Source organism: Hemitrygon akajei, chromosome 3 (assembly GCF_048418815.1).
Source record: "Hemitrygon akajei chromosome 3, sHemAka1.3, whole genome shotgun sequence".
NCBI lineage: Eukaryota > Metazoa > Chordata > Chondrichthyes > Myliobatiformes > Dasyatidae > Hemitrygon > Hemitrygon akajei.
The window spans coordinates 116,707,965-116,780,053 of NC_133126.1; the positions used below are offsets into that span (position 1 = coordinate 116,707,965).

At 42.1% G+C, this 72,089-nt stretch overlaps 2 protein-coding genes across 2 annotated transcripts; one reads left to right on the top strand and one right to left on the bottom strand.

Moving 5' to 3' along the window:
- Positions 1 to 13,043: 13,043 nt before the first annotated feature.
- Positions 13,044 to 39,423, top strand: LOC140725327 (claudin-15-like). Its single transcript, XM_073040649.1, has 5 exons — positions 13,044 to 13,435; positions 25,790 to 25,954; positions 29,453 to 29,534; positions 33,469 to 33,573; positions 35,282 to 39,423. Exons 1-5 carry the CDS (start codon positions 13,219 to 13,221, stop codon positions 35,361 to 35,363), a joined length of 651 nt encoding a protein of 216 aa, XP_072896750.1. The 5' UTR covers positions 13,044 to 13,218; the 3' UTR covers positions 35,364 to 39,423.
- On the bottom strand, positions 32,422 to 57,215 carry dusp28 (dual specificity phosphatase 28). The gene is made up of 3 exons (XM_073040650.1): positions 56,691 to 57,215; positions 51,467 to 51,658; positions 32,422 to 33,549 (listed from the first exon to the last, which is right to left on the bottom strand). The coding sequence occupies exons 1-2, from the start codon at positions 57,033 to 57,035 to the stop codon at positions 51,539 to 51,541; spliced, it is 465 nt and encodes a 154-aa protein (XP_072896751.1). The 5' UTR covers positions 57,036 to 57,215; the 3' UTR covers positions 32,422 to 33,549; positions 51,467 to 51,538.
- Between the last annotated feature and the right edge of the window lie 14,874 nt (positions 57,216 to 72,089).

Here is a 72,089-nt window from a genome sequence, read left to right on the forward strand (position 1 = left end):
TCCTATTTCTACTCTGACTAGCATGTGGCACTGGTAGTAATCCAGAGATTATTACCTTTGTGGTCCTACTTTTTAGTTTATCTCCTAACTCCCTAAATTCACCCTGTAGGACCTCATCCCGTTTTTTATCTATATTGTTGGTACCTATGTGCACCACGACCACTGGCTGTTCACCCTCCCATTCCAGAATGTCCTGCAGCCGCTCAGAGACATCCTTGACCCTTGCACTAGGGAGGCAACATACCATCCTGGAGTCTCATTTGCGGCCGCAGAAACACCTATCTATTCCCCTTACAACCGAATCCCCTATCACTATAGCTCTCCCACTCCTTTTCCTTCCTTCCTGTGCTGCAGAGCCACCCATGGTGCCATGAACTCGGTTGCTGCTGCAATAACAAAGAATAATAATTGCAAAATAAAGTGCAAAAGCCACCAAAACAGCGCACTGCAGGCAAGCAATAAAGTGCAGGCATCAAGTAAACAATCTATGAGATAAACTTTGAAACTTTAGTGGTAGTGAACTTACTGATTTTTTAGTCAATTGGATGTTATTCCTGTCAATACCAAAACAATCTTTTCCTGAGATTATAGAGCAGCACCTTTAGCCCATCATGCCTGTACTAATCATCAAGACCTGTTTTTTGCACTAATCTTGTCCCATCCCATTCCAAACACCCCACATTTCCATCAACTTCCCATCAGATGCTACCACAAATCTATGCACTAGGTGCATGTACAGCAACCAATGAACGCACCGATCTGAAAGTCTATGGGACTTCACATCATCCAATCTCCATTGCACATCAATGGCTCTGCCATGCAGAAAGTGAAGAACACAAAGTTCCTCGGTATGCACAAAATAGATTATCTAATCTGGCCTCACAACAACTCCTCACTAGTTGAGAAGACTGAGGCGTGCAAGGCTGTCTATAGGAGAGTGTCCATCTGACTGCATTATTATGTGGAATGTAAGCTACAAGGCATCAGACCACATGATGCTACAGAGGACAGTAAAACTGCTAAAAGGATTATTGGGGTCTCCTTTCTCCCATTTGTGGGGAGCATTGTATAATATGAAGCATTGTTGAGGATCCCTACACCCATCCCACAATCTCTTTGACCAACTACCATCAGGAGCTTCAGAACTAGTACTCCCAGACTGGATAATAGCTTCTTCCCCTCAGACTGTGAGACTAATGAATACCCTGCCACCACCGGGGTCTCGTCACAGTGAGATGTTTACTGTTTACCTGTGCTACAGATTTCACATGCATTTTTGAATTATATTTTATTAACCTATTTGTGGTAATAATTTGTTTTATGTGCTGTGAGTGATATTTGTGTTGTGGGTGCACCATGGTCCAGAGGGACATTTTTTCATTTGTTTGTCTATATGTACAGTCAGATGACAAAAACTTGAATTTGAATTTGAATGTGTTCAGCCAAGCCTTGTGTTCTAAACCTTTAGGAGACAACTTTCCACAGATTTGCTGAATAATTTTACTGTTTATCCATCAGATTTTCACTCTGAGAAATTACTTCATTCTTACCAAATTACTGTATTCTGAGTGAAAAGCTCCATTTTTCATCCCAGAACAATAAATTGGACGAAATTGTCAAGAGAAGCCTAACAAAGGATTAAAATTTATTTTAAAATAGTTAAAACCTGTGTATTTTGGGGTGAATCATTCATGGTAATCTATGAGAGTAACTCAACATTGAACGTTGGCATGATTGCAATTCAAGAGGTACCAATGGTGAAATTTCATCTCCAAATCATGGGGCGTGCAGAAAAAATGCAAAAGGTGTGGTTCAATTGGATGGTCAAGCCTAGCCAATTACAAATGCAATTCCCTGGTTAAGATTTCTACTGTTATGCTGTAGATATTTCATTTTAGCAATTTCTGCAGTTACTTGGAGATACAATTGACTGAAAATGCACATAACCTTCCAGCTTCCAGCTTCAATGGAGATATTTACTTTTAAACATATCAAATATGTAAGATCGTTTAATGGTATAACTCACAAACTCACAACAAATAACAGAGGTCGTTTAGGTTTATAACTTGCACTTACACTTTCTGGCCTTCAACTCAGCAGTAGCTCCGCAGAGGGCACTAACCAAGCGGTGCACGGGCCCTTTTGATTGGACTACTGAGGCGGAAGCTGCTTTTGCAGAGCACAAACAGCAGTTCATGACAGCTCCCATTTTGGTTGCTCCCAACCCCGACCTTCCCTTCATCATGAAAGTGGACATCTTAGACATCAGAATGGGTGCAGTGTTGCCTCAATGGACACCTTTGGATAATAAACTGCACCCCTCTGCTTTCTTTTCCAGGCGACCATCCCCGGCAGAGGTGACTTACAACTTTGGGAATAGGGAGCTACTTGCGGTCAAGTTGGCCCTGGAGGAAAGGCATCATTGGCTCAAGGGGGCCAAGAGCCTTTTTAACTTGTGGACAGACCACAAAATCCTGGCTTATGTTCATAAGGCCATGAAACTGAATTCCAGGCAGGCCAGGTGGTCTCTTTTTTTAACTATCTTAATTTCATCCTGACCAGAAGCCAGGTGCCTTGTCCCATCAGTTCGATGAACCCGAATGAGTAAAGCAGCCTGCCACCATTTTCCCCCAAGCCAAGGTGATAGTGTCTATTCACTGGAGGATTGACGCACTGGTGACCTGCTTCCCCACAGTAATGGCAGCAACCTTGACTCCAATGCTGAAACCTCTCATCAGCAGAGCTTCTTATGTGACCGATTTGCATGTTCTTGACAGGATCCTGAGCAGGAGTGATTAATCATGGTCCAAGATTGGGGTGGGGGAGTTTTGATGGTTTGGGTCCTGGCTCAGCCTAGCCCTCTTTGACCTCTTGATGTAGTCCCACTTCCACTCTGCCAGATGATTATTGAGATAAATGGATTGGTTGATCAGTACCTTGGCTTGTTTTCCCCAGGCAAGGGCATCTTCCAGTTCATCTTGGAGTCTGTGACAGTATAGTACGGTCAAGGCCTTCCCATTCAAGCCTCTCCCTTGGGCCAAGGTCCAAACTTCAATCATGTAGTCAGCTGCTAACCTTCCACCCAGTCAAATCCACATCAGGCTGTCTGAGGCTTGGCTGACTCTGGTGGAGTGATGGACAACTTCCTCATGGCAGGCACAAATACCTCCGAATTCAAGCAAATCTTCAGCCTGCATTCCCAATGCGCAGTGGCCCAGGCCAGGGCTCTTCCAGTCAGAAGAGAGATAGTGAAGGCCACCTTTCCATGCTCCGAAGGTAACTGGGATGGCTGGAGTTCAAACACTAATGAGCATTGGATGGGAAAACTGTGGCAAGAACCCGGGTCACCGTGGAATCTCTCCGGGATCGGAAAATGGACTGGCTCGGCAGAGTGGCTGACAGCCTTGCCGAGTGACTTTGGCTTCCCTCCTGCACTAGACTCTGTCTTGACATGTTCTCGCTGGGGCTGACCACAGCTGACAAAAGGCTCTAGTACCCGCTGGGTCCACGTTGGCTCAATCATACTGTGATGAGAGCCCTTGATGAGGATGGCTTGGTCCCACATGCTGGAATATTCAAGGCTAGGACTGAGACACGGTTTCAAACTGGATCAAGAATCTGAGCACAAGGGGGGACATCACGTGATGACGTAGGATCGAGACGCAGGGACCCAGCTCTCCCGTAAAAAGTTAATAAATTAATGTTTAAATGAAGAAAAGTTAGTCAGTACTCTCTAAAAGTTGCTTATAAACGACTCCGGACTGTGTCAAGCTATGCCTCAAGGAAAGAAGATGAAGAAAACTAATACCGGGAAGACTACGCAAGTTGGAACAAGAGCGAGGCCCACGTCTACCGAGGAGCCGCGATCTCAGGTACATTGTATCGCCAGTGATACTGAACAGGAGATGGTGGCAACGCTTGCCACTTCCAAAGGAAAAAACCATCGTGAACTGCGCAAACGCGAAGGATGGAGCATGCGCAAACAGGAACAAAAAGAACTACAAAGCCCAGCTACCACTGCAACTGAAAGTGATAGCGAATCGGAGGGAGAATCAAATCTCTCGGAAGGATCAGCTGAAGGAGGTAAAAGTCCTTCTAGAAATATAGAAAAGACTTTGAGGCAAATAATGCGTAAATTAGACACATTAAAAGTAATTAAAAATAACCAAAAAAAACTCGAAAAAAAAATGACCAATATGGAGACTATGCTTGATAAAATGACAAAGAGACAGGAAAAAATGGAAAAAAGAATTACGAACTTGGAAACTACAACGGAAGACATGGTTGAAAGAATGGACAAAATGGAAAAGGAAAATACTGCTTGGACATCAGAAAGAAAACAATTTATGGAAAAAATTGATAAGCTTGAAAATCTCAGTAGACGAAATAATATTAAAATTGTTGGACTTAAAGAAGATATAGAAGGAGAAGATCCAATAAATTTTTTTCAAAAATGGATCCCTAAAAAATTGAAAATGGAAAGAGAAACTCCAATTGAGATTGAAAGGGCGCATAGATCTTTAAGGTCAAGACCTCTAGCTGATCAAAACCCACGATCAATTTTGATAAAATGCTTACGATACCAAGACAAAGAAAAGATCCTGAAGGCCGCTGCCCAAAGTGCCAAAAATAGAAACGGGCCACTGATGATAGCAGGGAAACCAATTCTATTTTATCCTGATATAAGTTACAACCTGTTGAAGAGAAGGAAGGAATTTAACCCAGCGAAAAAAGCCTTATGGGAAAAGGGTTATAAATTTACAATGCGTCATCCAGCAACACTGATAATTTTTTTGGAGGACGGAAAATTTTTTTTTTTCCGACTATCGAAAAGCGGAGGAGTTTGTACAAGAACTTCCAACTATTCGCTAACTACACATAGAGGCTTCCAAACGTAATGGATTAAAGATGAAGATAGACCCAAGGAACAGAAGTGATGGACATTTATGGATATTACAGAAGAGAAAAGCAAAATTTTAGAAATACTAAATGAGAATAGTATTTTTTTTTCTCTTCTTATACATATACTTTTTTATGTTGCGGGGGAGCTGGGAGGCTGTGGATCGGTTACTGCGGGATTCACGTGTGTAATCATGGCGGTTGCCATGACCCGTACAGCAGAGGGGGGTAATGTTGTGTCTTTTTTCCACAACATTAGTAGGGGGGTATTTTTTTTTCCTTTATATTTTAATTTTTTTCTATCTTTTTGCCTGGATGAATGGTGGGGACACACATAGCAACATGGAGACTTTTATAAAGATTTCCCAGGATACCATGAAAGTGGAAAGATTAGGTATTATTATAGATTGAAAAGAAAAAGAACTTTAACATATATTTTAAAAAAAATGAGAACTCCGTGGAGCATGTGGGGATCTTCCAACATCCAGGCATTTCCTTTTTTTTTTCTCTTTCTTATTTTCTTAATAGGGATGTTAGGGGGGAGGGGTTAAGGGGAGGGGGCTGGGTAACACTTTTTTTTCATGCACATTTATTCTGTAACAATTTGAAAACAATAAAAAAAAGTTTATAAAAAAAAAAAAAAAAGAATCTGAGCACAAAACAAACACCAAACAAAATCATGAGCAGGGCCTAAGACTGAGGATTGAACCTCAGTTCTGCTGCTCTTTAAGTGCTCAATCCAGGGCACCCAAAACATGATTGCCAATCAGCAGCACTGTCCTGAATCTTTAAAGGGGCTGCACTGGCTATCCATACTCCGGAGAGTTATTGTCATGGTCTGGTCCATGTGGTCCGCATTCCGACTCACGGTCCGGACTGTGGACTCCAGACTCTGGGTCCTCTGGCTGTCCCTTGTCTCACTTGGGCTTAATCGTAGGCACCTGATTCTCGTCTTGGGGCCTGGAATATAAGTGGCCCTGGGATCGAGGGTGGTTGCTGGTTTTTCTTGTTGGTATCCTGTCCTTGTCTCTGTGGGGTCTGTCTTGTCAGTATCCTGTCCTTGCCTCTGTGGGATAAGTCAGGCCATCATTGCCGTTACCCTGAGGCTGGATTGTTCCCTTCAGTCCCTCTGAAGCCCTGCCGTGCAACCCGCACCCAGAGCCCCTTTATGACAGTTATAACATCTAAACCTCGGAAGCTGGTGTGGATTGATGCCTGTTGTAACACCTTCAGTACAGTCATGCATTGTAAGATTTTATCACCAATTCTTCATTCACTTTAGCTAAGTTTTAATCCTGACTGGTTCCTCAGATCCAATAGCTGGATATGCTCAGCACACTGTACAGAAGCATTGAGTTTCTGCACAACTCTCTCCTCTTATATTGGCGTAACTTTATCAACTACAGCTCAACATTCAATACCATCATCGTTTCAAAACTAATCAATAAGCTTCAAGACCTTGGCCTCAATACCTCCTTGTGCAATTGGATCCTTAATTTCCTCACTTGCAGACCCCAGTCAGTTCAGATTAGCAGCAACACCTTCACTGTCCAGACATTCCAGGGTTGAATGAAGAGCCTATGAAATGGCATCTGCTGGTGACCAGTTGTAAAGGTAGACAAGTTGGAGTGGATCCAGTCACTCCCCAGGCAGGAGTTGATACGCTTCATTATCAACCTCTGAAAGAACTTCATCAGAATGGATGTAAGAGGTACTGGATGATAGCCATTGAGCAGGCACCGGTATAATTGAAGCCTGCTTGAAGTAGAAGGGTACCTCAGACTCCCGAGGCAAGAGGTTAATGATATCAGTAAGCACTTCATCGGCTTCAGAGAATGAAATCACAGGGTCACTGGGTGTTGTGGGAGTTCATGAGGTTTCCTCCATGTTTGTCAGTCAAAGCAAGCATAAAAGGCATTGATCTCATCTGGAAAGGAAACCTTTTTGTCACATAGGTTGCTTTGTTTCACTTTATAGTACGTGAGAGCATTCTAGTCCTGCCATCACTGTTGAACCTCCTTCTGTGAGTCACGTTTGATCCAGAATTGTTACTTCTCATATGAGATGGTTTTCCTGGACTTCTTGATCACCAGACCTGAAAATCATTGATCTAGCCCTCAGCAGATTGCTGATATCTTGGTTCATCCAGGGCTTCGGGTTGGAGAAGACTCTGTATGATTTTGTGGGGGCATGCTTGGCCATGAATGTGTTTATAAAATCCATGACAACCATAGCTTACTCATTCAGATCCTCTGATGAGTCCTTGTACATAGCCCAGTCCGCCAACTTGAAGCAATCCCATAAATGCTGTCCTGCCTCCACCGACCACTCATCATTGTCTTTACATCTGGTGCCCTGCTCTTTAGCCTCTGCCTGTATGTAGGTAACTGGTCAGATCCCATGAAGTGCAGTCTATGGATGGAATGATAGGCATTCCATCACTTGTTACTTTAAAACCATGAACTTACAAAATCTCTGAATTTCAGAACATATCCAGCTAAATCACACTACCTTTGCTATCTCTCAAGGGTGAGACAGACTCCATTTCCTGTGTGCTCATTTGCTAGGCTATGCTGTGTTACTTGTTACTTCCCTAATATACTAAACTCAAAGAGGTTACCCCTTATATTTACCAGCATGAATTCCTATGTTTATCCCCAGAGATTGGAATGCTGAAGGGGTAAACTGTATGTGACAAGTGATCCGGATATGGAACTCACAGCTTCTTTGACAACACCTGCTCCAGAATGATCTGCCAGTCAAAAGTAGCCAAATACGTAGACAACATATCGATCATTAACAAAGAGCTAACTTCAAATAAGGGAGCAGTTTAAGCAAGTTGACATTAAGACAGAAGGAAATAGTCGGCGGAACTTTTCAATGAAGGGTTGTATCAGCAGCTTTCTCGGAGGACCAATTACACCCCGACAGTGCAGAGCGACATGAATAAATCAGACTAGTTCAGGCGTTCTAACAGTAGTCTCGGTTACTTCACATGCAAGGGAAAAATCTGGTCGCGTTCTGGCATTCCCTAGTACCCCTCTGTTTAGCAGCACACTGGTCTGAAGATGAAGTTAGCTCAAAGTTATTATTCCAATTTTCTTTGAGAAAGGTCTCAGTGCTCCAGTGGTCATCAGCCAACCTTAGAGAGCCAAGGCAATGTGGGCCAGCAGACTATCTGTCCAAGATAGTCCAAGCTGCTACCTCCTTATACCCACATTTTCCTGAAGCAGTCGTTGGTCAGTGATCAAGTTCTTTGATGCTGCGATACATGTGATGCCCACGCAACTGCATTGATAGCTTCATCACATATAACAAAGACGTGGTTGAATATTGATTCTTCTGCATTTTCATATTACTCAATTTCTTCCGATTGGGAGAACTCTGTCCTTTATATTTATTTATTAGTTGAGGAAAGTACTTCAATTTTATTCAACCAGAAGATTAATAAGACTCATAGTATTGCATAGAAATGCACCTTTCAGTTACCACATACCCACTAACCCACACCAATCCATCTTATTCTTCCAAAATTATAGAGAACATAAATCAGTACAAGCTCTTCAGCCCACAATGTTTACCAACCTTTTAACATTTAACAATTACAGCACGGAAACAGGCCATCTTGGCCCTTCTAGTCCGTGCCGAATGCTTACTCTCACCCAGTCCCACTGGCCCGCACTCAGCCCATAACCCTCCACTCCTTTCCTGTCCATATACCTATCCAATTTTTTTTAAATGACAAAATCGAACCTGCCTCTACCACTTCTACTGGAAGCTCATTCCACAGAACGTACTCCATGATCAATCTAACCTTTCCTCCCACATAGCCCCCCACCACTTTTTTCTTTCTAACATGTACTTATCTTTTAACTGTCCTTAATATATCTGCTTCTACAACCAACCCTGGCATTGTCTTCCAATCACTTACCACGCTGTGTAAAAAGGTACTCTGACATCTCCCTTAAACTTTCCTCCACTCACTTTAAAAAAAGACGTCTTCTTGTATTAGCCATTGCTACCCAAGGGATAGGTCTCTGGCTGTCCACTCTATCTATGCCTCTTATCTTATACAGCTCTATAAATTCACCTTCAACTTCCCCCAGATTTTGCCACTCCTCTACACTGACAGAGAATCGATCCGCAAACTTGCATGCCTTTGAGACGTAGGGGGAAAATGGAACACCCAGAGGAAAGGCACATGTTCACGGGAAGGCTCCACAGAGGCAGCACCCAGAATCACTGGAGCTGAGGGGCAGCAGCTCTACCATGGTGCAGCTTGGTTTTTATTTTTTCTTCTAATTTGCCACCCTGTATTAGGCTCAAGCACTTCCAGGTTTAATAAAAATGAAGCCCACAATTTTGGGTTTATCTAAATTTCAACATTTGTTACATTACTCCATGGTAACAGAACCACTGCAAATGTGTGAAAACTTCCCTTTAACATGGAGATGTTGCCAACTAGTTTTAGAACAAGGTATTTCACACATCCTTTCATGAACTAGTTTGCAATAAAATCTATCAATTTTTTAAAAGAAGTCAGCAGATGTTAGATGTTTGAAAATAAAAAAGATAAATGCTGAAAATACACAAGAGATTAGATAACATCCAGAGAGAGTGAAAACAGCTTTAGCATTTCAGGCCAAAGATCATTTGTCAGAATTGAAATTCTGTTTCACACTTCGCAGATGCAGCTGGCTGTGTATTTCTAGCTTTTGAATCCACAACTCGGTTCTCTTACTATATAATTGTGCATTTCATTCATTAAACTTTTGAGATAGTTTCCCCTTTCTTTTTCTCAAATTTCGAAGTTCAAAGTAAATTTATTGTCAAAGTACTTGCATGCCTCCATATACAACCCCAAGATTCTTTTTCTTGCAGGGAGACTTGATAAATCCAGTAACTATGACGGGATTAATGAAAAACTGCACACAACAGGGGCTAACAGCCAGTATGCAAAATACAACGTATTGCGTAAGTACAAAAATAAATAATAATAATAAATAAATAATAAGTCTCCAGAGCATGAAATGAAGAGTCATTGAAAGTGATTCAATAGGTTATGGGAACAGTTCAGTGAAGTTATCCCTTCTGGTGCAAGAGCCTGATGGTTGAGGGCTAATAACTGTTTCTGAACCTGGTGGTGTGAGTCCTGAAGCTCCTTTTTCCTGATGGCAGTAATGAGAAGAGAGCATGACCTGGATAGTACAGGCTCCTGATGCTGCAACAACGCTCTGAGTAGATGTGCCTAGGGGCAAGTAGGGCTTTACCCATGATGGACTGGGCTGTGTCCACTACCTATTGTAGGATTTTCCATTCAAGGCCACTGGTGTTTCCATACCATGTCTTGCTGCAACCAGTCAATATACTCTCCACTACACATCTATAGAGGTTTGTCAAAGTTTTAGATGCCATGCTGAACCTAAGGAGGCAGAGGCGTTGCCAGGCTTTCTTTGTAATTGCACCTACATGCTGGGCCCAGGACAGGTCCTCTGAAATAATGACACCAAGGCATTTAAAGTCTCTGATCCTCTCCACCTCTGATCCCCTGATGAGGTCTGGCTCATAGACCTATGATTTCTTCCCCCTGAAGTCAATATCAGCTCCTTGGTCTTGTTGACATTGAGTAAGAGTTTGTTGTTGTCGCAACACTGATCCGACTTTCAATCTCCCTCCTATATGCTGATCAGTCACCACCTTTGATTTGGCCAATAACAGCAGTGTTGTCATCAAAATATGGCATTGGAGCTATGCTTGGCCAGACAGTCATACATTTCTTAAGCAAATGGAGCAGAAGACTAATCACACAGCCTTGTGGTGCACCCGTACTGATGGAGATTGTGGAGCAGATGTTGTTGCCGATCCGAATTGGCTGGAGTCCACAAGTGAGGAAATTGAGGATCCAAATGCACAACGAGGTATTGAGACCAAGATTAGTTTTCATAGGATGTTGGTATTGAATGCCGAGCTGTAGTCTATGGCTACGTCCACACTAGACCGGATAAATCCATAATCAAAGCTTTTTCTTTTTGTTTTGACCCTCCATCCACACTGAAACACGTTTTCCTCTCCCAAAAATGGAGCTTTTCTAAAACACCCTCCAGAGTGTGTAAAATTGAAAACACTGATTGGCCGGTGCAGTGTGGACGGGGTACTGGAGATTTCTAGAAACGCTGTCATGACATGTCGGAACAACCTAACAATTTCAGAACAGACAGCAAGAGACTGAAGTCAGAAGAGTTAGAAATGTACTCAGCAAATACTTTGACCCATAACTTACTAAATAAATAAGTATACTCACTTTGCCCTGTTTTCTGTCCTTGCTCGTATGAAGGTGGTTTACCTATTTATGCAAGTACTTCTCTGACAATAGATGTGTAACAGCCTAATGTAATATTGTATGGAAATACAAGATTACACTGATGCAGACATGTTTTATGCATTTAACAAGGTGCTTTATTAATGCAACAGAGTTGGTCAGTTTTTCAATGTTCGTCGTCAGCCAGGTCATACTGTCCGTGAACTCCCTGTACTCTCCAGTATTTGTTTTTTTAGTTTTAAGTCCTCCTGTGCAAGAGCCAACAGCTATCTGTCGTTTGGCAATTCCCTTTTAAGTTTTTCTAGTCTGTAACTGCACAAATGAGCACTTCCACAGCGAGATTCGACACCAAACAGCTCGCTTGTTTTCTGTAGATGTGTCCTGCACATGCCCAGTAGGAGGAGATTTGCCCAAATATCAATTTTAACGTGGATGGAGGTATTTTCAAAAACGCTTGGTGTGGATGCCTATCGTTTTACGCAAAACCAGCGTTTTCAAAATTGTCCAGTCTAGTATGGACGTAGCCTAAAAAGAGCATCCTGATTTATGCACCTTTACTGTCCAGATGTTCCAGGGTTGAATGAAGAGGCAATGAAATGGAATATGCTGTGGGTCTGTTGTGCAAGTAGGCAAATTGGAGCAGATCTAAGTAGCCTCTCAAGTAGGCTACTGATGTGTTTCTGATGTGTTTCATCACAAACTTCTCAAAATACTTCATAACCATGGATGTAAGAGATACTGGACGATAGTCTTTGAGATTATTGAGTCAGGTTACCGTGTTCTTCTTAGGCACCAATAAAACGGAATTCTGCTTGAAGTAGGTGGACACTTCAGACTGCCAAAGTGAGAGGTTAAAATCTCAGTGAGAACTACAGCCAGTTGATCAGCACAGCTCTTTAGTACTTGACCAGGTACCCTTTCTGGGGGTTCACCCTACTAAAGGATGCTCTCATGTTGGCCTCAGAGACTGAAGTCATAGGGTCCTCAGGGGATGTGGATGTTTGAGATGGTTCCTCCATGGTTTAACAGTCAGAGTATTGCAGGCATTAAGCTTATATGGAAGTGAAACCCTATTGTCACCTATGTGTCTTGATTTCACTTTGTAAGAGATGATAGCATTCAAGCCCTGCCATAATTGTCAAGCATTCTTCAGTAATTCAAGTTTAGTCCTTCATTGATTTGGTTTCCTGTGCTATTTATAAATGAATCCATTATTTGTGGATCATTTTAAAATTGAATTAGGTTCATAATTGGTACATTCCCAAAATGATTCATTTCCTCACCCTGTAGTATAATTCATGATGAGAGTTTCACTGAAAGTCGCATGTGATACTGATACTGCTGATCAATAACTTGTCAAACATTAACTGAACTTAACTGTCTGACTCAAGGGTTCCAACGTACTGAAACTAATGGAGATAGAGATTCTCTCCAGTTGATGAAACTGTGAGCAGATCATTGTTTTTCATTAGCATTTTTGTACTTTGGGCACCACTAACAGAGAAAAACAGCATTTTATGTAAAAATCTAAGCATAGCTCAAACTGTTAAAGCTCGTAGTTCTTAAGTTTCACCTGAATGACAAGACAAGCAGTGTTATCCTTCAAAGAGTTCACTGCACCACAGGGAAACCAATAACTATCCACACAACATACAAAATCAATTGTATTGCTAAGAATTACATCATGTTTTTGCTGATATTTTCTAGCACCTTAGAAAGATCGATACTATCCAAACCAAGAAACTATCTCATAGTAATTACCAGATCCACCCAAGTTCACGCCCAGTTACTGCCATTTTCGTGCCGTTTTATCGTTTTATGGCCTTTGAGCAAGAGGCCAAAGGTTGGGTTGCCTTTATGAAGCACACAGAGGAGGGGAGAGGAAGACAGTATCTGCACTTGGTGTGAGAGGTTCCCAGTGCTCCAACTTGCGGCAACAGAAGATCTTTATTTCCCTGTGAATTCCTCTGTGGGAGAATACCTTATTATTCAAACTGACTATGTCAGCGGCTTTTGAGATTACTGGTTTCTTGATGGGGCTAGCAGGGTGGATGCTTACTGGATCAACATTGGCAAACAATTACTGGAAGATTTCTACTGTTTACGGGAGCGTAATCACAAGCTCACGATTGTATGAAAATCTATGGAAAAGCTGTGCCCAGGACAGTACTGGCGTCTTCAACTGTCGGATGTTTGAGACGATGCTCGGTCTTCCAGGTTATTCATTCTTAATACTTATACTAGAGTTGTAACTTTTTGATGCTTGATTTGAAACACCATTAAATTATGTACCAGTTTCACTTACTATGGTTAAACAGGGAAAAAAAATGGCGGCCTGCAAATACCAGCTTTGTAATTTCATAAAATGTGATTTATCTGGGGCAGTAATTTAATTCCAATGTTAGTCCAATTTGACTAGCAAATTTAAGTGAAGAATGTCAGTGGCCAAAAAGCCAGCCAAAATTAGCAAGAATGTTAAAAGTAGTAGTAACTGTACAGGAACATTCTTTACATCGATAGACTTCCTTTCAAATTAATGATGAAATGTCAAGAATCTTCCTTTACAATTCTGCTGTTATTGCCTTCTGCATTTTTCACTGAGAGGTAATATTCTTTGCTCCAAGAAATTATGTTGCTTTTTGATCAATGTTAAGTTAAAGCATGTTATCCAAATTTTAACAGTTAAAGAAAGATATTAAGAAACATAAAGCATTGGGAGGACGGTTGAAATGAAATGAAAGTTTTAACTCTTCTTGCTCTCCTGAAATCTTCCCCCATATTTTTCACCAAAAATAATTTACAAATCTAGATTTAGAAAGAGATTGCAATTTCTGTTTTATTGTAGTTATTGTTATTGCTAATCTTAGAAATAGTTTAGAAGTTTTCAAGTCACTTTAAATCCAATCTATAAGTATGGTGTGTAAGTTTTCTTTGACTTCTCCATCAACTGTTTTAACGTATGTTGAGTAACTCAACCAAGAAAGAGTCTTGATTTATACATCAAATGAAAACCTTGCTATAGATTAGGATGAGACAAACAGTTAACGTGAAAAAGAAAATGCTTATTTTTATTGGATTAATTCCTGCCAATAATATTGGTCTTTTGCTTCAGTTAAGTAGACAGTCTTTTATTTGTCATTTAGGACAAATTACCTCATGTAAAAATGTTCTAAAATGCAGGTCAATGCCAATGTTGGCATGTGCTATCACAAAGTAACTTTGGTCTCAACTATTATAACCAATTTTTGACAGAAATCACTTGTAAGCTTTGAAGGAACAAACTTATGATAGCAATATTATTTGTGGGAGGGAGAATTATTTAACCCACCATTCAGGTTATTTATAAAATGGACAAAATTGCACTTGATAGCTCTAAACCTCCATTTTGATCATAGGTCGCAGCAGAGTCCTGAAACCTCATGATCAAAATGGTAGCCAAAGAAGGCCCGACCAGTATTGTAGATGTGAATACAAATCTTACGGAAGAAGTTAAATAAATATTGAAGCTAGCCTAAAAATAGTTCCCAGATTAGAAGCCTCAGGTTTCTAAAGGAGTTTTATGTATTTTAACACATTCTTAATCTTTGCTCAAATCTTTAAAATTAGTTTGGTACATATTCATTGACCTCTGATTAATTCCTTCTTAGACATCTCTTATTCAGATTTAATTTTCATTTAAATAACCTTCAAGTATCATCTGATTTCTCATGTTAGGACCCTGCAGCTTAGCTGACTTATGCACTGTGATCAAACCTGTTCTGAAACACAAATGAATTTCACCAAGTATCTCTAAGCAGATTTCCATTTTTGCTACACTAAAGTAATAACTTAAAATTGGCTAAATTCCCATAAAAACATTAAATACACTACAGCTGTGTTACCGTATATGATTTTCATGCACAGAAATAATCCACTGAGTCCTCTTATCCAATACTGAAAGAAGAATTATTTATTCTTCCTATACCCATTCTTTTTCTCTGTATGTCCTCCTCTTCTTGAAAATTAAGAATGAATTTGCTTGTGCACTTGGAAACAAACATACAGATAATTCATGATCGCCGCATTAAAAAAAAACAACTTGTCTCATTATCGCTGTGCTGATTACCTTAAACTTGTTCCGTCTGGTGACTGACACAAGTTCATATATCAAAACTTCTCAAATATCCTATTGATTGAACACTAATACAGTCCATTAGTTACAACAATGAGCTTGTAAGCCTGAATCTGCAAATACTATGACATACCATAGGTGAGCAAGAGTTACAGATTTAAATAGAGCACTCTATTTAATTTTCTTTGTACGAATCAATGTGGATTCAACGTAACACCACTTTAAGACTTTCTGTAATTCTCACCTGAAACTTCAAGTGGGAACATTAGAAGAAGTTACTGTGGAGGCAGAAATATTTTTTCCCCAGGTTTGGGGATTTATCGGCTGAGGGGAATTAGCGCAGAAAAGGAATGAGACTATTGTAGATCTGTCACAATCATGTAGAATTATGGGAAAGGTTTGTGGGGTCGAGAGACCTATTACTGCTATTATTTTCTTGAGATCTTTTGAGTTTTTTATGATATTATTTTCATTAACACTAAATGCATGTTGGTGTACTGGTTAGTTCTGGTGTTCCGAGGTCAATGACAGGGTGAGTGTGACCATTTACCAATAGTCCTCCCATAGACAGTACTGGTGAACAGGTTAGTCCCTCACAGCACCCCACCCCAGCCTCATTGTTCAATGTCACATTCAAGCAAAAAGATGAATCCAAATAAATAGGCATTAGAATTTGAGAATGTTGGATCGGACAGGTCTATAGGGATTTTAACCAACAATCCACCATTACCTCAGATCAGAGTCCTGTTTTATGATCTACATGTGCCTCAATGGAACAAGAATATATAAGTAAGGTAAAGGAAATCGTGAGGTTGAACATTGAAAGAGCATGTCATCAAGGGGCTTTGTGAAATTATGTGGGATATTAAATGGTACTGAAAAGATAAAATCATAGTGTTAATGCAAATATAATTAAAGGAGATCAGTTGAAAACTCTTGCAATTTTAGACGTTTGGGAATGTTGGCACTTGGAATTCCTTATTGGATGTGGTGGTCATAATCTGCCAGATCTTGTTCTGAGTTGAGACTGCCCAGCCTCATTGAAAACATCATTTTGCCCGAAGCAGCTTCACCTGTTTAGTAGCTCAGTGGTACAGTGGGCATTGCTGCTGCATCATTACCAGAAACCAGGTTCAATTCTAATCTCTGGTGCTTTGTTTGTGAAACCTGCACATTCCGTGCACATTGGTCACTTGGATTTCCTATGGGTGCTCTGGCTTCCCAAATTCCCAAAGACATGCGGCTGATGGGTTAATTGGTCCTTGTAAATTCAGCTAATCTGTAGTTTGCTGGGATTCTATGAAAACCAAAATAATGTTCCAAAACTAGAAATCATGTTCAGATTGGTCATGAGATATTAAAGTTTCATGTATAAGAATGAAGCTTGATAAATACAGGTGAGAGATAATGTGACAGAATCTCCAGAACCAAATATCTGATAGCTGAGCACCATAAATTGGTCATTGAAAATAGCCTAAGTTTGGTTCTCAAACCTCTCTTCAAAATCTCACCACCTGAGCTGGTCAGGCAGAAATTACTCTGCACTCTGGTGCTCCCTGTGGGAAGCTTTGCATAAAGCAGGAATGAACTGGACTGATCATGAGTATAGCTCATATGTAACTCCCATGACTATGTTGAAGATCACTCCCTCCCAAAATGGGAGCATGGGATTGTGTCACCCCTTCCTCTGTTCTTTCTAAATAATGTGATTTGAGAAAGCTTTTGCCTGTATCTATTTGTTTTGACATCATCCCTGCAAATCAAACAAAGGAACTTCAGCAAAGTGCAGAAAATACCAAATGAAATATATTACATACATTCTGAGTGTTCCTTATCAATAAGTCTGCTTACTTGCTCAATAATAGGCATGTGGTTAGTGATGGGACAGTGTTCATGCGGACTTTGTTTAAATTCATGATCACTTTGTGTCTTTCATCTGTCTGTTTGACCTGTTCTTATCCCTGGTCATCCTCAAAGTGAAGAAGTAGTGGTGACAGATACAACTATCATGGTTAAAAGGTGTTTAGATACTTGGATAGGAAAAGAGTAGAGAGAGATACAGGCCTAATATTGGCAAATGAGCTAAGTGTAGACAGGCATTGTGAAGGAGTTTGTAAGGTTCATATAGTCCTTCCCTGGTCACATGGGATAACACAGAGCCATCACTACTAGAGCAACTTCACTAGAGAACTTCAAAGATCTGGGTTCAGTCTTGAGCACCGATGCTGTCTGTATAGAGTTTGTGTAATCTCCTTGTGACCGTGTGAGTTTGCTCTTGGTCAGTAGGCCAAGTGGTTACTATAAAATATCCTGAGAAGCAGAAGAGATTCAGCAGAAGATTAAACACGAGGAAATCTGCAGATGCTGGAAATTCAAACAACACACACAAAATGCTGGTGGAACACAGCAGGCCAGGCAGCATCTATAGAGAGAAGCACTGTCGACGTTTCGGGCCGAGACCCTTTGTCAGGACTAACTGAAAGGAGAGTTCGGTTAGTCCTGACGAAGGGTCTCAGCCCAAAACGTCGACAGTGCTTCTCTCTTTAGATGCTGCCCGGCCTGCTGTGTTCCACCAGCATTCTGTTTGTGTTGTCAGCAGAAGATTGTCTGGAATGGTGGAGTGTAGTTATATGGGGGTGATTCGATAGGCTGGGTTTATTTTCCCTGGAACATGGGATTCCAATGGGTGACCTTGTAGAGGTTTACAAAGTTACGAGAGATATCAACAGAATTAGCATAGGTAGATAAATCTGAAACTAAAGAGTGCAGGGTTATGGCGCAAGGGAGATTTGAGGGGCAAGTTTTTCACAAAGAGAGTAGTGAATATTTGGGGCATGCTGTCAGAGGAGGTAACAGAAGCAGATACAATTAAATGTTTAACAGGTGATTTGACAGATACTTCGATATGAAAGGAGGAGAGGGATAGGGATCTAATGCAGACAAGTAGGATTTGAGTAGCTACAGTATGCATCATGGTCTGCGTGGATGGGTGGGTTGTAATGGGCCTTTCCTATGCTGTACATTGTTATGAGGTGGTATCCATTATTAACGACCCCCATCACCCGGGATATACTCAGTTCTCACTGCTACCCAGGAGCCTGAAGACTTACACTCAACGATTCAGGAACAGCTTCTTCCCCTCCGCCATCAGATTTCTGAATGGACAATGAACCCATGAACACTACCTCAGTGTTTTGTTTAGCTCTCTTTTTGCATACCCTATTTAATTTAATTTTCTTTTTCTATATATACTTATAGTAATTGATAGTTTTTATTATGTATTAAAATGTACTGAGTCACAAAACAACAAATTTCATCACAAATGCCAGTGATATTAAACATGATTCCTATTTTAATTCAATGATTATTTCCTAATGTGTAGCTGAGTGGTTGATGGCGATATGAAGGGAAAAATGGTTTAAAGTAGATTAATATGGTGCTTGATGGTCAGCATGGATTGAATGGGCTGAAGTGCCTGTTACACTGCTGCATGACTCTATGACTCTGAGTTCTCACTGCTCTAACCTTTTGACAGAATGGAGTGAGCCTTGAGCAGTGACTCATCCACTGGTTGTTACAATAAACTGAAACCTTACGTCTAATGTCCTCTCACTAATCACTCCTTTCCACTGTTTCCTGACATACCCTGATCATCAGACATGTTTTGAAACTAGAAATACATTGAAATAATTTTGGGCTATAAGAAGTATTTACAGTAAAATGACGTTGCAACTTGGAGCCCCTTGACTTCATCAGTTTTCCTTTCCTCCCAGAGTCACCTGACCACTAATGATCCGATTGTTACACATTGATTCTACTTTATCCAGTTGTGGCTCCCATCCCTTCAACAGTAAACATCAATGAGGTGCAGCAAGTTCACAGTGCTCTGCAAATATTAGGTCAGGTGATTGAGAGCGAAAGGTAAAAATGACAGAAAGGAAAGCAAGAAAAGGAAAGGGAAATGAAGAAAGGAATGAAAGGAAGAGTGGGGAAGAAAAAAGAAAGGAAGGAGGAAGGAAGAGAGGAGGAAAAGAAAGGAAGGAAAGGTAGATAGGGAGAGAAAAAGAAAGAAAAAAGATGGAGGAAGAAGAAAAACACAGGCAAAGAACTGAAATAGGCCATTCAGCCCCTCAAGCCTGCCCTGCTACTCCATATGGTCAGATTGATCAACCCTGGCCTCAACTCCTCTTCTGTGTACAGTTCCACAATTCTGTGTGTTCAAACGTTTATGCAATTCCTCTTTAAATATCTTCTGTGATCCTGCATTCACAAGGAAAGAAGGAAAAAAAGCAAATAAGAAGGAAGGTAGAAATAATGTTTATAAACATGAGGAAGTCTGCAGTTGCTGGAAATCCAAAGCAACGCACACTAAATGCTGGAGGAACTCAGCAGGTCAGGCAGCATCGATGGAGATGAGTAAACAGTCAACGTTTCGGGGCAAGATCCTCCTTCAGGACTGGAAAGGAAGAGGGAAGACGACAGAATAAAAATGTGGGGGGTGGGGAAGGAGGATAGTGAGAAGCTGATTGGTGAAGCCATGTGGGTGGGAAAGGTAAAGAGCTGGAGAGGAAGAAATATGATAGGAGAGAAGAGTGGACCATAGGAGAAAGGGAATGTGGAGGAAACCCAGGATGATAGGCAGGTATGAAGAGACAAGAGGCCAGAGTGGGGAACAGGTGAAAAGGGGAGGCAGAGGGAATTTTCTTTTTACTGGAAGGAGAAATCAATGTTCATGCCATCAGGTTGGAGGCTAGCAAGACGAAATATAAGGTGGTGCTCCTCTACCCTGATGGTGGCCTGTCCTTGGCACGAGAGGAGGCCATTGATCAACATGTCAGAATGGGAATGGAATTTGGAATTAAAATACTTGGCCACCAAGAAGTTCTGCTTTTGGTGGATAGAGAGGAAGTGCTCAACGAAACACTTCCCCAGATTACGATGGGTCTCACCAATGTAGAGGAGGCTGCATCAGGGGCACTGACCACAATGGACGGTGCCAGCAGATTCACAAGTGAGGTGTTGCCTCACCTGGAAGGACTGTTTGGGGCCCTGAATGGAGGTTGAGGAAGGAAGTGAATGGGCGGGTATAGAACTTTGACTGCTTGCAAGGTTAAATGCCAGAAGGGAGATTAGCGGGGAGGAATGAATGGACAAGGAAATCATGATGGGAGCAATCCCTTTGGAAACCAGAGGGGGAAGGTAAATATATGTTTAGTAATAGGATTTCTTTGGAGATGGCGGAGGTTGCAGAGGATGATGTGTTGGATGCGAAGTCCCAAGGGGTAGTAGGAAGGGCAAGAGGAATTCTATCATTGTTAGGGCAGCGGGAAGATGGAGTGAGCACGGATGTTCAGGAAATGGAGCAGATGCGGGTGAGGACGTCATCAATGATGGAGGAAAGTAAACCCGTTCTTTCAAGAAGGAAGTCGTCTCTGACATTCTGGAAAGGAAAACTGCATCCTGGGAACAGGCAGAGATGAAGGAACTGAGAAAAGGGAATAACATTTTTACAGCAGACAGGGTAGTAAGAGGTATTGTCAAGATAACCATGGGAATCTTGAAAGTCGACAGTTTGTCTCCAAAGATGAAGACAGAGAGATTGAGAAAGGGGAGGGAGGTGTCAGAATGGACCAAGTGAATCTGAAGGCAAGGTGGAAGTTGATGAAATGTGTGGGTGCATGAAGCAGCATTGGAAGAGTTGTGGAGGATTACTGGAGAAGGCTTTGAATATGGACTGTTCTATGCAGCCAGTGAAGAGGCATAGCTCAGGGTCCATAGGAGTGCCAATGGCTATTCCTTGAGTCTGGAGAAAGTGGAAGGAAGTGCAGGAAAAATTGTTGAGAGTGAGGATATTTATAAAGTAGCTTCACTGATACTAGGAAATATCAAAATAATTCATGTCAATAAAGTACTTTTCAATGTAACCACAGTGTGATATTGATTATAAATAGACTGGCACTTTTTAAATCTGCAGATAACTCTTCATCAATAACCCCTATTGTTTCAGCTTTCCTCAATATATATTTACAGTTGGACTTTGTTACTCACTTATAAAACAATGGCAATTTATCTTGGTTAATTTTTATCCCAATGTACACATACACACACGAACACATTCACAATCACACATACATATCTTGAAATACATATAATACATAGATATGCATTCTATATTTCAAATAGATAGTTAGGTGGATACTTTAATAATCCCAAAGGAAATTACAGTGTCAAAGCAGCATTACAAGTGCACAGATATAAATATTAGTAGAGAACTGGAAAGAATAAACAAGTAAGTTACCACAAACAGTCTAACAGGAGGGGGTCATCACTTCTCTGGCTATAGGTTGACTCATTATGGAGCCTAATGGCCAAGGGTAAGAATGACCTCATATAGCACTCTTTGGAACAGCACAGTTGTCTTAGTCTATTACTGAAAGTACTCCTCTGTTCAGCCAAGGTGGCATGCAGAGTGTGAGAAACATTGTCCAGAATTGCCAGGATTTTTCATAGGGTCCTTTGTTCTACCACAGCCTCCAGTGTGTCCAGTTTAACTCCTATAACAGAGCCAGCCTTTCCAATCAGTTTATTGAGCCTGTTGGCATCACCCATGTTGATGCCAGTGCCCAGCACACCATCGTATAGAGATTATACTAGAGGCAATAGACTGGCAGATCATGTGAAGGAGAGGCCTGCATACTCCAAAGGACCTCAGTACCCTAAATGTTTTACCATTGAATGATGAGATATTTCAGTGAATAGATTAATAATAAATTCTTCCAGCAAGTTCACTTGGAAAATAAGATAACACAAATTAAACTAGAGTTAGTCATGAATGAATAAAGGCAGAAAATTCTGGGAGTGTTTAACAAATCAAACACTGTCTATAGAGAGAAAGAGAGTGTTGACATTTCTTCTCTCCTCATAGCTGCTGCCTGACCTGCTGTATTCAGCTTTCTTTTTTTTGTTTCAGAATTCCTGTATCTATAATAATTTGCATCTGGATAACATTTAAGAAATATGTTTCCTTGTGACTATGAATTAAAAATGACTATGAATTAAAAATGCCATGGAATTTGATGAACCATTCAAATGGCCAAATTAGAAGAATTAGTTATTTAATTCACTAGTTTCCTTTGTAAATAGCATACAACATTTAACTGCAATGTGATCAATCAATTTGGGATAGACTTAAGTTGTCCAATTAAAATTGGTTTAAAGAGGAGCCATGGACATTATGCTTTCAACATAATGATCAGATAAAGTTTTAGATTACAAGAGGGAAGAGAAACTGACAATGAGAGAGCCAAGAAATTCTACAATTGCAATAAGGAGTTCTTAGTATGAACCACAAGAACAACAAAGCAGTTAATAAACTTTTGTAAGCAGATCTCAACTTTGAGGACAGACATTCCAAGGGTAGATGAAAATTAATAACGTTTTTCATTAATACTGTCCTAGATCATTTGTGTTACAGAAATATCTCCTCCTAACCCAATGTATTCCCAACTACTGGCCAATTTTAATCTTCAGAGAAAACCGTAGCAAAGATATTTTCTATAATGGCAGCTAACTTCAGCAGCAGTTTCACCTCTATATCCTGAGTTTAAAATCCCCGACCTGCATCCTTCAAAGTCATGTAAAAATGTTTTCTATATTTCAAGAAAACCTTATTGGCACTGATAGAAATGGCACAGCACACGATACCAGCAGTATTGAGTGAGGGTTTAATAGCCATACCAAAGAAAGGAACATACTTGCTATAGAAGGAATATAGTAACCAGTTTAGAAGAATGTGAGGAGGTCTTATTGATATAAACATAGCATATAAACAATGGTGCTACAGAAATGGAGTGTCAGATATGAACACTTTTGTTACCTAATAACATTTTCAATAGATATTCAACTTTATTAACTATTTCTAGTAATCAATCCAAAATTTAATAATTCTTTTGGAGAACACTTGGTTGAATCATATTCCTGACATCTCTTTGTGAAATGACGTAGCATCTCAGCAGATTATAGGCTCTGTAAATGGGGAAACTCTTAGTTGAACAATGTCCTGTAACACTTACAGTAAGGGAAAAGAAATTGACCTGTTGCACATGTTCCAGCATTTTCAAGAATGAATAGATAATTCTCATTCCCAAAACCACTCTTTCCCAAGATTGCTGTATTTCTTTTTGCCTTTTCAAAATGTGTATCTGAATCCTCCTCAAAAGTCCAGATGTATTAATGGAGATGTTCTTTCTATTGTAACAGGATAGGTTGTGGACTTTGTAAAGCAATAGTCAATTTAATTCAGCAAACTTTCATTGTCTGCATTGATAGAAGCTGGGGCTAACTAACACTAATCCTTAGACTTGTGCTCCCTTTGAACAAGGCTCAACTTGGAGTATGACCTTAGGGTAGTAATCACTTTGAAGGCTAGTGAGTATTGGTACAGTCCATTAAAGAAAGGCATAACTAGCTGTTCTTGCAACTATGTATTCTATGCTGGAAATGACATCAAGTTTAGACAAAATGTAGGTAAAGCAACAGCCAGAATAGCTTTTCTGCTTTGTTTGATATCAGAACATTTAGCTGGATTCTGTATCCAGGGGAAATATGCCAGGATCTGTGTGGAGTTCATAGTAAGCAGGAGATTCTACCAAGGGAAATCTTCATCTCACCCTGCTCTCAATCTGCCAGATCTGGTAATTACGGTTGTAGAAAGACACATAATGGAAACAGCCCCTTTGGCCCATTGAGTCTGTATTGACCATCAAGTACATATATGTACTCATCCTACAATAAAGGCCCAGTTTTATTCTCCCCACATTCCCATCAACTCTCCCCAGGTTTTAACCACTAACCTGCATTCTAGGGCACCACAGTAGCGTGGTGGTTAACACAGTATAGGGGACGCGGGTTCAACTCTCTCTGTAAGGAGTTTGAAAGTTCTCCCCGTGAGTGCATGAGTTCCCTCCGGGTGCTCCAGTTTCCTCCTGCAGTCTGAAGACATACCGGTTGGTAGGTTGACTGGTCATTATAAATTATCCTGTGATTAAATCGGAGGGTTGCTGGGTGGTGCGGCTTGAATTGCCGGAAGGGCCTATTCTGTGATGTCTCTCAATCAATCAATAAGTAAGTTTACAGAGACCAATCAACCAAACAACCCACATGCCATTCGGATGTGTAAGGGAACTGGACGTGATCACTGGGAAATAGGCACAAGTTCCACACAGATAGCGTCTGAGGTCAGGATTGAACCCAGGACCTTGGTGCTGTGAAGCAGCAGCTCTACCTGTTACACTACTGTGCTGCCACCATGCTTAAGAAAGGAAGACATTCCCATCTTTGGTTCTTGGGCTCAATTCTACCACTGGACCACATTACCTTTGAGAGAAAATATAGCTCATCAATCAGACTGTCACCAGTTTTTACAACTGCTAATCAGGAGGTGGAACAAGGCCGTGTAAGTGTGAGCCAGATACAACATGCACAAAGCACAGTTTCCATTCCACTCAGCATAACACGTCTTTTCCCACCACAAGAACATCAGTCCTTTAATCGATCATTCTTGCTGCCACACCATGCCATGAACTTGAGGGTTTGGCCACTAACCTGGCACACTAGCCCTCTAGCTACTTAAAGGTCAGATCAGAAAATGAATCTAAATGTGCATTTCAAGATTGCATGCAGGGGAAATATGTGCTCTGTGCAACAAACACAAAATGCTAGAGGAAGTCAGAAAGTCAGTCAACATCTACGGAGGGGAATAAACAATTGAGATTTCAGGCTGAGACCCTTCACCAAGTCTGTCTCACCCTGAAACATCAACTGTTTATTAGTCCTGATGGAGGGTCTCAGCCCAAAATGTCGACTGTCCATTCCTCTCCATAGTTGCTGCCTGACCTGATGAGTTCCTCCAGCATTTTGTGTGTGTTGCTTAAGATTTCCAGCATCTGCAAATTCTCTTGAGTTTGAAATATTTCCCTTAGCTATAGTGTCTGGAACTTGTGGTTACAGTCTCAGATTATCGAGGAAAGATTTAGAACTGAGATTAGGAGAAACATCTTCAATCAGAGGCAGGAGAAGATGTGGAATTTCCCAATAGACAAGGCTGCTGGAGGTCAAGCTGCTGAAAACATTTAAGAAGGAGACAAGTGGATTTCCAAATGTGAAGACCATGTGGGATTAAGAATGTGATTAAGTTATTAAGATAGCTGAACAGCTATGGTTGTATTGAGTGGTATGAATACGCTCAAAGGAATAAATGATCTACTGCTGTTTTGATTTACTATCCAAACTCTTCAGATGATTCTCCTGCAGTGGCATGAAGACTAGAGTTAGCAATATAGTGCAGATGTAGTCCATCATCCAGAATGTCACATGCTCGTTGGAGTAATGGCTTCCCCATCATTAGCTGAATGGTCTAAGTTGAATGCTGAAACTAAAACGTCCTTCTTTTCCTTTTGCAGCGTATGTCCAAGCATGCCGTGCTTTGATGATTATTGCCATCATTCTAGGAGTTATTTCCTCAGTGCTGACACTGTTTGGCCTGAAATGCACCAGCATTGGGAACATGGATGAGACAGTCAAAGCGAAGATTGCAGTGACAGGTGGAATTATCTACATCCTTGCAGGTTAGTAAATTAATGGTCTATCCAATCAATGAACAACCAACATAGCAAGCAAATGCCTATGGCCAGCAATATTTCTCAAGTAATGGAGGTACAGACAAAGAGATGTGAAAATTATTGGCTGTAGATCCACAGCATGCATTGCCAATGCATGCCCATGCAAAATAGTTCACATTGATTTGGGAGATATTATTGGCTGGGGTTTGATGCACTACCTTTCACCTCCTTGAAATAATGCCTTGAATTGTCTAACAAAGAGAGTAAATTTATTTGAAGCAACCTCATATGACATTGCAGTAATCCCTCAATACTGCAGTGGTACCTGATGAGTTTTGTGCGCAGGTTAATGGTCCAGGAAACCGATTTACTTCAAAGTATAAGGCTATATTTATGATTGGCAGTTCCTGGTTAAAACTACCAGCAAACTCCATCAAATATTCAAGTCACATCAGGTCCTGTGCAAAATAGTTACTATTGTAATAAAGGGAATTATATCACAGATAGCTTGAGTTTTTTTAAAATCTTGAAACCTACCTAACAGGGAATTTTTTTCTTTGGTCTCTGGTATTGTTGAGAATTTGTCTCCCTCGTTGGCTGTACTGACTAATGGAGTTGAATGTATTGAAGGCAAGTACAGCCAGCTTTTAGTACTAGCCACCAAAGGTGAGAAAATCATAAAACTATGCATCTATTTAGCTCATCATGACTGCTTACCTTATTTGTAGGGCTATCCAAATTATAATATAATATGTAGAGGCACTTAGAGACCGCCATTTTTCTCCCTAACCCTATAAATTGCTTTTAAATTTCATATCTTCTTCTTTTTCTGAAGGTAATACCAAGGCTGTCCATTCAGGTAGCTTTCTCCAGATAATAAGAGTTCCTATTAACCATCAGGATAACCAAGTCCCAAACATGAGAGAAGGACAGAACTCAACTTCTTACTCTTCCCTGGGATGGCTGACTTTCAAGTATCAATCACTCAGCCCAAGAAGATGAGGAGATAAGAAACAGAAGTAGGAATAGGCAATTCCTCTCTTCCTGCCTACTCAGCCATTCAATAAAACAATGGTTGACCTTCTACCTCAATTCTGCTTTCCTTCATTAGCCCGATATCCCTCCAATCCCTTCAAATCAAAAGATCTAACCATCTCTGCTTTGAGTGACAATGGCTTTTGAGGCTCTGACCAAAAGCAGTTCTTAATACTCTTAAGTAATATTGTTAGTGCATATTGAGTCTATGGGGTGTTTCAGTAGATGTTAATTCAAAGCTCAAAGTTATTATCTAAGTACATATATGTCACTATTTTCTTGTGGGCATACTCAATAAATCCATAATAGAATAATAACAATAATAGAATCAATGAAAGACTTGGTCATTCAGCCAGTGTACATAAGACTATGCAAATACAAAAAGAAAGAAATTACAATAATAAATAGGTAATAAATATAAATATAAACCTTGTAAAGATCCAACCCTCATTATAATCAACTACAATTCAATTTTTTTTCTTAGTTAAAGCCTTAGTTAAGATTTCTACAATGTGTTGAAAGCAGGCCCAGAACATGTTTTTATGTCCCTTTTGTTAGCAATGAGCGCATCAGGAGTTGGACCCCCTTCCCTCTAACCACTATAGGTGACAGTGTGAGGTTAGGAGGAACTGAAGCACCAAAGTTCAGCCAAGCAAAACGTGTGCTTCACTCATATCCAGAAGAGTTCAGGATGAGTGAACCTACCTCATTATACAAAACTTTACTCTACCTATCATAAAAATAACCATTGGCAAGAACACTCAGCAGATCAGGCAGCAACTGTGAAAGAGAAATTGAGACCCTTCATCAAAACAAAAGTCGTCAACCTGAAATGCTGACTGCTTCCCTTTCAATGGCCCATTTTCAGGTGAAACTTTGATACTCAAGTGCCATTGGTTACGTTGAATTCCACAACAGTAGCTGGGCCAAGTGTACAAGTTTACAAATGTATTGTTTAAGATATATTTGTGGTGTGCTTCTGTTTATACATTGATGCACATCAGTCAGGAAAGATGGATCGATTTTAGATAGTAAGGGAATCGGGAGATATGAGATTTATACAGGAAGGTCTCACTGAGGTAAAACACCATCAAGGAATGACAAAGGAGGCACACATGGCTGAATTGTTTTTCTTGCTTTTCTTTCCCTATAAACCCAATGAACATTTAAATAGGTAATAGGAATAGACTTGATCATGATTGATTTGACTTTAACCTCAATTTTCCATCCATGCCAACCTACTTCATTTCATCCTCTTGCGTATTGGTAGTATTCTTCAAAAATCCCAGAAAGGGATTTGTCCTGTCACTAATCTGGTTATGGTGCTACAACAGGGGCCATGGGGCCTCTACAATACACATAAAGGGTGTTGGATCATGAAGGGTAAAATTGGAATTCTCAGTGCTGGTCAGAATTCAAAGACTTCTATTGCTGCAGTATATGCAGGTACCAGATGAGGGAAGAATTAGACTTGCCTAGGGTGCTCATTATGGATGTATAGTCTGGTAGCATAAGGTCAAGTACCCTAGTATGAGTCTGCAGCTACAGGAAAGAATGAGTTTGAGCATGGAAAGAAGTTTATTATGGCTAATGATAACAAAATGTCTCCAATTGAACTGGCTTCAATAAACAAAAGTGACCCAACTCCAAACTTGAATAAGTTCAAATCTAAATATATAGAGCATTAGAGGTGATTGTTTCAATGTCAATTATTCATCATTGTTCCATATCTATTGATGCATTTACCTAACAAGATTTGATTGAACCTCATAAGTACCCTATTTGTCCTAGTAACCACAAACCTTTCAGGGTGAGAGTTCGATGCGATTGCATTCCTTCAGACTAGCTTGAAGGAGCATTAAGAATCAGAGATGCCACTGAATGAGGCTTTAAATGCCTTGCCTGTGCTCAGGCAGATGAATGGCTTACTCCTGCTTTTATTTCTTATGTGGGCATATGGACATGCATTAGAAGTAGGAGAAGACCTGTCAGTACACTTTACCCCACTTCTTCCACCCCACCCCAAGCCTGCTGCTGCTTCAAGGTAACCCAGGGGAGCTCTGCCTAGTACTTCTGTCTAAAACCTGCCCACATTCTATAACATTGTAAAAGTATGCTACACTCTCACTATTACTTTGATGTTTGGGAAACCCATGCCCTGTTTGCAACTACAACCATGCTTCCCGCACTAACCCTTTTCCAGCACTGTACTTCATTGGTCATAGACCACTTTGAAATATCCTAATGCTTGAAAAGGTGGTATGTAAATGCAAGTTATTTTATTCACTTGTTATGCCTTTGTTGCGTATGTAGACTGGGTGAGCATTACTCTCATCTGACTCATCTATAGGAGGATCTCGGTATCCACTCTATTGAATCTTCTCAGAACACATCCCACACTTTGGAGAACTTATATTCATCATCAGGTATATTGCTGTCCAGTAATTACTCAGTATTCTTCTTTGGCAGGTCTATGTGGAATAGTACCAGTTTCGTGGTATGCCTACAGCATCACCATGGACTTCTACAACCCGATCTACGGTGGAACTAAGTACGTATGGAGAATTTTCACCCAGTAAAGTAATATCACCACAAATATCAACTTTCACTGCCTCAGAAGAGTTGTGGGGGTTTTGAGTGTTTCCCAGCATGAATTCTGGCTTGCCTGGGATGGACAAGGCCTGACAATGTATGCCTTCAGACCTTGTGGGAGGTGATTTGCGGGTGACCTGGCAGAGGTATTCAAAACATGCTTAGCATGGGTGATGTGCTGGAGGGTTGGAGGATGGCTAATGGTGCTCTGTTGTTTAAGAAAGGCTCTAAAATAGCTGGGAAATTGTAGGCACGTGAGCCTTACATCAGTAGAGAGTAAGTCATCAGAAGGCATTCTAAGGGACAGGATATATAAGAATTTGGATAGACAGGGCCGCATTAGAAATAATCAACATTGCTTTGTGCATTATAGGTCATGTCTAACACAATCTTATAAAATTTTTTGAGGAAGTTAACAGGAAAGTTAATGAAGGAAATGCCGTGCCCATTGGCTACTTGGAATTTAGCATAATCTTTGACAAAGTCCTGTATGCGAGGATGGCCAAGAATGTCCAGTCACTTGGCTTTCAGATTGAGGCTGTAAATTAGATTCAACATTGGCTTCACACGAGAAGACAGACAGTGGTAGTGGTAGTATGAATAGAGGCCTGTGTGCTGCAGAGATCTGTGGTGGGTCTGTTGTTGTTTTTCATCCATGCTAATGATCTGAATGATTATGTGGTAAACTGCATTAACAAATTTTCAAAGACTGTACAATGAGAAAAGTGATCGATGCAGGATCTAGACCAGCTGGAAAGAAGGGCTGATAAATAGCAGATGGAATTTAATGTAGATAAGTGTGTAAGTGGTGCACTTTGGGAGGACCTACTTGTAAACAGCGAGGCATTGAGTGTAGTAGGACAGAAGGATCTGGGAATACGGTTTCACAGTTCCTTGAAAGCTGAGTCACAGGTAAATGGATTTGTAAAGTGACCTTTTGGTGCATTGGTTTTCATAAATCAGAGGACTGGGTATAAGAATTGGGTTCTATAAGACATTGTTGAGCTCAAATTTGGAGGGCTACATATAATTCTGGTCGCCTACCTACAGGAAAGATAAGATTGAAAGAGTACAGAGAAAATGCATTTCAATGTTACTGAGACTTTGGAGCCTGAATTATTGGGAAAGGTTAAGGAGGTTTGGACTTTTTCCCTGGGGCATAGGAGAATGAGAGAAGAGTTAATAGTGGTATACAAAATTATGTGGGTATAAATACGGTCAATGAAAGCAGGCTTTTTCCACTGAGGTTGGCTGAAGCTAGAACTTGAGGTCATAGGTGAAATATTTAGGAGAACCTGAGGGAGAACTTTTTCACTTAGAGGACAGTGCGAGTATGGAGTGAGCTGCCAGCAGAAGTGGTGGATGAGGGTATGAATGTACCATTAAAGGGAAGTTTGGATAAGTACGTGGAGAGGAGTTGAGGGCTATGGACCAGGTGTGTGTCAATAGGACAAGGCAGATTGATGGTTGGTATGGACTGGCTGTGCAGGAGGGCCTGTTTCTATGCTGCAGTGGTCTATGACTCTATAACTCTATGACTGATCCCCTATAAACTTTATATTCCTTATCTTAAACTATGAGCTCTGGCCCTAGACACCATGTGGGAACATTATTTACTATGGATGCGCTCTGCTTCAGGAGTGAATCCATGGATGACAGGGCTGACCTATTGCAAGCCGCAAAGTAAACTAGGTATATGTTATTTGGAGTTTAGAGGAGTGAACTTATAAGACCCTAGGTGGGGTGGGGCGCATGACAGGGCAGGTGTCAAGGCATTTCCCCTGGTGGAAGAATCTCAAACAAGAAGACATTTTAGGGGTTGATCATTTTAAGCTGAGGGGGAAAGAATATATTTTTGTAGGGTGTGAAGAATCTTTGGAATTCCCTGTCCTGGAGCACCGAGAAGGCTAGGGAATATTCAAAAAGGAGATTGTTAGATTTTTGAAAGATCCTAAAATTGGGAGGATGGGAATTTGCACAGATGAGGCGTTGAAGGCTGGGTCATGTTTGTATTGAATGGCAGAGCAAGCTTGAGGGGCCAAGTGGCCTACTCGGGCTCATATTTTCTTATGTTTTATGTTATTTGTAAGTTGTTGGAGTAATGACTACTGGGAATGGGAACTGGTAAATTTTGTTCACAGTAGCAAACCTTAAATTTGTTATTCTTCAATGAAACAGAATAGACTTGAAACACCCTACAGGTTAGCTAGCACTGAAAAAAAGGGAATCTCAGTTACTCTTTCAGGCCACTGATGTCAACAACAGAAAACATGATAGTTTCAACAGTGTACAAATAAATTCAGATGAAGGAAAAAGTGAGGGATGAGGAAAATAATGGGTGATGGAGAGATGAGAGAATTTATGAAATGGAAAGAAAGAAAGTGGGTGTGACTGGACCCAAGGAAAGGGTCAAAGGAGGTGTAATTGAGAATACCGGAGTCACTCTAATAGTTGCTGCCTGAGAAATTTGGGAGGAATGCTGATCCAAAGCTTCTAGACACAATGTTGTCAATGCAAGGTTCTGAAGTGTCTGATTAAAAGCCAGTCAAAAGGTCAAAATAAGTGCACTTACTGCAGCTGCCTAGCTTATTTTACTAACAGTGTTGCTTCGAAGCTTGATCTGAGAATGATATCCATGTGACTATCAGCTTTAATCCTATTCATATAGACTTGGTAGTGTTACATCCATTTATTGTCCCATAATGCAGCCTTGCCTGGGAAAGACCCATCTAAAAAATTGTCCCTTCTTAGGTTTGAATTTTTAACACGTTTCTGACAGTGAATACAAACAGCAAAATTCAGAAGATTGTTTTTTTTAAATTCAAAGTTTATATTTGAATGCATTATCTTTCCACCTCATACACACGATCACTTGAACCAAGTGCAAACTTGGGTCACATGTGAAGTTGGGCAGTTGGTGCCACAGTCACTAGATCTATTCTCAATGCCCTGTATCTAAAACTCCCTTTTCCATGCTCACAGCTTCCACACCTGGATCCTAACCCCTGGAAATCTGGCTATCTGCAGAGTACAACTCAAAATCTGCCTCTTTGTCCAAACTCTCTTCTGAAACTCCCTTATGAGGAGTTTCCACCTGATACCATCCTGAGAAGCACTTTGAGATATCTTGCTCAAATGCATTGTGTAAATAGAAGTTAATTGTGTCCTTAACTCTGCACTGAAAATGATTAGATATCTCTGATTCTTTTCACATTGTCCAGAGGATCATGAACTGTAGAACCTCAAATGATATCATCCAGAGATTCACAGTTTACCCATGACTGTCATGGCCCGGCCAAGTTAGCACAGCACAGGCCCTTCGGCTCACGATATTGTGCCGAATTAATTAAACGCCTAATTAAACGATATTTTGCCTTCACAATGTCTATATTCCTCCAGTCTCTGCACATTCATGTGCCTACATAAGAGCCATTAAACACATCTATCATATTCACTCCCGCTATCACACCCAGCAATGCCATCCAGGCACCCACTACTCTCTATATAAAAAACCTTCCATACTCATCTCCTCCTCCTCTCTCACCTTAAATTCATGTCCTCTAACATTAAGTATTTTGACTCTGGGAAAAAGATACTGGCTGCCTACTCTACTGAGGATTCTCATAGTCTTATAAACTTCTACCTGGTTTCCCTTCGGGTTCTGCCATTCGAGAGTAATCAACCCAAGTTTGTCCAACTTCTTCTTGTAGCACCTGCCCTCTAAACCAGGTGGCATCCTGGTAAACCTCTCTTCTGTACCCCTTCCACAACCTCCCCATCCACCCTAAAATGCAGTGGCTAGAACATCATCAGATTCTGGGCAGTTGATTATAACGAGTCAGAAAACAATTCCATTTGAAAACGTGTGAGACAAATGATGTCTTTGTTTGCAGGTACGAGTTGGGATCTGCCCTTTACATTGGATGGGCTGGGTCTGCTCTCCTTATCCTGGGAGGTTCTTTCTTGTGTTGTTCCTGCAAAAAAGCCAAAAAGGATGGGTAAGTGTTTTATTTTTCATTGAATATTTTTGCACCTGTCATCTGGTGGCTTAAGTCACTTAAAATATACATTATTTATTGAGATACAGCATGGGATAGGCCCAGCAACCCCCTGAGTGAATCTGAGCCTAATCCTGGGACAATTTGCAATGACCAATTAACCTATCAAATGCTATGTCTTTGGACTGTGGGAGGAAACCAGAGCACCCGGAGCAAACCCATACGGTCATGGGGAGAACGTACAAATTCCTTACAGGCAGCGGTGGGAATTGAACCTGGGTCACCTGTACTGTGAAGTGTTGTGCTAACCACTACACTGCCGGCCTGCCCCAGTGAAAAAAAAATACATTATATATTTTGGCCCTAAAAATTAACTGACCAGACATATTTGAAGTTCAGTCTAGTTGGATGGAATTTTTAATCTTTCACACCAAGAAAGGCATAAAACAAGGTCAAACTATTGAAGCCATGTTGCCAACTGCTGTATCAACCTAAAGTCAGTCGATCATTTGTCTAAATTTTATCACTGTTCTGATGTTTACAGTGTGTGATGATCAATTTAGTGACATGATCCACAATCGGAGAGTTAATTTAGCAAAATAAAGCGAATGGTCAGTGATCAACTATCCACTATCACCTGATATTGAGGTATTTTGTTTCAGTTTGATTAGTCCCCAGGCTGACCTCAGTGTAAGAAGAGGTGATGCAGGCCCCAGTATAAATGGGATCCATGATGAATTCATGTTAAATAGAATATTTATTCTATTTGTACTTTTCATGCTGCATGCCTCATTCTAAAATGTACATATGCTACAACATGTCGACAATGAGTAAAATCCCCACAGAACCCACTTTAAGCCTTATGTTGAATTTTAGTTAGAGAGTCCTACAGCTCTTTGACCTCTTGAGTCTGTGCTGGCCGTTAATGAGCCATCTTTAGGCTAATCCCACATTAACCCATGTTATTCTCCACACATTCACATTAACCCCCCCGGATTCTACCACATACTTACATATAGGCAGCAATTTTCTGTGGCCAGTTCAGCTAACTGACCAACCCACATGTCTGTGACTCGAGGGAGGAAACCAGAGGGCACACGGGGTGGGGGGGGGGGGGTAATCCACAAGGTTACAATAAGAATGGGAAGACTCCACACAGATCAGCAGCAGAGGGTAGAATTGAACCTGGATTTCTGGGCTATGTGTCAATGACTCTGCTGGCTTTGCTAGTGTGCCACTCTCAGTGTTGCTGGAAATGGACCTCACTATGATTAAGGTTCATTTGTTGCTAATGACTAGGCTCCCTACCAACCTTTTACTCTTCCATTAGTAAGGAACACCTGTTGACAACATAATTGTTGATTGCTATCCAAGATAGACACAAGCAGATGGGCCAACTCCCTGGGCAACCCTTGCTGCAGATGTTCGTCCATTATTCGGGATGGAAGTTTTGCCACGGCACACTAAAAGAAAGAGCCTTTATGATCAATTCTGTTCTGCTTCTTCTCTGTGTGTTGCTTCAGGAGCCACTTGTCTCTTTTGTTCTTAAAGGAATGGGAGGGTGAAGTATTACAAATGAAATATTCATTGTGTGAAAACAGAGGAGACAAGAGCATTTGCAAAGCTTTCCTAGAGTGGTAGAAACAACTGAGAGGTGAGTGGATAGGTCCTTGCACAATTACTGATGACCATATGTTTTCTTTCACAGAGGCTACAAGTACTCTGCTGCTCATAGTGGGCAAAGAATCTACACAAAGACAGAATCAGCTCAGTCAAAAGCCTACGTCTAAACCAGAGACTGACAAGGAAAAATGCCTTATTTTTATGTTACTCAGGTCTTCAAATGTCTTTCAAGAAAAAAAATGTGTTTGCAGTCCAATCATTATGGCACTCCGTGAAGCATCTAAATAACTAAGACAGATTGCTGCAAACGCAAGGGACTGCAGATGCTGGAATCAGGAGCAATAAATAACCTGCTGAAGGGAATCAGCAGGTGAAGCAGCATCTGTGGGGGAAAGGAATTGTCAACGTTTCGAGTCCTGGCTCAGTGAGAAACACTGACAATTCATTTTGACCCACTGAGCTCCTCCAGCAGTTTGTTTGTTGCTTCAGGTAGATTTCTACATTGTACTGCTGACCGCGTTGAGTGTTTATTTGTGACAATGCCAGAGTTTTTCTGTTTCAGTTTGCCTGGAGAGCATGAATCCAACACATCCAGCATGGGGGTGCTGAGTGATACTGCTGCTTCAGTGTGATTTTTAGTGGGTTGGGGTCTAATGGGAGTCAGTGGACTAAGAATCAACACCCTTGAGGAGAGGGAAGGGAGAGAAGAGTTTGCAAGGATATTTAACACAAATAGCTCTCCACAAGTTTGGTTATCCTGTGATTTAAAGAGGCAGTTAATGCCTATTGAAATGGTGGTTGCTGCAAGAAGCCTCCAGCAACCGTGTCCACCTTCACTCCCCCCCTCCCCCAAATGGGTCCTGCTTCCTCTTGTCTTGTTTATTTCCATCTAATAGCCACCCACCTCTTTTTCCAGCTTTATACTTTCCCCTCCCCCACCTGGCCTAATCTGCCCCTCATCCTTCACCCACCCCCCTCAGTCTCCCGATCACCTCTGGCCCCTGCCCCACCACCCCCAATCTTCTCTTTCTATTGGCCATTTCCCAAGGACTTGACCTGAAACTACAACATTTCAGTTCCCCCCACGGATGCTGCTGAACTGATGATATTTTTCCCAGTAGATTGTTTGTTACTCCAGATTCTAGCATCTGCACTCTGTTATTTTAAGGGTTTACCTGAGCTTTTCCATTGTTAGGAGCTTTTTTGACTTTTCTGTGGTTGGAATTGACATGTTTAGATCAACATGAGTGTTTTGAGTTTCAGCTCTATACAGGCCTCACTAGGATTAAGTTCTGCACAGGCTACTGTATGAGTGGAGTCTGTGTAAGGTCCAACTTACTGAGGCTTTGCAGGTCTTAGGTTGGCTTGGCTCCATTTAAGCAGAGTATTTAGATTCCATCACTGTGAGCAATTGCAGTACATTATATTAAAAGCTTTGACTTGTCTCCCACAAAAGCTAATGAACATAATATGCTGAAGTCTGTCAATAATCTATTTCAAGTCGGGAGGGAATGTGGCTTCTGCCTTTGTTTTGACTGGCTGAACTAAACTAAACAGTTCTCCTCAGACATTTAGGCTGATTGCATGACTGCAGTATAACACACCTCTATCACCTGTTAACATGAGTCACAGAGACTCAACAATGCAGATTCAGTTCAACAGGACAGAAAGAAATAGATGGAAAAGTTGAGCAGCCTCTTGAACCTGTTCTTCTATTCCATAATTTCACAGCTGACCGTATAACTTAACTGTACTTTCCGTTCCAATCTTGACTCACTTAATAATCAATGATCAATCAATTGTAGCATTGAAAATATATAGAGACTGAGCATCCACAACTCTATGGGATAGGGGCTACAATTCACCGATCATTGATTATTAAGTGTGTCAATAATTAACCAAAAAGTACAGTTAAGTTATACAAGTCTCTGAGAAGAAAAAATCACTCTCACCTTATTCCTTTATGACCAACACCCAATCTGGACTATAACCCTAATTTTCCTAATTATCCTTTTGCAAAGAGGTAAATGTGACACCAATTAATTTTGCAAGCCTTCCACTGTCTGTAACACTAATAACTGCCACTAATAAACCCATGGAGAGAGGGCTAGCTGTCTTACAGCTCCAGATATATAGAATTTTATGAAATTACACCACAGTTGGCAAATTTAACCCTTCTTTATTTCTTGCAATGGATAATCCATATAGTTCAACAGGTCATAGAAATAGAAAGCGAAAGAAATATAAAAAATTATTAAGGCAAACCCTTCACTCAATAATAAGATATTTATCGGATAAACATTTATACATTGAATCCTTTTTAGTCTTTAAAAGTGTCCACTGCATTTTGTCATCTTTGATTGAGTACAGGGCATGGGATGTTGTGTTGAAGTTGTACCGGACATTACTGAGACCTAATTCGGAGTATTGTGTGCAGTCTTGCTCACCTACCTACTGGAAAGATGGAAATGAGACTGAAAGTGAACAGAGAAAGGGTTTGGAGCACCTGAGAATTCTAAGGAAAGTGTGAATAGGTTAGGATTTTATTCATTGGAACATAAAAGATTGAGAGGAGATTTGATAGAATTATACAAAATTATGAGGGGTATAGATAGGGTAAAAGAAATGAGGTTAAGTGGGACTACAACCAGAGGTCATGTGTTAAGTGTGAAAGGTGAAAGGTTTAAGGGGAACATAAGGAGGATCTTCTTCACTCAGAGGCTCATTCAAGTGTGGAACAAACTGCCAGTGAAAGTGGTCCAACGCTTAAGGGAAGTTTGGATAGGTACATGGATGGTAGGGGTATGAAGGGCTATAGTCCCAATGCAGGTCAATGGGAGTAGGCAGTTTAAATGGTTCAACACTGACTAGATGGGCTAAAGGGCCTGTTTCTGCACTGTACTTTTCTAGGACTCTATATTTCATATCTCAGTGAAGTAGAGCCTAGGAATTCCATGCTGAGAATCAGACTCTTGGATCAGTGTGGATTTGTGGCACAATTTGTGAGGAGTTCACCAGGAAACAAAAAAAACTCTGGCTTTGCAATGCCTGACCACTCAATTCAGCTCCTCAAAATCAGGAATGCAGAGTAAACACTCAGAAACAATACTTAGAGACAGAAATAGGGCATCAATTTCAACATATTGAAGACAATATCAGTAGTATTGCCCCTAAAATTATAGAATAAAGTCAAGGTGAAGGTCTAAAAGTATTTGGCCTGACTTGATTTTATAATGTGGAGTGCCATGGACATCCAAAAGACTTGCATTTTCGGTTTTCTGTTATTTATGTACCTCTAATGACTTTAATGCAATGTTATAATTTTCATGTATTCCAATTTATAAAGAAACTACTGCTATCAATTGTCTTCAATGAAACTTTATATCATCAGGGGAGTAAAGGAGCAGCAAACACTATGCCATTTGTCTAAAGCCAGCAAGCATCTCCTAATCTGAAGAGTTCAGATGCCAGGTTTGGTTGTGTGGGAAATAAGACTATATTATAGCAGGCTATTGGGCAAATAAAAGATAAAGCCTTTAGGTGATCCAGCCCAAAATGTAATTACAAATAGTGTCTCAGAACCAACATCAAAATAAAACAGCTCAGAGGAGGAACGTGTCTCCAGAACCCTGTTGGAGTTGAGGTTGTTTTGAGCACCACATGTTATGAATAATGTCAAGGCCTCAATAAAAGGCAGAGTCCATTTCAAGAAATTGAACGGGGTAAGGAGCTTCAGCAATATACAAAGAGCTGATGCTGAAAGTATTCAGCAGATCAGGCAGAATAGTGGATCTAGTTAATGTTACAGGTCAATGACCTTGTAAAACTCAGCGATACTCATTCAAAATTAAATCGGCATGGGCCAGAGCAGGGGGAGGGGAGAAATTGGAAAGGATTAGGATTCTTTTGACCTCCGTGCAGGACTCACACTGTGGGAGTCCTGGTGATTGAGAGGCAAGTGCGTAAGACTCTAAATCTGTTCACTCTGATTACCATTCATTTTTTTTATGCTTTTATTCCGCAGTTTATGTGGTTGAAATCACAGAAATGTATAGGCTGTTCTTTGTTATGTATGCATTTGTTTTTTTCCTTCTTGCTTTCAGGTAGTTGTTAACAAGATTTACAAAAAACTGTTCCCAATTATTACATTTCAGTATGTGCTTCAAAAGAATTTGAGTTTTGTTCTTATTGGAATTTAGCATAGATTTTAATAAAATTATTAATGGACATTGGTTTATTTGGATAATGTATGACTGAGGAGACCTTCAGGCCTCCCTGGCAGAGCTGTCTCATTGGTCCCGTTCTCTCTCCTTATACAGTATATCCTATTATCCCCACAGCTCCTTCCTTCTCACACGCAAATCAACTCCCATTTGGTTCTCTTACCTCTTACCTATATTCCTTAAGGTTGTTCTAGCCGGGGACGGTAATGTGGACAAGCTCCCACTATCCATTAAATGTTCCCAATGGCATGCACGTCAAATAGCCTCTGACAACCAAGGCCATCTCCTGGCCTTCACATGTGGCTTAGCTACTAAGCCCGGCAGAACCGTTTCTACTGACAGGAGAAGGGGCAAAGGTGAAAAACTGGCACCTTAAAACCAGTCGCTTTGGCAGATTAGGCTCATCAGCCCCGGTTGGCAGCCCACCTAGGAGAAGGAAAACTTTGACCTCAAACCTTCGTTGACTTGTGGCTATACCTACTCACAGGGAAGGCTTTGGGAATAAACCCCGAGGGAAAAATCCAGAGCTGGAGTCCCTAAGGCAGCCCTACATTGAGTTCAATGTTGACTTGCAACTCCTGCGAAGGCACTGGTACCAAACTGTATCGATCTCCGTCGTTTCTTCTGAGTTCATCAGATGCATGGACAGAGGGAGCTTGCTACATGGGAGACAGCTTGTTCTCCATATCATACAGCCCTGGCTTGCATATCTACACATCTAGGACGCATCCATGGTCAACTCTGACTGACAGATGCCTCATATTAAAGTGAAATTTACAACAACCAATTAACCTACTACATGTCGTGAGATGTAAGAGGAAACTGGAAAATCCAAGAAAAACCTCAGCTAACACAAGAGAATGTTTAAATACCCATACAGACAACCCCAGAGATCAGGATCAAATCGAGGTCAAATCACACCAGCTGCTGTGCCAAATTCCAGATGTGTAGTTTGGAAAGTTACCGTTAAGCTGTAATCTTGAGGTACGTTGGTCTTAGTGTGAAACACCAGCCTCCTGCAGAGGGGTGACCTCTCCTCTATCCTGTGAATTGGAACCTCTAAGCTCAGGGCAAAAGCGCTTGCAGCATACAACACGGACTACACTGAGCGTGCTGATTGTGGGCACGGTTCCACACTCACACCACCCACTGAGTGAAGAAGTTTCTCCTTAAGTATTTTATCTTTCACCCTAAACGAGTGACCTTGAGTCTTTGTCCCACCCAATCTGAGGGGAAACAGCCTGTAAGCCTTAACCCTAACTATACCCCTCATAATTTTGTTTTCCTGTATCAAATCTCTCCTGATTCTCCTGCACTCCAGGTAATGACGTCCTAATCTATTCAATGTTTCCCTATAACTCAAGTCCTCAAGTTCTGTCAAAATCTTTGTCAATTTTCTCTGCACTCTTTCAAGCTTGTTAATATCTTTCCTGTAGCTAGGTGACCAGAATTGTGTACAATACTCCAAATTCAGCCTTACCAATGTCTTATACAACTTCAACATAATATCCCAACTCCTGCACTCAAAGCACTGATTTATGGAGGACAATTTGCCAAAAGTTTTCTTATGACCCTATCTACCTTTGATGTCACTTTCAAAAAATTATGGATTGGTATTCCCAGAACCTTTTGCTCTGCTGCACACTCCACTGACCTATCATTCACTGTGTAGTCCTACCTGGTTTGTCCACCCAAAGTGCATCACCTCATCTGTGTCTGCATTAAATTCCATCTGTCATTTTTCAGTCCGTTTCCCCAGATGGTCCACGTCATGCTGTAAGCCTTGACAGCAATCCTTGCAGTCCACTCAGAGGCATCTGCACATTTGCTGATTCAGTTCGCCAATATTATCATCTACATCATCAATATAGATGATGAACAACGATGGACACGGCACTGGTTTCTGTGGCACCTCATTGGTCTCCAGGAATCCAACCAGAGAGACAACCATTTACTGCCGCTCTCTGGATTCTCTCACTGTCAATGTAGAGGCCAATTGATTATTTCATCCTAATTCAAAGTGACTTAACATTCTGGACCAGCCTACTATGTGTGACATTGTCAAAGGTCTTGATGAATTACAGGGAGACAATATCCACTGCTTTTCCATCATTAACCTCCTTGAAAAATTCAATAAGTGCCACACAAGCTCATCACAAACAAGAGAAAATCTGCAGATGCTGGAAATGCAAGCAACACACACAAAATGCTCAACATTTCGGGCAAGACTGGAGAAAAAAGATGAGGAGTACAGTTAAAAGGTGGGGGGGAGGGGAGGGAGAAACACCAGGAGGGGGAGGGGTGAAGTAAAGAGCTGGAAGTTTATTGGCAAAAGAGATACAGGGCAGGAGAAGGGGGAATCAGATAGGAGGGAACAGAAGGTCATGGACGAAAGAAAAAGGGGTAAGGAGCACAAGAGGGAGGCGATGGGCGGGCAAGGAGATAAGGTGAGATAGGGAAAAGGAGATGGGGAATGCTGAAGGAGAGGGGGTGGTGGGCCAGTACCAGAAGTTTGAGAAATCGATGTTCATGCTGTCAGGTTGGAGGCTACCCAGACAGAATATAAGGAGTTGTTCCTCCAGCCTAAGTGTGGCCTCATCACAACAGTGGAGGAGGCCTTGGACGGACATATCGGAATTGGAATCAGAATGGGAAGTTGAATTAAAATGGGTGACCACTAGAAGATCCCGCTTTTTATGGTGGACAGAGCATAGGTGCTCGGCGAAGCAGTCTCCCAATCTACATCGTGTCTCACCGATGTACAGCAGGCCACACCGGGAGCAGCGGACAGAGTATATGACCCCCACAGACTCACAGGTAAAGTGTCGCTTCACCTGGAAGGACTGTTTGGGACCCTGAATGGTAGTGAGGGAGGAGGTGTAGGGACAGCTGTAGCACTTGTTCTGCTCGCAAAGGTAAGTGCCAGGAGGGAGATCAATGGGGAGGGATGAATAGATAAGGAAGTTGTATAGGGAGCAATCCCTGTGGAAAGGGTGAGGGGAGGGAACGATGCGTTTGGTAAGAGGGATCCCATTGGAGATGGCGGAGGTTTTGGAGAATTATGTGCTGGACATGGAGGCCGGTGAGGTGGTAGGTGAGGACAAGAGGAACCCTATCCCTGGTAGGGGCTGGTGCTCCTCCCCTCTTTTCTTTCTTCCATGGCCTTCTGTCCTCTGCTATCAGACTCCCCTTTCTCCAGCCTTGTATCTCTTTCACCAATCAAATTCCCAGCTCTTTACTTCACCCCTCCCCTCCCCAGTTTCACCTTTCACCTTGTGTTTCTCCTTCCCCTCCCCCCCACCTTTTAACTGTATTCCTCAGCTTTTTTTTCCAGGCCTGCCGAAGGGTCTTGGCCTAAAACATCAACTATTTACTCTTTTCCATAGATGCTGCCAGGCCTGCTGAGTTCCTCCAGCATTTTGTGTGTGTTACACACAAACTCATGTTGGCTATCCATAATCAGGCCCCATCCTTTCAAATACTTATACACACTATGCTTTAGAATGCTTTCTGATAATTTGCCCATGATTGACATCAGACTCACATACTTATAATTTTGTGACTTATGCTTAGAGCTTTTCATAGCGTTTTTTTCTCTGTAACCTACTCTCCCCACATTCTCATCAACTCTCCCCAGATTCTACCCCTCAAGCACACACCAGGGGCAATATACAACCGACCAACCCACATAGCTTTGGGATGTGGTAGGAAATTGGAATACCTGGAGGAAATCCATAAGGTCACAGAGAGAACATGCAAAAACCACACAGACAGCACCTGAAGTCAGGATTGAAGACAAGACTGCTGGAGCTGTGAGACACCAGCTCCATGCACAGCCTTTAGTATGTCATTACCAATCACAAATTGTCTCTTCCCTCATCACTCCTACCTCTCTAACAACCAATCCAGTCCCGTTGAAGAAGCTTGAATCGAAACATCAGCTGCCCATGTCCCTCCGTGCTGCTTCCCGACCCACTGTTACTGCTTTTTGTGTGTCACTCTACTGTTAACTGAGCTAGTAAAACCCTAAGTTTTGAAAGCTGATTAACTAACCTCACTATCTCTCTATTTTGAAGACATATACAAACATACCTCTTTGAGCAAATTGCTGATCTCCCCTAAAGTCCCCTTGTTGCTCAGTGACAAAGGGTGTTTGAGGCATCCTGTGAAGAGCTATGAATATTGTATTATGATATTAATATTAGGCCATGTATATGATGGTGTGGTCATCAATAATTGTGGCTGAAGGATGGTTGTAGTTGGGAACTGAACGTCCAAGGTTACATGTTGTATCAGAGGGATAGGAAGGTAGGCAGAGGGAGTGGTGTGGCTCGACTGGTAAAGAATGACATCAAATCAATAGAAAGATGTGACATAGGATCAGTAGATATTGAATCTTTGTGGGTTGAGTTAAGAAACTGCAGCGGTAAAAGGACGTTGATGGCAGTTATAATCTGGCCTCCCAACAGTGGCTGGGAGGTGGACCACAGGTTACAACAGGAAATAGAAAAGGTGAGTCAAAAGGGTAGTCATGGGAGATTTTAACATGCAGATCAGTTGTAAAAATCAGGTTGGTAATGGATCTCAAGAGAGTGAGTTTGTTGAATGCCTAAGAGATGGCTTTTTAGAGCAGTTTGTCGTTGAGCCTAATTACTTGCAGCAGCTTCACAAGGACATAGATTCCAAGAACAGCACACGGAATATAAGCTGAACATAAAATTTGCAAACAGAAGAAAATCTACAGATGCTGGAAATCTAAAGCAATACACATAAAATGATGGAGTAACTCAGCAGACCAGGCCAGGCAGCATTGATGGAAAAGAGTAAATGGTCAACGGTTTGGGCTGAGAACTTTCTTCAGGACTGGGAAGGAAGGGAGGAAGTCAGAGTAAAACATAGGGAAAGGGGAAAAGATGCACAAGGTGGCTGGTGATAGTCGGCATGGACTAGAAGGGCCGTGATGGCCTGTTTCTGTGCTGTAATTGGTATATGGTTATAGGTGAAACCAGGAAATGGGGAGGGGTTGAAGTAAAAAGCTGGGAAGTTGATTGATGAAAGAGATGAAGAGTTGGAGAAAGGAGAAACTGATAGAAGAGGACAGGGGACCATGGAAGAAAGGAAAGGGAGAAGAGCCTCCTCTCTCAGCTTATCTCCTTACCTGCTATTATCTCTCGCTGCTCCTCCCTCTCTTTCACCATTCCCTACTCCTGTTTCCCTCTCTCTGTTCATCTGCTTACCTTCCCATCACCTCCCTCTGGTGCTCCTCCCCCTTCCCTTTCTTCCATGGCCTTCTGTCCTCTCCTATCAAATTCCCCCTTCTCCAGCCCTTTATCTCTTTCACCAATCAACTTCTCAGCTCTTTACTTCTCCCATCCCCCACCTTCTTATTCTAGCTTCTCCCCTTCCTTTCCAGGCCTGAAGCAGTGTCTCGGCCTGAAATGTCGACAGTTAATTCTTTTCCATAAATTTTGCAAGATCGTGAAATGAAGACAATGCAAGATTAGACGTTAGTTTAATAAACACAATCAGAGACAAGTCCATGGTACTGTATGTGGTGATCCCTAATGTTCCATTGTTTCAGTAAGATTAGGCTTATGCAGTTTGGATTAAGAATTTTTTAGTTGTAGGAAAGTAGCTGTTCCTGAACCTGGTGGTGTGGGACTTCAGTCTTCTGTACCTCGTGCCCAATAGCAGCAGTGAAACGAGGACCTGAGACAGATGGTGGGGATTGCTCTCGAAGCAGTGACTCATGTAGATGCTGTCAATGGTGGGGAGAGCTGTGGCCATGATGGACTAGTTGTGCTCATCACTCTCTGCGGCCTCTTCTGTTTCTTCACATGAGTCTTTCCTCAGACCCTGCACACTTACTGCTGTCTGCATCCTGGAAGGTGTAAGGTCGTTGCAGAGAGGGCAAATAGGTTGTGGTGATGGTGGGGGTTTGGTTTGCTGGTTTAGATATAGCACAACTTCTACATGGACAGAGTTGGATTATTGCTGTTAAAAACGGATCCACTTTCAAAATGTTTACCAATGGCCTTCTGGAAACACAGTTTCGCTAGACGGAACAAACATTTTCATCGTCTCTGTGCAAACGAACACATCTGTGCTACTTGAATCTGCTTGAGATATGTAGATATACCAGTTTCATATGTGATCAAAGGTCATAGGCAGATGGAGGTTGTGCTCTGACAATGATCCATTGCCAATGTGAGGACGAGAATATAGACTCCAAATGTTTTGAAGCCTAGAGTAATCTAATGTATCAGTAGTGCAGTAATCATAATCTAGCTGAACACTAGTTAAGGCTCAAAAGGCAAATAACCACATACTTTAAATGTTCCAATGTACACCCACAACCATTTCTGTACTACCACTTCATGCTTCAGAACTGTTCCCACTTGGAGGAAGAAAGAAGGTGCATTCTTACGGCAACTTTCATAATCTCACGGCTTCCCAAACCAAATGTCCAAACAATGAAACACTTTTGAAGTATTATCACAAATGTGATAGTAGAAATCTTGATAGCAGCCTGGTGCAAATGTTCATGCACAATAATATGAAAATCCATTCATGATATTGGATGAGGAGGGTAAATTTCAACCAGAATGCATGGGCAAACAACCTACTGCTGAGAATTAGAGGCTTGTAGAAGTGTGCTTGGTCTGTTACTCTATCAGATGTGGCTATGGGCACTCACTCCGTACTGCATGGGAGTTTCTGCATCTCACAGCTAACAGTATGACTTTGCAATGAAAGGGTATGCACTGAGTCAGAGCTGTTGCTTCTACAATGCACTTTCATACCAGCTAATATGTAAAGTATCTAATAGTGGAAAGCAATTACAAGACTGTAAATGGTGACTCACGTATATGCACAAAAGCTTTGTTTCCACCGATTATTAGGGCTATTAACTTTCCCAGATCATCATGTGAGCTCATATACTGACAACAGGTAACAAGTGGAATCATGAATAAAAATGCTATGTTTCCATTTTCTTCAAGCACTTTTATGTGTGTTATTTATAAAATCTCTGGATATGGATGAAACACTTTTTGAACAAGTTATCTACTTGGGTAGGAAAGAGCCTATTGGCTTACCAACTGGTATGAGAATGGCCAAAGAGAGAGGCAGCAAGCATTCTGATGAATCTTTCAATCAGAATTGGCATGTCAGTTGTGCGAAATGGATAGTGCTCAGTCCATTCCCATCTGCAAGTTTCAAGCTTTAGCACCTTGTAACACAGCAGAGTGCAGGTTTTATTTTTATTTAATAAGATGTGGCCTTTGCTGACAATGCCAACATTTATTAGCCATCCCTAATTGCCTCTGAACTGAGGAGACAGTTGAGAGTCAACCATATTAGTAGACCTGGAGTCACATATGGGACAAACAGGAGAAGTATGGCAAATTTCCTTCCAGGAAAGAAAGTCATAGATAGGTTTTTAATCCAATAGTTCCACATCACATATCTAAGCATAGTATTAGTTCCAAATTAATGTAATCATCCAAATTTAGTTTTGCCATCTGCCACACTAGGATTTGCTCTTGTACCTCCAGTTTAGAACTCTAGTTGCTAGTTCAGTAACTTAGCCAATACATCCCTCCTCAGCAAAACTGCTTCTACCAGAAACGTTGCTGGTAAATACTCCTTTGCATTGCATTCCCAGAGTGAGATTACTGACACATTCCTGAGATTTGCCAGCCAATTAGAGCCTTGGATCAGTCTTCTGAAATCAGGTAAAAGCCCCAGAAAGAAAGTTGCTGACATGGTATCGAAGCACTAGTTCACTGTCTGTATTTGTTCCGCCTCTCCTAAAAACAGGGTGTGTCATTGAGTTCTGAATGTGACAGGAAGTGTGTCTTCCTGGTGGTGTGATGAATCATTTGTGGATGGTGCTCATACCATCATCATCCCCAGGGTCACATAGATTGTTGGTGCAGTCACCCACAGGCCCTGGAAAGACGGCAAAGTAGCTGGCATTGTCAATAAAAGCCTGGGTTGGGGGCGGAGTGGTGAACTTCCACCAGCAGATAACTAATATTACATTGCTGCTCAGTTAAGCTAGTGACTGATTAGGACCTAGTACAGTCAGTGTCAGTCAGCCTTATTGCTGAAACTCAGTGAGCAGCAACAAATCAGACAGCTGAACACCCATAAAAGGATGGCCCTGGAGTTTCAGAAGAGCCTGCTGACTTACACACATTCCCCTGAGGAGTGATGTTTCTAACAGAGACATGCATCGTGCATGGCTCTGAAGCTGGCCCTACCACTGCTGGGCACAGAGTAAAACGTGCAGTCAATCTGCTGCAACAAGATGGCAAACCAGTCCCTAACCCAGGCCACTACTGGTAATGATGAATGTTTTCAGACGGCTGGTTGAGGGCACCGACAATTTGAGATCGCCGGATTTATTGCCACATGCGCAGGTATGGTGGTGACCGGGTGCAATGAGAAAACAGCTTTCAGCAGCATCACAGGCACGTAGATTCAAACAACAGCACACAGAACATAAGCTATACCTGAATTATCCATAAGTAATACCAGACCAAGAACAAAAAAACTGTGCAAAACAAGACATTTGTGCAAACAAAAAACACACAGAGACATCTCCATGGTGGTGCAAGTGATGGTCTGTGGTGTTCCACTGCTGAGGTAGGATTAGGTTGTGCAGGTTTGTTCGGAAGCCTGTTGGCTGTAGGAAAGAAGCTGTTCCTGAAGCTGGTGGTGTGGGACTTCAGGCTTCTGTACTTCGCGCCTGTCCATAGGAGCGAAATGAACACCTGAGCCAGATGGTGGGGATCCTCGACGCTAGATACCATCTTCCTGAGGGGACACTTCCTGTAGGAACTGTCAGAGGTGGGGAAGGCTGAGTGAGTGAGAAACATTTTATATTAACCTGAGAATGACTCTGTGATTATCTGGCCACAAAGGATTCATAATGCTACCACGAAGATTTTTGTGCTGCGATCTTTACAGAGCCCTGTGGAGTTGGATCGATGGATTATTTTTAGAAGAGGAATGGCCCATGGCCAAACATCCTATAATTCCTTCGTTGCTGCATTTGGCTCTGCCTCTGGGATCATGAGATGCTTGGCACAGGTCCTTCATCTCCTAAAAATAGCCGATCAAACCAATGACATTGAGCACTGCATTCTGTGTAGGGCAAAGTCATGGCAGTCAGTTAACTCGGTCTGGCTCATGTTAACAAAGCTGCAGATCTGAATCTCTATCTGTAACTCTTCTGAATGTTTGATTATTCAGGAATGTAGCCAGTGAAATGCAGCACATCGGTTGTGCCCACTAATCAAACTCACATTCTCCATTCTCTCTTTGTATTGGACTCTGCCAGCTACTAAACACATTTCCACAATGCCCTTGCATTGCAGTCCATCAACAGCAAACTTCCAGTTCAGTGCTAAACAAGCTCAATATCAATGATGCCGAACTGACATGTGCCCAGTGGCGCCATGTTCCTGCCTGCTGATCAACTCTTCTTCTGATAGAATGCCATCCAACGATAGCCCGTAATGGGGGCTGTGGGGAGTAATGCCACTGAGCATGGTGGGTGATGAGAACGGGCCAGAAGATCTGAGTTTCATAGACGAAGAAAGAAATGATGCAGAAACAGGCCCTTCAGCCCACCAAATCAATGGAAACCTTCAACCATCCATTTACAGTAACTATATTAATCCCATACTCCATTCTTCCTGTATGTTCCTCCACTCCCCTACATAGTTGAACAGCGTACAGCAGATAACTAATCTACCAAGCCTTATGTCTTCAGGATGTGTATGGAAACCAGAGTACCCAGGAGAAACCACATGGTCACAAGGAGAACGTTTAAACTTCACACAGCAGCACCTGGGGTCAGCACTGACCCCAGGTCTCTGGAGCTGCAGGGCAGTGTTTCTATACGCTGACCAACTGGGCCACCCACATTTCATAAAGCAGATACCTCCTTGTCCTATAAAATTCCTTCTAAAGAGCAGAAAACATCCCTTTCTAGACAGCTGATCCTCTGACTTACTGTGAAGCTTCTCCATGCTTGATAAAGATGAGATCATAAACTGGCAACCATGACTTTGTCAAAAGAGCTTCAATTTGCAAATAAGAACATTATGAACAGGAGTAGGTGCCTGCTCTGCCAGGCAATATGATAATGGGTGATCCAGCCTTGGCCTCGATACCACTTTCTCTCACTCCCCCACCCCCCAATGTTCTTTGATTTTCATGCATTTCAAGTACCTGTCAGTCTCAACTTCTGACAGCATCAATGGTTCTCTGGGGTACAGATTTCCAAAGAGCCTTGACTCTTCAAGAGGAGAAATCCACCGCCATCTTATCTGGAATGGGTGGAACTGTGTCTCTTCATTCGAGGAAAACATTCTCTCAAATTCTACCCTGTCAACCTCCATCAGAATTTCATATGTCTCTAAAAGATCTCCTCTCATTTCCCTGATCTTCAATGAGTGTGGACCTGACTTACTGGGGCTTTTTCATACACCAGACTCTTCTTCCTAGTAAATATTCTCTTCATTGCCTCCAGTGGTAGTACAGTATATCATTCCTTAAATATGGAGACCAATACTAACCTGCTAAAAGCTTCCATTGTGATATAGGTCAGCATACTCCGAGACTTCTGTGTTATTTAAAATGCTCTCTAAATCTATTCTCCTGAGTCGCCACTTAAAAGCCAAACTGAATACTAATTTATGTGAAGAAATGGATCCAGGTCTGCTTGCTGACTAATTTTTGAGATTGTATTTTGGAAGTCCCTCTAAGTCTATTCAGAACTCTGTCAAAGTTGAGATCTTTTCAGGCCACCACCAGTTAAAGAGAGTGCAGTGGACATTGGCTACAATTGAACCAGCTATAAGGAATGTGCATAAGTATGTGGAAAAAGTAGCAAAGATGAGGAAACACAGATAAAAATACTGTAAGGCTAAGAATAGCTTTAGTGGAGAAAATAGCATTTCCATTACCAGACAGATCAGGGAGTAGAGAACAGATTTAATTAGCAAAGATAAAAACAAAAGATGAGGAAACTTTACTCACACATGGAGTTAGTATCAGTGGAACACATTGCCTAAAAGATTTTTTAAATACAAGTACATAAGTGCATAAAGGAGAGAAAATTGCAAAGCTGTAAGTTAAAGAAAAGAGGACAGGATTATTTAAACAGCCATACTAAAGAGCTAGCATAAATGGGGTAGGTCAATGGCCTTCTGAGCGGTAACTTTGAAATTCTAGAATGATGTTTAAAATTTAGGACGTAGTTGGAATGATCGAGTGGCCTTTAGTAATATTACCATCTCCTCTATAGGAAAGCAAGGGACTGTTAATGATTGTGGAATTCGACTAAAGGCCAAGGTGCACAGTGCTGTAAACTGGTAAAATTTGCCAGAAATTCGATCAATAAGCAATGACTTAAAAATACAATGAATGATTTGTAAATGCTTATGGACTGTATCTGATGAAGAAAATATAGAGAATACCTGGTTAGAGAGCCAAACGTTTGAGAAGATTGTGAGTTAAAGAGCAAATAACAGATGACTTAACATATAAATAAGGAAAAGATTCAAGTACTGCATATTAAAATCTTCAGAAACCATTGCTGCCAAGTAGCACGAGTCAAATGCAAAGAGACAAGAAAGGTTGCAAGACGAGACTTAAAAATTGGAAGCTTGAAGTAACAATAGGTGTTTCCTGAGTTTAATTTCATAATTAATGAGCCATTATAAATTGTTGCTAAGAAACCCATTCTTCCATACAGGTACACATGAATGGCTTAAAAAAATACATCGGTTCTCTTGCTCTACAACTTTGTCAAGACAAGCCCTTTGGCCAAACTCTTTCAACAAGAAATATATTCCATTTCAATAGTTCTGCATTGGCACAGGGTGTTAAAACTAACCACAAGCAATGGTAGAACCACAATATCATGACTCACTGTGACCAGGTACAATCTTAATAACAAATTTTTCTCAGTGAACCTGTGAACAAAGTAAGGCTGCATAATTGACGACTTTGCAGTATTGGGAACTTACACTTGCAATATCAGTAAAGCGGATCTCAAAATAACTATCTCAATTCAGGGGCAGGAGTCTTTCTTGAAGTATTCATCCATTAGCTGAAGAAATAGTCCCACTCTGCCTGGACTGAAGCTCGCTTTCGTACCTTTGAAGTTGGGCCCAGAAACCTTCGTTGGGCTCCACAGATGGCCTTACTGATTTCAAATGCTGCAAAAAGAAAATACAGCAACACAGCTAAATAAGTTAGCTCAACTGGAAAGTGACAGAGATTTTCCAACCAGGAAGGTATCTGGATTGTTTGATTTTCAGTTTCTGCCTGGGATTACCTGCATATCCTTTGGCATTTTCTTTACCCAGAAATCCCGCAAAAACTATTGGATATGGCCCAGTCCATCGCAGGTAACCCCTCCCCACTACTGAGCACTTCTACATGAAAGGCTGCAGCCATCATCAGGGAACCCCACCACCCAGGACATGCTCTCTTCTTGCTGCTGTCATCAGGAAGAAGGTACAGGAGCTTCAGGACTCACACCACCACTATCAGGCTCTTGAACCAAAGAGGATAACTTTACTCAACTTCACTTGAAATGTTCCCACAAACTATGGGCTCACTTTCAAGGTCACTTCATCTCATGTTCTTGATATTTATTGCTTATTTATTTATTATTATTAATTCTTTCTTTTTGTATTGCACGGTTTGTTGTCTTTTGCACACAGGTTGAAGCGGTCCATGGTTGATACGGTCTTCCGTTGATTCTATTATGTCCGCAAGAGAATGAATCTCAGGGTTGGATATGGTAACTTTTGTACTTGGATAATAAATTTACTTTGAACTTTGCCACTTCCTGCTTTGTTTGCCTCTGTTTGCATTAGAAAACTGATTATATTTGTAAAAAGAAAAGGGTTTAATTTTACTAGGAATGGCTTGTCCTTCAATTTTCTTGCAGCTCTTCCATCAATTTTGATCTATTGTTTAGTGGGTTGTAAGGAAGAGATAGGGACTTGGTAGTTCATCAGTTTGGGATAAACAGATAAAGTGACACATGAAGCTGGGAGGTGAGTCTTCAGGGGAATGATTACGGAATGTTCCAAAGCCATGCTCATTTTTATCAATGGCTAGACTCTTGTGTAAGCTTATAGTGCAGTGGCCCATTGTTGCAAAGCACAACTTTACCTCAGTTAACTCCTTCCTGCAAAAATCATCACCTGATCACCGGGCACTATTTGACATAGGGGACACTATGGTCAATGGGCTCTGAACCCTTGAGTGTGGGTTCCCAGAGTAGGCCTGGAGTCACCTTGGAACCCAAGAGAAAGTATGAATAAGTTCCCCTGAAACAGGAATGACCTGTCCTCAATGAGTCTTCACCACCCACAGTTTAACACAGACCTAGATCTTCTTCCTACTGGAGCCTTTGCCATTTATGTACGGAGTTTCATAATTGCTAGGGTGATCAGCAGGTTGACAGAACTATAGGAGCACTACTTATTTAAAGCTAGTTATTCATACTGGTTAATGGATGTGATCCAGAGGCATATGCCAATCTAAATGGTGTGGAAATCCACTTTATGGAGTTTGTTGAAGACTTAAAACCAGTGGTGCAAGAATTTAGGACTCAAGTTTGAGCTGGAGGGTTAGGAATAATTTTGTTATTGCTTGGCACTAGAGAACTGCTTCATTCATTTAATCTGGCAGTACCATTCCATTGTGATGGATATCATTATATTCATCGGGGTGGCATGGTAGCATAATGGTTAGCACAATGCTGTACAGTCCAGGTGACCCAGATTCAATTCCTGCTGCTGCCTGTAAAGAGTTTGTATGTTTTCCCTGTGACCGTGTGGGTTTCCTCTGGTGCTCCGGATTTGTTCCATTATCCAAAGACGTACCGTTTGGTAGGTTAATTGGTCATTGTAAATTGTCCTACGATTAGGCTCAGATTGAATTGGGAGATTGCTGGGCAGCACGGCTCAAAGGACAGGAAGGGCCCATTCTGCGCTGTATCTCAATAAATAAATTGCGAAGGAACTTTTCTCGGGTTTCAAGTTGGGTACCCAGTGCCAATTATAACCGATGTTTCCATGACAAACTCTGCCACCTTGATCAGGGATGAAGTGATCAATCTGACATTTATCATCAAAATATCAGTTATAGTCGATACCTGAGCCCGGCTGGAAGCCCAAGGAGAGTTTATTCAACATATATGCCAGGAAAACACTAGGTCCTTTTTCAAATAAATAAATTCATTATTCTTTTCTTCTTGAAAGTTTCAACAAGATATTTTTGTGTCTTAAGAAATCTGTGGAATTCTCTGCTCAATGAAGCAGTGGAGGCTACCTCAGTAAATGTATTTAAGACAAGGTTGGATAGATTTTTGCATAGAAGGGGAACTAACGGTTATGGGGAAAAGGCAGATAAGTGAAGATGAGTCCATGGGCAGATCAGCCATGATCTGATTGAATGGCGGAGTAGGCTCGATGGGCCAGATGGCCGACTCCTGCTCCTATTTCTTACGTTATGTTCTTATATCAAGCAATCTGCTCTTAGAGTATAAGAGAGAACAATATTCCTGCTTTCTCAATGTCTGTTTTGCCACATTTAACCAAGGTGAAGGATTTATTTAAGTATCAATCAACAACAAGCCAAGATTTTAAGAGAGCATTGTATTAACTATTATGGATATGTTCACAGTAACCACAGTTTAAAGCAGCACATAAAAATAAATCATCAGTAAGGAAAGAAAAGGTCAGTCTTAGGAGCAATTTAATTTATTTAATGGGAATAATTGAGCAACCTCCTACTTTTACATTTTACCGGTCATCACTCGCCCTTATTGATTTCTGTAAAAGCTAGTTGGTTAATAGCTTTATATCCCTTAAGTACATCACGTCTGACGGCATTAAACTCTGAAATAGTGAAGGGCAGCTGCCCATTACCCATAATGCAGAAGCAAAACCTGTTGCTGTAGAAACTGTCCCGTTTACATTGTGGGAGAATTTCCTCAGTTGCTATTTTTCCTCACTAACGTCTTCTTGTCGCTTTCTCAAAGACACTGACTTCTGGCTGGCATTAACTCACTCCTGTATTACCATCTCATTTGAACACCTCTCCTTCATGAGCAGGCCTAGACAGCAGATGTTACCGAGCTTTCTGTAGGAGGAGGTCATTCAGACCCTTTTATCCGGCGGGCATTAATTTAAAATAGAACATGTTTGTACATCATCTCTGTCCATTCACCCTTTCTCCATGTCCCTTGCTTCACACTGCAGAGACTCAATTTCAGTCCTGAACATCAGTGTGGCCTGTGTGGAGTTTTCATGTTCAGCCTGTGTTTCCTTCGATGCATTGATCTTCTCGCACATCCCAAAGACAGGGTGAGTTAGTTGGCAACTGTAATATGTGTAGATGAGTAGTAGAATCTGGCAGGAAGTCAATGGGAATGTGAGGGGAATGAAATGGGACAGTGTAGGATCAGGATAAATGAATGGTAAATAGTTAGCGCAGACTTGGAGGGCTAGAGGACTGGCTTCTATCTTATATCCAGATGGTTCCTGGCACCCATTTGCTTGTATATTTCATAATTCCTTACAACAGAGGAGGTTGCTTGACCTATTGGTCCTCTGCCCATTCACAGAGCAATTCCAGCAGTGCAATTCACCAGGGTATTTCTATGTAGTCTACTGTTTCTCACCTGACCAGCAGCTCCCTCCTCTAGAGGAGACAGAGCAACTTCCACTTCCACATGAAAGAAACTTCACTGTGCTCTAAATCCAACCTTAAAGCTGCACCCCTTTGCTCCTGAAATGCCTGTCATAGAAATTGCACTGTGGAAACACTGAGAAGTGTTTTAATAGTTGCATCAAATCACCAAGTATTGTGTGTGTGTGTGTGTGTGTGTGTGTGTGTGTGTGTGTGTGTGTGTGTGTGTGTGTGTGTGTGTGTGTGTGTGTGTGTGTATGTGAGTGTGTGTGTGTGAGTGTGAGTGTGTGTGTGTGTGTGTGTGTGTGTGTGTGTGTGTGTGTGTGTGCGTGCGCGCGTGCGCATGCACATTTTGTGACCTCTCCTTTGGGTTACATCTCCAAAGCACATCATTTCATTTGGAGGGCTCCTTTCAAGCACATATAAGAGTATGAAGAAATCAACTGAAAATAAGAACTTGCCTTCTCACCAGTAAGTCTGGTAACATTTTATAAATTGCTGTTGAATATTTAGCACAGTACGCTTGAGGAGAATTGTTAATGGTGCAAAGGATCTGTTAGGTGTTGAACTAGGTATAAGGAACTTATGGAGACAGAAGAGAAGAAACATTGTTCTCCTTGCAATGAGAAAGTTAAAGGCAAACTTAACTGAAGTATTCATAATAATCATGCAGGGTCTTGATAAATTACTTGGAAAGAAATGACTTTAATGGCTGGAAGATCAGCAGAGGAAATAACTAATGAAGGGGGAATGATGAGTAGATTTTTTTCTGTGTGAATGTTATGATTTAGAATTGCACTTTTGGAAAGGACAGAAACGTATTCAGCAGTAACTTTCAAATGGGCAGATCATAGATTCATGGAATTATTGAGATGTTTCACTAAGATCCTGTCTAGATCAGAGAGTGGATGCTATAAGGAGAAGTTGGATGAAAAATTAACTGTTATATTCAGAGTGGTGGAGCTGAGGGGAGCCCTGATAAACGATTATAAAAATGATAAGCATTGGGAGAGCAGACAGTGTCGGAGGACATGCATTTGAAGTAAGAGGGGGTAAATTCACAGAAACTGTGCAGGGCAAGATTCTTTTTTACACAGAGAGTGTGGGTGCCTGGAGTGGTGGTGGAGGCAGATAAAATAAAAACATTTAAGAGGCTCTTAGAGAGGCACGTGAATGGAGGGTATGGGCAACAAGGAAGCCGAAGGGATCAGTGTCAATTAGGCATCTTCAGTTTAATTAGTTTGGCACAACACTGAGAGCCAAAGAGCCTGAAATAGTGTTGCACTCTGCTATGCACTGTAGAATTACAGATTCTCTGGGCATTGAATAGAGAGTTGAAAAGGAATGGGGAAACGATCCCGTGTAACTGGATAGCCCACCCGAAGGATTAGCATGTGTGTGGGAGTCTGAACACCCTGCAGTTAGGCTTCACAAGGGAACAATAAAAGGGGCTGGACCAACCACTTCAGTAATGTACTTATCCGTTGGGAATTCCCCCGCTGACCTCACTCCGTGACGCTTGTCCACTCCCTTACTCACCTCGAATGCTTCTCGGAGTGAGAGGTGCCTGCACTTCATGAGGTAGGCAATGCAGATGGACGCCGAGCGGCTGCGCCCGTTCTTGCAGTACACCAGGGTCCTGCCGCCGGCCCCGCCAGCATCTTCGATCGCATCGGCACACCTGTCGAAGTACTTGTAGAGGTTCTCGGCCGGGTCGTCGAACACGGGCACGCGCAGGGTGCCCACCCTCAGCCCCGGGAAGGGCTGCTGCTTCGACACGTTGATGCAAAACGTCACCCCTTCTCCCAAGAGGAGATTGTCATCACAGGCGGACCGCGAGTTGCTGATGAACAATGAGTCAGTGAGCTTGCACAGATGAAGCATTGGAAGAGAGAGCCCACGAGCTCCACCAAGAAAAAGTGAAACCTTGTGAAATGGTGAGTCTACCTGGAGGAGGACTCAGTCCCAATGATATTCCATGTTGGGGCAAACACGCAAATAACAATGGCATTCCTTGCACTTAAAGTGCTTCTCTGTGCAGGCTGCCTTGAACTCCCACTGAAGTGAGTGTCTGTAATGAAGCTGCTATATTTACAGCGAAGTCATGGCTTGGAAGGATTCTACCAGGTCCTAATGCCCCTCCTGTTTGCAGGCAAAACAATAAATTGCATTGACAGAGAAATTACTGCCTTTCCTTTTCTATGTTCTTCAGCTGAAATTGGCTTTTATTTAAATTCCCGAGACTGGCCTTATGGCACTTTATCGTTCAGCTGAACAACACGTTGTAGCATTTACACTTCATTCTGCGCTGTTGTTTTTATTTACCTTGTCCTCCCTCAATGCACTGTGTAATTATTGATCTGTATGAACGGTATGCAAGATGAACTTTTCACTGTATCTTGGGTCATATGACAATAACAAACATCATTTCCAATAAAAAAGCCAATTACATGCCACTCTTTGTATTTGACTGGGTCCTTCCCTTTAACCAGAGACGGGACCCCCCCACAGGAAGATGTCATTAACAATGTTACAGCGGAACACCTCAGAGTACACTGTCTTGGGAGATCTTGTTATTGGGCATTCCCAGAACAACCTGGTTTTCACAAGTGGATTAATATTCGAAGGGGAGAAAAGTAGCCAGATGTTTCTTTGCAAATTTGAAGGGCAACGTGCTGGCACACAAATTAGTGCTGAATTTTCCTGAACTGGTCTAATTGCGTCCCCCCTGTGACACAGGTAGGCAGGATGGCAAAGAAGGCATTAGGCATGCTTGCCTTCATCATTCAGGGCATTACGTTCAAGGGCGGAGATGTCATGTTACAAGTGAACAAAATATTGCATACTTCTTGTTAACCTGCTATAGCAAGGCTGTCAATAATCTGGAAAGGGTACAAAAAAGTTTTACAAGAATGTTACTAAGACTGGACGATTTGAGTTATAAGAGGCTGGATAGGCTAGGACTTTGCTCTCTTGAGCATAGGAGGATGAGTGGTGACCTTGTCAAGGTTTATAAAATGTATTTCCTTTATCCTATAGTTCATACACAATCTTCACAACAGTACCTCATCTCCAGACAACTTCTTTATCCTATAGTTCGTACATAATCCTCACAACAGTGCCTGATCTCCAGACAGCCACAGTTCCTGATTTGCCTCACAATCCCCATGCACTAAAAATACTATCCATATACGCAACTGCTCCTCCCTAGTACTGAACCCCGACCCCCTTCAGCCTGCCAGTTGCCAATCCTTATCCATCCCCACCCCACCTGTTGGTCTTTTCAACACCTCAGTAACAGGAAAGATCCAATCAAACGATAAACCAGTTGACTCCCAGTCCTTCCGCTTGTCAATCCTGTGAGGAGTGCTGAACTTCCCAATGATGTACAAGAGTCACTGCCTACTTTGAGGCAGTGGGCCCTGAGCACATCTAAACTTTCACTGAAGATCCATCAGAAAGACCACCCTTGCCCAACCTCTACTTCGTTTCGGGTGTAATCAAATCTGTAGGTGTTTTCTTAAATGAGAACACATAGCCAGCAGGCTGAAGGACAGAATTTGTACTGCATTTATAAGACTCCTGAGTAGGCCTCTTATATGAAGAAGATGAATTCCTGACCTCATTATAACCCTTGTACTTTATTAGTCCATCTGCACTGCATGTTCCCTGTAACCCTTAACACCATGTTCTGAAATGTTTTTACCCTTTTGTCCTACTTCAATGTACTTGGAACGTATGGAATGATCTGTTTGTACGGTATTCAAATAAAAGCTTTTCACTGTGTCTCGGTACATGTGACAATGTCCAATCTGAGTTAATTGTCATGTACATGTATACATAGGTGGTATGAAAACTTTACTTGCAGAAGTATCACAGACACATAGCATCATATAAGTTGAATTCACAAGAAAAACATAAATCATGTACATTTTACAAGAAAAAAGCACAATTATAACAAAAGAAAAGTTCCTTGTAGAGCATAGCGATTGGAGTGGTCATAGCGTTACTAAACTGTAGAGGTGATTAAGGTTTTGTCTGGTGGTCCAAGAAACAGTTATTGAAGGGAAGTATCTGCTCTTGAACCTGTTGGTGTGAGACTTCGAGCTTCTATACCTTCTACCTAATAATAGATGCAAAAAGATGGCATGGTACAGATGTTGGGATCTTTGATGATGGATGTTTCCTTCCTGAGGTAGCGTCTCATGTAGATACCACCAATGGCAGGAGGGATGTGCTGATGACATGTTGGGCAGAGTCCAGCACTCCGCTGCTTCTCAGAGTTCTGTGCATTCTAATTGTTGTACCAGACTATGATGAAACCTGTCAGGATACTTTTAATAGAACATCTGCAGAAGTTTTTTAGAGTGTTTGGTGATGTCAAACTTCCTTAACCTCCTAAGCAAAGAAGAAAAATAAAGAAAACAAATAATAAACCAATTACTAAACCCAGGGGTGGTAGGACAGTGCAAGTTAGGATCAGGCAGTAGAGTTGTAGGTTTTATTGAGCTTGGAATGAGGAGGGACTGATAAATCTGTTGCAATCATCTTTAAGCGACAAAGGAATAGATAAGGTTGTCACTGGCTTATGAGTCAAGGCTGGGCCGGCACCATATGGGTTGCTACGGAGACAGGAATAGGAGGCCTGAACAATGATCTCACTATGTGATCCAAAATAGCACCAAGGTCTGTTTCAGTTTCTGACAGGTACCAGGAAAGAGGGTGGAGACACGGCTGAGAGATAGAGCAGGAACCCATGGTGACCTCAGTCTTTGCAACATTCAGCAATCCAAATGTTTGCTCTCCAAGTATTATAGATTGGATAAACTGTGTGGAAATCTGGCGACATCGGGAAGGAGAGTCGGCTATCAGCAGCGAATGCGTAGAAAATAGGACTGTATTTCTAATTGCTAAAAGGTAGTTGGGAAAATATAGGGAGCCAGCAGAGCTCATCAGCGGATATCAGAGGTATCAGTGTGGGATAGAGATAGTTCACGAATGATATGCTCCGGGGATTATGCTCCCAACTAGCTGGAACAAAGGTTGATTGTCTGTGTTGAAGGTTGTAGAACCGTTGAGAAGGATGAGCTGAAAACATACTTGTTGCATAATCCCACAGGATGGCATTAGTGGCCTGGACAAGAGCCATTCTGGTAATGTGACAGCAAAGAAAGCACAGTTGTGGAAATTCTGTCAATCAATTCTGATTTTGGCAAATTGCAACACAATGAAGGACTATGAAGGAGAATGGAAGTTTGCAAATGTGGGGCTAGAGGGGTCAGTATTTTTGTGAAGGTTAGTAGCAGCAGGTTTGAGGGTGAAAGCAGCATCATGTGGAAGGTGGCAGCCATTAATAATGGGTTGGAGGAGAAAACGGGTAGTCAAGAGTTAGGGTTGAGGTAGCTAGAGGTGGAACTTGTTGGCAAAGAGATTGAGAAGGCATGAAAAATGACACGGAGAAAGGAGCAAGTTTGGAGGTATCATCAGAAAGAGGACTAGATACTCTCAACCTTGGTGACAAAGAAATCCATGCAGTTCCTCCTGTGTGTGACTTGCAGTTGGAGAGGAGTTTAAAAAGAAAATTTGAAGGAGAGGAAAGAAGCTAAATATTTCTTGCAGTTTTGAAAGGGCAACATGGTGGCGCACCAGTTGGTGCAGGACTGTTTCTGACCTTAGATACTGTCTAATTAGAGCTTGTGTGTCCTCACTGTGACACAGATAGGTGAAGAAGGCATCAGACATGGGGGGGGAGGGGTCAGCGAATAGGGGAGTGGTGATGCCACATTACAACTGACGAAGATGTTGGTAAGGCTACATTTGGAGTATTGTGTACATTTTGGATGTCAATAAGCTGGAAAGGGTGCAAAACAAGATCTACAAGAATGTTACTCAGACTCACGAAAGTCTGCAGATTCTGGAAATCCAAATCAATTTATACAAAATGCTGGAGGAACTCAGCAGGACAGGCAGCATCTATGCATGTTCCAGCCGAGACCCTTCCTCAGGACTGAAAAAGAAGGGGGAAGATGCCAGAATAAAAAGGTGGGTGAAGGGAAAGAGGCTAGCTGGAAGGTGATAGGTGAAGCCTGGTAAGTGGGAAAGGTCAATGACTGGAGAAGAAAGAATCTGATAGAAAAGAGAGGACAATAGGAAAAAGAGAAGAAAGATTCTTACTCAGAGTGGAGGTTTTGAGTTATTAGAGGAGGCTAAACAGTCTAGAAAGTTTTTTCACTGAACATAGGAGGCTGCAAGGTGACCTTGTAGAAGTTTATCAAATCATGAGGTGCATAGAAAAAGTAAATAGCCACAATCTTTTCCACAGGGTGAGGGAGTCAAAAATTAGAAGACATCCATTTAAAATGTGAAGGGAAAGATTTCAAAGGGAATTGAGGGGCAACTTTTTCACAAAGAGTGTGGTATGTCTTAAGGGGTATGTCTTAAGGGAAGAGCTGCCAGTGGAAGTGGTGGAGGCAATTACAATTATGAAATTTAATAGACATGGATAGGAGGTGTTTAGAGGGACGTGGGCCAAATGCTGGCAAGAAGAACTCAGTCAGTTTGGCCACTTGTTCATCATAGTTGGCGGAGGGGCTTGTTTTCTGCCTGTGACTCTGCAATGTGCAGGCTTCCTTTGGGTGCTCCAGATTTCTCCCACATCTCAAAGATGTGCTAGTAGGTTAATTATCCGCCCTTTTGTGTAGGTAAAAATCAAATGGAAGTGAAAGAGCTTTTCGAGTCTAAGGATGGGGGAATGGAGTTTATGAGGTTTCTCTGTTGAGAGCTAACATTGTAATTGATGATAGCTTATTACTGTCACGTGAACCTAGATATAGTCAAAAGCTAATGGTTGTATGCTATCCATATGTAAACACATCGAGGTAGGACAAAAGGAAAACAATAACAGAATGCAGAATATAGTGTTACAATTACAGAGAACATACAGTGCAGGCAGACAAATCAAGTGTAATGAAAATGACAAGAGTCATCTGTATCACACAAGAGGTCCATTCAAGAATCTAATAACAGCAGGGTAGAAGCTGTCTTTGAGTCTGATAGTACATGTTTTTTACGCTTTTGGAAGAGTGAGAAGAGAGAATGTCTGGGGTAGGAGGGGTCATAGACTGTGTTAGCTGCTTTTTGAGGTAGTGGGAAGAGAGGACAGAATCAATAGAGAAGAAACTGGTCTGCATTATGGTCTGAGCTATGTTCATAGGTCTATGCAATTTCATATATTCTTGGCCAGATAAGTTCTCATAACAAATGGTCATGCATTGGGATAAGATGCTTTCTGTGGTGCATCTATAAAAATATGTGAGGGTCATTGGAGAGATGCTGAACTTACTGAAGCACTGATATGCTTTCTTACCAATAGATTCCACATGAACTTGATGGACCAAAAGTCGGACAGGTTGGATTCAAAAATGCAGGTGCAATGCAACTTGGTTCAGAGGAGACAGTATGTTCAAGAAAGGAAATTGGTTCATGAACAGAAATAGGGATAATCCTGGGAATTATAGATGGTTGAGTCTCTCAGCAGGTGGTAGGGAAGCTAGCAGGAAGGATTCGTAGTGAAAGGATTTATAACTGTGGGGTTCTCTGTACCAGTAGCAGTGGTGTTAACTGTTCAGCCTAACACATTGGCTTCTCTGTATTTTATAATGAAATGTCTTCTCTGTAATGCTGTAATGGGATCCTGTGTCTCGTATGTTTGGGTTATGGGCATTGATAAGGGGAAAACTAACCAATGGAGAATTGTTATGCTAGACGGTGGTGTCTGAAGAGAGGATGCTGTCCAAGTTGCATGCCATCTTGGACAACGTCTCCCATCCACTCCTTAATGTACTGGTCAGGCACAGGAGTACATTCAGCCAGAGACTCATTCCACAGAGATGCAACACTGAACGTCATAGGAAGTCATTCCTGCCTGTGGTCATCAAACTTTACAACTCCTCCCTCGGAGTGTCAGACACCCTGAGTCAATAGGCTGGTCCTGGACTTATTTTCCACTTGGCATAATTAACTTATTTAATTATTTATGGTTTTATCTTGCTATATTTCTACACTATTCTTGGTTGGTGTGACTGTAACGAAACCCAATTTCCCTTGGGATCAATGATGTATGTCTGTCTGTTGTCTGTGTAAGCTGAGCAGGAGTTTGCGGTCTTTGTCAGGAGGAAAGCAAGGAGGACGGACATGTGTGGAGTGGGCAGCGGTTCCAGAGCAATGGATACTGGACGTCGGCGGTTCAGACGGTGGCCGAATGCTCGGAAGGTCGTTGTGGAAGGGAACTGGAGGCGTGAGCTAGAACGTATTAAAATATGTGCACAAACTGACAAACTGATTATTACTTTGGCGCCTTTAGGTTATCTGTTTCTACTAACCCATCACTAAGAAATCACTATAAAGTTGCAATTATTTACTCGCTTGTGGGTATTGTCTGGTATTTGTATTGTGAATGTGTACTGGGGGGGCATTACACCGTATTTGCACAGAAGTATTGCAATACTGGTGGGGCGACGGCGGTTTACCCTAGGCGAACGGGGGTCAACTGGGGGTATGGAGGCTACGTTGTGGGGGTTTCTCGTTCAGGATTGAATTTGTCACTTATGGGGTAATTTGCCCTGGTTTAAACGAGGGGAGATGGATTCGGATAAGATTGAACTCCGGTGTGAGATCGAGGACATAGCAGTTACTCAAGTGGGGTGTACATGCGTACCTCAGACGAAGTGTTAATTCAATGTTTGTGTACGGTCAGAGCTATCGGTTGGGTCGAAATCGTAGGCAGAAAGATTGGCAAAATGGGAGATTTAGGCTATGTGTTAGCGCGGATTGGTGCTGACGTCTCGACGGTGGGACTGCCACCATCTATCAGTGACCTCAGTGATTATCTCTACGGGGCCAAGTTTGAGGTGCAGACGGACAACAACCTGCTTACCTACATCCTGACCTTGGCGAAACTGGATGCCACTGGTCATCGTTGGTTGGCCGCCCTGTCTGCATATGATTTTAGCCTGAAGTACCAGCCGGGGAACCGGAATGTCGATGCAGATGCTCTGTCTTGATGGAAGCATGAGGACCTGGAGGGGGACGAGGAGTGGGAGAGCATTCCTGCATCCGGAGTGAAGGCCATGTGTCAGTTTGCTATAACCGCGCAGACCGAGGAAAAGGAGCGGCCAGAGTGTGTGGTGGACCCATTGGGGGCATCCGATGATGCCCTACCCCTAGTTTATTGTGACATGTCGGCTCTGAAGACCCCACAGCTGCCAGAGTTGAGTCCAGGGGAAATTGCAGCTGCTCAGCGAGATGACCCTGGCATTGGCGCTATTTGGGACGCAGTTGAAAAGGGGGACGTGGCCTGGGTGGAGAAGACACAACATGGCTCAGTGCCTCTGTTACTGAGAGAGTGGCCTCGGTTGAGGTTGAAGAACCAAATGCTATACCGGGTAACGTCACCCCCGGACCGACCTCGGAGTTGGCAGCTGGTCCTGCCTGGGAAGTATCGGAGGGTTGTGATGAGGTCACTGCATGATGACTCTGGACACTTGGGGGTGGAGAAGACCTATGGATTGCTGAAGGACTGGTTTTATTGGCCCTGAATGAGGTCAGAGGTCGACGAGTATTGCAAGTCCTGCATACGTTGCATACGCCGGAAGACGCTGCCTGTGCAGGCTGCTCCGTTGTCGCACTTGCAGAGTGCGGGGCCTTTGGACCTGGTGTGTATGGATTTCCCGGCCATAGAACCTGATACCAGCAACACGGCGAATGTCCTAGTCATCACCGATCATTACACCAGGCATGCTCAAGCATTCCCCACCAAGGATCAGAGGGCGACTACAGTGGCAAGAGTGCTATGGGAGAAGTATTTTGTGCATTATGGCCTTCCCCGACGGATACACAGTGACCAGGGATGGGACTTCAAGAGCAAGCTCATCTATGAGTTACTGGATATGCTGGGAATTGAGAAATCAAGGACCATCCCATATCATCCACAGGGCGACCCCCAGCCAGAGAGGTTTAATTGGACCCTGCTAGACATGCTCAGGACGCTGGAGATCAGCAAAAAGAGTCGATGGAGTCAACATATTGGACATCTGGTTCACTGCTACAACTGTACACGCAATGACGCTACTGGCTACTCACCCTATAATCTGATGTTCGGGCATGAGGCAAGGTTGCCCATTGACCTCTGTTTCGGGACGGCTGCAGGTGAAGTATCGCCAAAACCTTACTTGAAGTAGATAGATAGATAGATAGATACTTTATTCATCCCCATGGGGAAATTCAACTTTTTTTATGTGGCTGATATGAAGAAGGAGCTGCAAAGGGTTAATCAGTTGGCTGGGGAGGCGGCCGCCAAGCAGAATTGGGAAAATAAGAAGAGGCATGACCAGAAAGTGAAGTTCTCCCACCTCCTGCTGGGAGACGGAGTCCTCATAAGGAATCTGCAATTGCGTGGGAAGCACAGGCTGACTGATCGCTGGTTAGGCACGCCCTGTGTGGTGGAGAGTCAGTTGCCCAACTTACTGGTCTTCCGACTGAGGCCCAAGGATGGGAAGGGGCCCGTCAAGATTCTCCACCGGAATCATCTGTTGCCTCTGGGGCGAGACGAACAAGTAGAGCGGGAGCCCGAGATGCCAGCTGCACCTCGTACCAAGACTTTGCGTCCAGGCAAGATGGAGGCAGATCCCACACCAGGAGAGGCAGGCCCAGGCCCAGCCCCTGTGAGCGATACTGACTCTGAGGATGATGACTCGGATGATTGGTACATGCTGCCGTTTTTTGATGCCCCGGTGGTGGAGGAGGAGACTCCTGGCCCTTCCCCGACTGGGTTAGAGGGGGTAGGTCTTGATAAGGGGAAAACTAACCAATGGAGAATTGTTATGCTATCTTGTCTGTGTAAGCTGAGCGGGAGTTCACGGTCTTTGTCAGGAGGAAAGTGAGGAGGACGGACGTGTGAGGAGCGGGCAGCAGTTCCAGAGCGATGGATACTGGACGTCGGCGGTTCGGACGGTGGCCGAAGGCTCGGAAGGTCGTTGTGGAAGGGAACTGGAAGCATAAGCTCCAATGTATTAAAATATGTGCACAAAATGACAAACTGATTATTACTCTGGAGCCTTTAGGTTATCTGTTTCTACTAACCGATCACTAAGAAATCACTATAAAGTTGCAATTATTTACTCGTTTTTGGGTATTGTCTGGTATTTGTCTTGTGAGTGTGTACTGGGAGGGCATTACACACAGAAGTATTGCACTACTGGTGGGGCGACGGCAGTTTACCCTAGGCGAACGGGGGCCAACTGGGGGCATGGAGGCTACAAAACCATTTTCTGAAAGTGTGGCCTAATTAGGAACGATCAGCTTGGCTTTGCATGGGGCAGGTCATGCCTTACTAACTTGATGATATTTTTTGAGGAGGTGACCAAGATGCCAATGAAGACAGAGCAGTTGAATTTAGTAAGGCATTCAACAAGGTCCTCATGGCAGGCCCATCCAGAAGATTAGAACATTATAGGAAGCATGTGGAGGCCTTCGAGTAGGTTCGGAAGAGGTTTACCAGGATGCTGCCCGGCTTAGAGGGCATCTTGCTACACTGAGAGTTTGATCAAACTAATGACATTTAAGAGGCTCCTAGATAGGCACATGAATATGCAGAGAATGAGGGAATATGGATTATCAAAAGGGATTAGGTGTCATTATTTCAATTAGTTTGGCACAACGTGAGGAGTTGAAGCTTATTCCCGTAGTGTGCTCTACAATAGTCTGTGGTGGGAGTGGAAAACAGAGAAGTAATCAGTTGAGACCCACTGAGTTATGTTAGAGATGAATAGCACACTAATTAACAGCAATATATGGCAGCAAGGGTGGCCTGACCTTCGCCTCTATACTTTCCAATGACTGAGTTTGTCCTAATAACATTATGAGGCCAATTGCATCACTTTAATCACCAGCAGCAATGAGATCAGACAGACAGGATCAAAAGTTAGAAACCCCATCAGGTAATTAAAATCCAACAAAATTAGAAATGCTCTGCAGTTTGGGCAATAATATGAAAGATCAGAGAGTTGAAATATGAAATTGTTTCTCTCCCCAGACCTGATGAACATCCTCTATTTTTATTTTGGTTTTCCAACATCTGTGGTTTCTCATTTGCATTTGAACCAGACAAGTATTCACGATGCACTGAGGAAATTATCTGGCAAAACACCTGCCTGTCTTCTAAGGGGCAGGGGATTTCAATAACACGTGATCACATGCACCAGGTTCAATGCCCTTTTCATGCGATACAACAAGCATATTTGAGTGGAGGCAGTGGAGGGGGACAGTCAAAAACCCATAGAGATTAACAACATTTGCCCTTAGGGACAAGGACAAGCTACTTAAGTCCAGGATTGTCCACAGATATTTTATCAGAACAGGATGATGCAAGTGAGTGAGAATCAGAAAGTGCTTCGTATCCATGGTACTGCAAAAAGAACGGACATAGCTGTGATTCCTCCACAGTTCCATGAGTTTTCTCTCTAGCTGAGCCCACCCTTCATGCCACACAACTACCAGAACTTAAGTTTCATTGTAACACACACAAAACGCTGGAAGAAATCAGCAGATCAGGCAGCATCTATGGAAAAGAATAAACTGTTGATGTTTCACGCTGTGACCCTTCATCAGGACTATGAAGGAAGGCGCAAGAGGCCAGAATAATAAAAGTGAGGAGAGGAGAAGGAGGACAAGATAGAAGGTGACAGGTGAAGCCAGCTGGGTGGAGGAGGGGTGAAGTAAGAGGCTGGGAGGTGATAAGCAGGAAAGGCAAAGAGCTGGAGAAGAAGGAAACTGAAAGGAGAGGGAAGTGGATCATGGGAGAAAGAGAAGGAGGCAGGGTGCAAGGGGAAGGTGATATACAGGTGAGGAGAAGAGGTAAGGGACCAGAGTGGGGAAATAAAGAAGGGAAGGGGAGAGGAAAAATTACTGGAAGTTGGAGAAATCGATGTTCATGTCTTCAGGTTGGATGCTACCTATGAGGTGTTGCTCCTCCAACCTGAGATTAGCCTCATCGTGATAGCAGAGGAGGCAGTGGACCAACATGTTGAAACAGGAATGGGGATAGGTAGTGAAGTGGCTGGCCACTGGGAAATTCCACAATTTCGAATGGAGCTGTGGTGCTTGCCAAAGTGGTCTCCCGACCTATGGTTTTACCAAGGAGGCTGTGTGGGGAACACTGAATACAGTAGATGACACCAAGAGATTTGCAGGTGAATTGTTGCCTCACTTGGATGGACTGTTTTGAGGTCTGAATGGAGGTGAGGGAGGAAGTGAATGGCCAGGAGTAGCATTTCTCCTGCTTGTGGGAGTAAGTGCTGGGAGGGAGATTAGTGGGGAAGGATAAATGGTTGAGGGAATCATGAAGGAAGCGATCCCTGTGGAAAGCGGAGGGTGGACAGGGGAAGGTAAGGGTGTGTTTAGTGGTAGAGTCCCATTGAAGATGGTGGAATTTGTAGAGAATGATGTTTCTGGATGCGCAAGCTGGTAGGGCAGTAGGTAAGGACACGAGAGACTCTATCACTATTAAGGTGACAGGAAGATAGGGTAAGCATGGATATACTGTACAGGAAATGGACGAGATGCAGGTGAGGGCAGCATCAATAGTTTGGGGGAGGGATTTGGTTGGGTCTATTGTCAAGAAAGAAGCAGGAAGCTTTAAAGCTTGGGGACTGGATATAACTTAATTTATTTCAGTTCAGTAACTTGAGTTTCACTCCTGAGTCAGCATTCATATGGAATATGTTATAAATACACAATGATAATTGGGCATTTTGATTGACGGATTATTCCGCAAAACCCAATGGAAACAGAAGGTGTTCAGGAATACAGGTTGAAGAATACTATAGGAATTTAGCAGCTAGTTTTAAAAATAAAGCAGCACTTCTGTTGAAATACTTATTCAACAGAATAGATTTAAAAAAATATTGTTTGTGGCCCCTAGAAAAAGTGAGTCAAAGGGTGTATCTTAATCCTTATCTCCACTTCTGCCTTATACACAGATGGAAAAATTACCTTAGCATTAGTCTTTCAATGGAAGTAAGAGACTCTAACACCATTTCTTTTCCTAATCTCCATTTCCATTTCACTGCAAAACTGATCGAAAGTGATGTGTTGCTTGCCTAATGTTCTGGTTATTTATGATAGTAAGTAGGTCTCATTGTCAACATCGATAATTGGTAGAAAACTTTCACTGTGATGTTCATCTTGTAGGTCATACCATACAGATCAGGATACTCCCCTGAGTGAGTGAACAATACCAGTGGAGAATCCATTCAATATGAATGACCCAAATTAATAAAAGCAAAGAACAGGGAAAATATAATTTTAATTTAAACATGTTCCACCACTCAGCATGTATCACTGATAATCTGTTTCATGTACCTGTCTTTGTCCTGTGATGGTATTTCCACAAAGACCTAAGCTCAAAGGGAGATTTTAAGCCCTGTCCAATATATGTATGCATCTGTGGGTACCCTCATTATAGGGTGGTCATTCAATTCAATTCAAGTTTAATTGTCCTTCAAGTGATATAAATACCCATGAAAATAGCCAATTGAGATGGCATTACTCCGGGGCCATGGTGCAAACACAGTACCAATAGTCACACACAGCACAAAGCACACAAAACACTTACAAGATAGCAAGCACATGTAAGATATCAGTAAAATACAGTAACACAAAAAATAGTCCAGTTCCTGCGTCCATAAATGACACAGGAGTCTGGAGCCAACCACACCACAGCATGTACATTACACCAATCTACTTTCCAAAGACTCTCTCACTTCCTTGTCTTATCTCTGCGCTGAGTTCTAGCTACCAATACCCACTATTTGAGCAGTGGGTTCCCCTATCCTACTGAAGAGGAGATACTTCCAGCTAATGAAGTAGTTTAAACACAGTTTACTTTATTTTGATAATGCATGTTTAAATTCAGAAAAATTGTTCTTAACACAAATTTAATACTCACAGAGGATTTCTGATTTATAAACAATGTCTGAATTCTGAAAGGTTTATAAAGTACAAAGGATTCTCAAACACAGTTACAACTCTAATGAACCGAAGAAACATATCTACGAGTTACAAACAAGCGAGGTATCTGTTGAAGAAACTGAAGGCTAAGGAATGAATTCTAGTTCTTTCTTCTATCAGCCCATCTTTCTGTCATTCTCCTTGTTATTTCCATTGTTTTCTAACATGTATACTGTTTTGCTGCAAGTTCACTATCTGCCTGTGATGTTTTTCGGATACCTTTGCTGGGACAAAGTCATTGGCACAGAAGGTCTAAAAGATGAGGTCCGGGATCATAGGCACACAAAACTAATGTTGTGAGAGCTGACTCTCTGAGTGCACAAAAATCCCAGCTGTTGATTAATCAACTATACCTGTGACCATGCTTGGTGTGCAAAATGACAAAATTAGTCTGGTCTACAAGCTTCCCAGAATTCAGTCATATCGTTGCAAGTAACTTATCCAGTGTTGTCTGGCTTGATACAAGCCAGTTAACATAACCCCATTGTTTTACATTGCTTAAAAATGGGGCTGCAAGACCTCATAGTTTACTGATTTACAACAAGAAGCTCAGCAAGAAATATTGCTTAGAAGTTTAACTTTGTTAAAAACAACTCTGGCCCTTTGGAAATGTCATGCTGCTCTGCTAGAAAGCTGAGTGTAGCAATAAACTTCTCAGGCCCTGAAAAGTGAATATTCATCATAGTCCCACATCTCCTTTAATCTCTTTGGTTAGCACATTTTGTCAATCTCATGTTTAAAATTAACAGTTGGTCTAGTATCAATTGCCTTTTACAAAAGAGATTTCCAAAGTTTTATCTCCCTCTATGTTTGGTAAGTGCTGACAAAATATTACTGAAAGGATGTCCTTCATACTTAACCCCTCTCCTTAAATCTCAGAGTCGCAAGCCAGTAGACATGCTTTCCGTCGCTCCACCAGATCAGTTCCCTTATTAGTTTGAAGACTACCATCAAATTAACCATTAACATTCCCAATTCCAAACAAAGCTTTGCATTCTGAAACCACTGCTTCTAATTAGTCCTTCAGACTACCAACGGCAAGACTTAGGGGCACAGAGTCATGAGGCATGAAAATAGGCCCTTCGGCCCAACTAGTCTCTGCTGACCACAGCATCCTCTCTGCTCGTCCTAGGCACTTGCATTCACTCCATAACCTTCCAAGCTGCACCCCCTCCCTGAAAGCACCTATCCAAATGTTTCTTAAATATTGCAATTTTACCCACCGGACAATCCTGCCTTTTGCGCCTGAGTGAAGCTGTTTGACAAAGCAACTTGCCAATCTGCATCCTGTCTCACTGATGTAAAGAAGGCCACACTGGGAGCACTGGATATAAAGATGAGCCTGACAGACTTGCAGGCAAAGCGTTGCCTCACCTGGAAGAACTATTTGGGGCCCTGATGGTGATGAGGGAGGAGTTATAAGGCAGGCAAAGCACTTGTCACACTTAACAGGACAACATCAATTGTGCCTCAATGGATGTGATATATTCTACAATTTGAGGTATAACTATATTCTCTATTTTTCACCATTAACTTCACTTTCAAAAGTAGCTTGTCTGCTAATCATCAAGTATCGTCTCGTAATCCTGGAAAGTGAGCTTTAACAGCAAATTTAACCTTAACATCTTCAGTGCACAGCAGTCCACAGAGTATCAGCACCCTACGGGATGCGGAAGAAGTTTCAGGCACAAGCAGCAGTCCAAGACACAGCCAGGCACATCATAAAGTGGAGAACATGCAAGGACGTAAGCCGTTGGTGAAATGGCCAAAGTCTAACAGCAAGGAGTGGGAAACAATCAATGCAGATGTGAGCCTGATCTTAAGTGGCATCAAGGGATCGGCAGAAAAGAAGTTGGAGAAGATGGGCGACCT

Bases quoted from the DNA above. Each gene is read 5' to 3' on its own strand.
- dusp28 (XM_073040650.1), bottom strand. From the start codon at position 57,035: ATGCTTCATCTGTGCAAGCTCACTGACTCATTGTTCATCAGCAACTCG. The intron at 51,659-56,690 runs GTGAGTAAGGGA...TTCTTTTTGCAG, and splicing joins CACTCCGAGAAGCATTCGAG to CATTTGAAATCAGTAAGGCC.
- LOC140725327 (XM_073040649.1), top strand. From the start codon at position 13,219: ATGTCAGCGGCTTTTGAGATTACTGGTTTCTTGATGGGGCTAGCAGGG. The intron at 13,436-25,789 runs GTTATTCATTCT...TTCCTTTTGCAG, and splicing joins GACGATGCTCGGTCTTCCAG to CGTATGTCCAAGCATGCCGT. The intron at 25,955-29,452 runs GTTAGTAAATTA...CTTCTTTGGCAG, and splicing joins AATTATCTACATCCTTGCAG to GTCTATGTGGAATAGTACCA.